The sequence below is a fragment of the Mytilus trossulus genome, chromosome 2 (assembly GCF_036588685.1).
Source record: "Mytilus trossulus isolate FHL-02 chromosome 2, PNRI_Mtr1.1.1.hap1, whole genome shotgun sequence".
Taxonomy (NCBI): domain Eukaryota; kingdom Metazoa; phylum Mollusca; class Bivalvia; order Mytilida; family Mytilidae; genus Mytilus; species Mytilus trossulus.
The window spans coordinates 15,684,191-15,745,209 of record NC_086374.1 but is presented as its reverse complement, the minus strand read 5'-3'; the positions used below and the strand labels follow the sequence as shown (position 1 = coordinate 15,745,209).

Sequence of the window (61,019 nt, the reverse complement as noted above, 5' to 3'; positions counted from 1 at the left end):
TATGGGAAATGCATACAAATGACTTCTTTTAGAGAACCACTGAATGGAATGATACTAAACATGGCATGAATGTTCCTTATAAGGTGCTGACCAAGTGTTGTTACTTTGTAGCCGATCCATCATCCAAGATGGCCGCCAGCGGGGGACTTAGTTTAACATAGGACCCTACGGGAAATGCATACAAATGACTTCTTTTAGAGAACCACAGAATGGAATGACACCAAACATGGCAAGAATGTTCCTTATGAGGTGCTGACCAAGTGTTGTTACTTTGTAGCCGATCCATCATCCAAGATGGCCGTCAACGGGGAACTTAGTTTAACATAGGACCGTACGGGAAATGCATACAAATGACTTCTTTTAGAGAACCACTGAATGGAATGAAATCAAACATGGCATGAATGTTCCTTTTGAGGTGCTGATCAAGTGTTGTTACTTTGTTGCATATCCATCGTCCAAGATGGCCGCCAGCGGGGGACTTAGTTTAACATAGAACCCTATGGGAAATGCATACAAATGACTTCTTTTAGAAAACCACTGAATGGAATGACACCAAACATGGCATGAATGTTCCTTATGAGGTGCTGACCGAGTGTTGTTTCTTTGTAGCTGATCCATCATCCAAGATGGCCGCCAGCGGGGGACTATTTTAACATAGGACCCTATGGGAAATGCATTCAATTAAATGACTTCTGTTAGAGAACCACTGAATGGAATAAAACAAAACATAGCAAGAATGTTCCTTATGAGGTGTTGATCAAGTGTTGTTACTTTGTAGCCGATCCATCATCCAAGATGGCCGCCAGTGGGGGACTTTTGAATGAAATCAAACATATATAAATGTTCCTTTCCTTATGAGGTTGTGTTGTTAACTACTTTTAGCCAAATTTTATATTTTTTTATATGATTTCAAAAACCCAAGTAGAATCAGGTGAGCGATACAGGCTCTTGAGAGCCTCTAGTTTATGATACTTATAAAATACAGAAATTACCGATTATTTAACAAAAAACAATTTGTGTTTATCTTTTATAACAAAAAAGTTACGTCTTTCGAAAAAAAAATTACGGTCACAATTCTGAATTTTGAGCAAATCTACAAAATGTCGACCTCCTTTTACTCAAAAAGTAGCACATGAAGGTATATTTTTTATTACATATTTGATTTAATGAGGTAAAAAATAGCCTATATGCAAATTTTCACGAACTTGTAAATACAGGATCAAAACTGTATCGTATGCCCTTAAAGGAGATTCTCTGAAAGGAGTATACTCCGCTAAAGAAGTTCGTAGATATAGTGTTACAAACCAATCGTTCAAAAGTAAATCACAAAAACACGGATCTCTGAGGAAAATTCAAAACGCAAAGTTTGCAAATGGCAAAATAAAAAGCCCATATACATAAGCAAATGGATAACTACTGTAATATTCCTGACTTGGTACAAGCATTTTCTTATGTATAAAATTGTGGATTAAACCTGGTTTTATAGCTAGGTAAACTTATCACTAGTTTGACAATCGCATAAAATTATATTATTTTGACAACTATATGTGAACAAAACAAACCGACATAATAGTAAAATCTCAAAATAGGGGTACAATAGTCAACATTGTGTGTTTAGTCTTAATCACTATAAAAACAAACAAATATGTAACAAAGAAAAACAAAATTGGAAAACAAAAAAGTACAATAGCACAATAAGATAATGACATAATGTACAAGTACCGAGCAACGCAAAATGGATATCACAAAAAATACATTAAACAATAAAAGTATTATTCAAACAGACAAATAAAATAAAACTATATAAAACACGTTATTAAGGGGGCTCGCGAGTATAACTCCTTTTTTTTTTTTTTTACTAATATAGGATTTTTCTATGTTTTTTTATAAATGATTTTTATCATATACTTAATAGAAAAATGAAATAAAAAAATGAGGTCACCGTTCATTTAGGCTCACAATCCGCCTTTGACAGAAGCATACATTTTTGTTAATGTCCTTTTTTTTCTGTTGAACAAATAGAAGAAAGAGAGGTAATATCGAAATAATAAAAGAACTATATTAAAAAATCGCTTAAATTATACAATTATTTAGTTTATAGATATTTGAAAACATTTATAAAAAAAATATAGGTCATCGATTTGTTAAAAAAGATATTTCAATTTTTATGAAAAAAATACATTTTTTTTTACTTGGGGCTTTTTCCATGATAAAAACATTTTAAAAGTCATCTGGGGCCAAACGGACTCATTTTCTGGGGTGATTTTTGTTCCATATTATGAAGTAATAATTAATAGTGTAATAAATAACATTTGTTATGAAAAAATCAAATGTTTAATTTTTTGCTGAAATTTTTTGTACCCGCATGGCTAATTTAAGATTTTAAACAACGTCAGTACACAAAAACTATACTTCAACACTTCAATAAAATAGTACAATACATTGTTTAGGCATGTTTTTGTTATACGATGAAGCAGATGATAGTTTAACGCTGAAAAAAGGGGACTTGATAATTTGAAAAATCTTCACTTTTGTATTTGACACAGCTTTTTAGAATGCTCTTCAACTTTATACTTGTTTGTCTTTCTAACTATTTTGATCTAAGCGTCGATGATTATATAAAAAGAAGATGTGTTATGTGTGTCAATGAGACAACCGTCAACAAGAGACCAAATGACACAGAAATTAACAATAATAGGTCATCGTACGGCCTTCGACAATGGACAAAGCCCATACCACATTGTCAGCTATAGATGGCCGGGGCCCTGGCCCCGAAATGATAAATGGAAAACAATTCATATAAGAAACCTTACGGCCTAATTAAGGTACAAAAAATTAACGGAGTGGACGTGAAAAAAATATATAACAAAGAACCAAACGACAACCACTACATTACAGGCTCCTGACTTGGGACAAGAAAAAAACATACAGAATGTGGTGGGATTTAACATTTTAGCGGGATACCAACCCTTTTTTAATCTGGGACAGTAGTATAACAGAACAACATAAGAACAAACTATAGAATAGTTATCAAAGGTACCAGGATCACGCGTCTGGGGTTTAAAACTATGAACCTGGTATCCTTTGGCAACTTTTGTCATTGATTTTTATTTGAAGTAAGAAGAGGAAGGGTGGCGCCTTCAAACTAGTACCACCACGCCAAATTTCGTATTTGCCTATCTCAAGCTAGTAACCTGTAATTTAGAAGTTATCGTTTAAATTGTTTTTTATTTGTCATTAAGGGGCATTTTACCGCTGACTATGTGGTATGGATTTTCTTCATTGTTGTAAGCTGTACAGTGTCCTATTTTCATATCAAATATACATGAAAGAAAAACGGAAGATTTTTTTTTATTTTGAAAAATGTATATCAATTCGACTTCATATGAGTAAAAACCAGGTGGGCACACTAAGTACTAATTTAAATACCGAATAATATGCATCAATCAAACTCAACAAATAAAGAATGTATTATTAAAACGATTGTTTTACTAGATTGTTTTACTGTTTCAGAAACATCATTTAAAAGTAGCTTGAAAGATTCTTTAAACTGTCTTTGAAGAATAAACATGATGTTTCAACACTAGGACCGAGTTGATACGTTTCCCTCAGTTTTAGTTTGTAACACGATTTTTTTTGTCTATCGATTTATAAATTTTGAACAGCGGTATACTACTGTTGTCTTTATTTAGTACTTTCTAAAGTGACTAATTCTGAGCATAGATAATAAAAGAGAGATAAACTTTTTAGGAGTTCAAATCTCAACGCAGTGCATTATGACGAAGCTAATGTAACATTCAATGGGAAGAGTTATATTTTTGAAAGACAAGTTGATGGTATATACCAAAACAAATATCTTGGCGAATTGCGTTTTTCAAGTAATGGCACCAACAGTAAGTAGAAATATATTTGATAACTTAACACAGTAACGACATTTAATTGTCACCTTCACACGTTATATGATTTATTCAATTAACATCAGAATCTTTTTTATTGCTCTGGTCTTTTATCAGTTAGAAAAAGAAACATAACTGAATGAAGCAATGATATGTAGAACTTTTCTTATATCGTTTGTTGCATGCATAGGCCCTCTTGAATGATTGATTGGTAGGTGCACAACGCCACTTTTAACACTTCAATACAGAAAGCGTTTTTTTGTGTAAAAGTTAACCTATTGTAAAGAGTATTTCTCTGTATCTTGGTTTTTTTTTTTGTAATTCAAATTCAAAACCTTAAAACATTTTTCTTGCGGCTAATTGGTAATGACTACTACAGACTCGCTCTGGTCTTTTATCAGTTAGAAAAAGAAACATCACTGAATCAAACAATGAAATGTAGAACTTTTGTTGGATCGTTTGTTGAATGCATGGGCCCTCTTGATTGATTGGTAGTTATACAACGCCACTTTTAGCACTTCAATACAGAAAGCGTTTTTCTGTGTAAAAAGTTAACCTATTATGAAGACTATTTCTCTGTATCTTGTTTTTTTGTAATTCAAATTCAAAACCTTAAAACATTTTTCTTACGGCTAATTGGTTATGACTACTACAGACGCGGAGTCACGATTTAATGATTTGACCAAAATGAATGCTTTATTTAAATTAGGGGAAACAAGAATTTCAAGACAATATCTATAATTTAAATGCTTCACAATATGCTTTAAATTTTCCAGATTTAACATATATTTATATCGACAAAATTGAAGGCAGAGAGTATGTATATTCAAATGAAACAGGATTTCTGATTGCTTTAAAATCAATAAACGACGAAAGTTTTGTCAATTTGCATTATAAAGATAACCATTTACACCAAATCGAACATTCTGATGGCCCTTTCCTAGTCATGACTTACAACGAGAGAGGTTTCATTAATTGGGCTGAATTAAGAAACGATTCAAGTAATAAACAGGAGAGGTACGTACTATAATAATTTATTATAAAAGTCATTAATAAGTTTTGTGCATTTTCTTTTTATATATTGGAAAGATGACTTTTGTAGCGGATCACATCATATAGGCATCAAATTATAAATAAGGCGATAACTCGAGTATGCGGTCTATAAGTATCTTTTATTTCTTCAAAATTATATTTAATTTTGGCTTCTTATACTCATATATCATATCAACCGATTCTCTACAATAAAATACAAATACACATAAACATACACTGTTAGTAAAAATATAACTTAAAACACTAAAATCATATAATACTAAACAAACAATAGGAAACACTTTCTTTAACTCTTCATGAATAACTTGTTAAATTCAAAGTTAATTGAATGAATATTACTTTATTAATACTCTTACAATTCTTAATATTTCTTCTTTAAATAAATATTGTTCTAAAAAATGTACATAAATTATTTCTTACCGATTATGATCTCTCTATAAATAACGATGTGTCTCCGAATATCAAATAATTTGTAATGAATAAAAACAAGACAACGTAACGTACGTAAAAGGCTAAACGTCATAAAAATTTAAAAACGGGAAATATAACAATTCATAAGAGCGCAACGTTACATGTTTGCGCAAATACCCAAAAATCGTATCTACAAGTATTACAAATAAAATAAATAACTTCAGTAATAATTAATGAAGTAACCCAACAATTTGGAATTACTTTTTAAATCTAACAACTTTTAAGTGATCTCAAATTGTATACATTTTTTTCTAAAATTGTTGAACCGTTACCAGGAGTTAAACCGTATCCTTGTCAGTGCTTAAAACACCGTAATGACTTCCATACCTCTTCTTGATATGTATAACTACACATGATGGTTGTCAAATTTGTAAAATAGCGTCTGAATAATTATATAAAACAAAGACAGAAAAACAAATTTCAGAATATGTATGCAAACTTTTAAATGTGCAGCAATGTTCCTATTCCTTTGCATGGGACTTAAACAAACTTTATTTAATTTCTTGTTTCTAGTGTTTAAACATTTTATTACAAGTTTCTTAAATTTAAGTTGATTTTTTCATCTAACGTAATTTGAAGTTTTCTATTAATGTTGTTACCCGATGTTTTTAGGGTCTCACGCATTAGAGACAAATAGCTCAATTAGTATTTATCGTCAAGGAATCAAAATATATATCAGTCCAAATAATTATACCAAAGACTCTCTCTCTCTACAAATATATATACAAATGTGTATGCTTTCTTTAAGAACGTCTTCTAGTTGCTTAAGTTCTACTTATCGCTTATAAATGAGGCTATGTTTCTAAAGTAGGTTTTATTAATATGTTTTTTTACAAAATGCAAAGAAATGGTGTTACTGAACTTGTTTTCTGGCTACAAGTTAAAACTGATATTTTCTTTTACGTTCTTTAGATAAGATTTTGCAATAAGAGTTATCTTATATGGTTAGTCAAAAAATTGATTGGAATTATAGCAAATACTTGGTATACGTAAAAACAGTCTTAACAAAACATTTAATCACTTATTTTTCGTTATTTACTTGTCTTTATATCCCAAATATGTAGATTTAAGCAAAGGACTAGACCTTATGTGAACTGCTACTTTTTACAATCCAAAATATAAGAATACAGCAAATCGACATAAGATGAAAAACAAACAAAAATATGCTAAAAAAAATGCATATTCAAATAAACAAAATATGCATGCAGTCCAAGAACTCTTGGCAAGTCCTTAATGCATTAGGTCATAATCATTCAAAAAGGCTGTTTATGATTATTGATTTTACGTTTTGGTGCATGGCAGGATATCGTACATGCCGTTTTCAACTATAGATTCATACGCGATATTTGTAGGTGTGCAAAAGTGACAAAGGATACTAAAATATAATTGAAAAATATCAATGAAAAATACAAATGAAAAATGTCAATTAAAAATATAAATGTTAAAAAAGAAATGTTGTGTTTTTGAGTTGTATAATAATTGAGCCATTATTTCATTAGTATATATGACTATGATATGGACAACGACTGGTTGATATCGTCAGATGTAAATGGAAAGATTACAAACTATGAATACAACAGTGACAACTCTTTAAAGCGGATAAAATATTCATCTGGATCTATAGAAGAATTCGAATATTTCACTCAAGGATGGTTGAAAAGTATTGAACTGATTGCAAATGGCACACAAATGGGTAACAAGGTATATACCTTTAAGGGTGAAGCAACAGTTACGACCTTAACTCAACCGGACAATGTGACACTGACACTAACTTACGATGAAAATGGGGAACTTGCTTTACGTAACAGATTTGGATTCTTAACTGAAAAAATTCAGAGAACAGAGCATGATAAAACTGTGTCCCAAGGCGATTTCGTAAGTATAAATATTTGCGAAGAAAATTTCTTTATCATCAAAAATAAAAGAATCTTCAGTCACTTTTGCAGGGAATGTATTTTGAGTGATGAGCTTTAAAAATTTGGTTGTCGTGTGGTTTTCAATTGTTTGTTTCATAGAAATGTATGTTGTTAAGGTAGCACAATAAAATGATTTTTGCACTTCCAATATTCTACCTTTAAAATGCTGTTACGTTCTTAAGAAATGCATATAGATTAATAAAAGAGACATATATAGATAGTCAAAGATTAATCTTTTAAATGAATGCAATATTTTTTTACGCAATCATTATGTGATCAATTATTATGCAATAAATGATAAAATCTTGGTCAGTTCACTTGATTGAATTTAGCTCTATCATCTTCTTAGGAAGAAAGATAAGAAGTTAGCAGTATCCTTTAACTTTACGTTCCTCTATACAGATGATGTTCTCTCACTAAATAATTAAAAATTTGATGACTATGTTGACCGCATTTATCCAATCGAACTAGAGATACAGGATACAGTTGAGTCAGCCTCATATCTTAAATTACATCTAAAAGTTGACAATGAGGGTCGGTGAAAACAAAACTTAACACAAAAGAGATGATTTCAGCTTTCCAATTATGAACTTTTCATTTTAAGTAGCAACATTCCAGCAGCACCTGCACACGTGTATATATATCTCCAAGTTGATACGATATTACCCTGCTTGCATTTTCCTGTCATTATTTTCTTGATAGAGGGTTGCTGCTCACATGGAAGCTATTAAACCAAGAGTTTCAAAGAGTGATGTTGAAATCATCCCTTCGTAAATTTTTCAGACGCCATCACGATTCTGTTGACCGTTGATAAATAACCGTTTCACAGATGACATCGGATATGTTCCTTACCGTCGAAACTACAATCCCCTTCCCTTTCATGAATGGACCTACCGAATAAGACTATTAACCGGATTTGTTATAGCATGAGCAACACGACAGGTGCCATATGTGGACAGGATCTGCTTACTCTTCCAGATCACCCTCAGTTTGTGGTGGGGTTCGTGTTGCTTTTTCTTTAGTTTGATATGTTGTGTCATGTGTGCTATTACTTGTCTGTTTTTTTTTTTTCATTTTCAGCCATGGCGTTGTCAGTTTATTTTCGATTTATGAGTTTGACTGTTCCTCTGGTATCTTTTGTCCCTCTATAAATGTATGGGAAATTTTAAACGAAATCCTAATCAACACAGCAGGAGCTACAAAAGAGTGTCTCACATTTCGCTTTCGTATTCTAATCTTTCTAATCTGTAATAAGTAAAAATATCCGTACCACATAAAAATAGATAATGTGTGATTAGGTTTCAAATTTGATCTATACATTCTATAAATCTGAGATAAAGTTTCTAGGAACAACATATAATAAACAACCCTCTCGTGGTATCTCTGGAGAAGCTCATTTCAATCGAAAGTGGAAATTTCGTGTAAAATTTGGAAGACACAGTAAACATTATGATTGATTACATAATTGTTGTATAATAATAGCATTGTATTACTTTGAAAGAGTAATCTGTAAGTTATGCATAACTACTACTTTTATAAATTTTCAAGCGTTATAACGAAAGTTACAGCAATTTTAAACTGGGGGAATAAGGGGTATAAAATCTTTGTATTGTGCTATCTTTAAAGTTATTCTTATTTAATTTATTACTCATATTTCTTAAAAGATTGATGTTTTTTTTTTACATTTATAACTTACTAAACAATGTATTGTGTACGCACATTTTGTTTGCAGATAGTTTCCAAAAACATATATGACGAACTGACGAAATCAGTATTATGTGAAGATGCTAACGGGGATTTTTTGACTATATCGTACAATGATCACGGACGTGTTACAGTTGTGAAGGATGACGACAATAATGCGTATTCAGTGTCATACAATCCTGATGGCAAGATAAGGGCTGTCTTGTACCCAGATAATACTACAGAAGAATATGCTTATGAAAAAAATGAACGAAGTTTTAAAAGTAGGTCTGGGCAAAACATTAGATCTGAAATAGATGATAATGGAAATGTTCTTGTAAAAGACTTTGGAAACGATCGCGTTTATTCATTTTCTTACGATGAACAGCATAGATTGAAGGAGGCAAGGAAGGAAATAGGAACAACTTCCATTGGCTATAATTCTAATGGTTTACCAGAATATGTCAAGTTTCAATACTTTCAAAAAGATATGTATGTAAACTATAGTCTTAACGACAATTTTCAGAAATCCAGTATGAAATTGTCTTTAGAGGGGTATGATGTCAGTTATGAATACAATTCAAAAAATTTGCTTACACGGGTAATCAATGCTTACGACAATACGAGTTTGTTGAAGGTTGAATATAACGAAAAGATGCAATTGAAGAAAAAGATATTAGGTAACGGTGCTGAAACTGTATACACCTACTTTGTGGGTACGGATCTGCTAAAAGGTGTATATAACTACTTACCAAATGGAAATCTAAGCACAAAATTTGAGTATTTATACGACCTACGACAGAGAAGAATATCGTTAAAAACAATGGATGGCAACTGGAAATTTCGATATGATCCATCTGGGCAATTAACGTACGTCAAACATCCTGATGGCACTGTGAAATCTTTACAGTATGATAAGCGTAAAAATCGAAAAGTTGTTACTATTAATGATATAAATAAAGAATATACTGCCAATTCATTAAATCAATATACAAAATATGGAAATGATGAGACGTTCAAACACGATAAAAATGGTAATTTAATCTCAAAAGATGGACCTTCGAAAGAAGATTTTATATTTAATGATGAAAACCAATTAGTCCAATTTAGAACACCAGATAATGAATGCACCTTGGAGTATGATGGTCTTAAAAATCTTATACGAAAAAGTTGTGAAAATGAACGAACAGAATATGTGGTTGATGCATTTGGGCGATTTGGACAAGATATTTTGGCAGAGGTATTGTATAAACTTTAAAAAAATTAAATCATTCCAGCACATCAGTATTACACTTAATATTTTAGGTGAAATAACCCTTTTGTTAGATGCCTTTATTCAAACGCGTGCGTTGACCATAATTAGCATAAATATCATATGCCATAATATACTACAAGAGAAAAAATCACCAACGAAGCGTCACAAAATAGTAATAAACTTATATTCAGCAATACGAATCCAAATAAAAACTGTTCAGAATGTCATGTGCTTGTGTGCTCCAAAAATGTCAGATGTTACTTCTTCATTAGTGATAGGCACAATTTGATATTCTTAAAACAAATAATGAGAGTTAAATGTTGATGAGATTTGACATTATATACACACTAGTTTCTTTTTCAATTGCAAGTTTATCAGTTTGATTGTATTGTTTATTCTGATGTTGTGCTGTTACGCCTCTGTTTATGTTTAACCCTGCGCCATTCTTGTCGTAACTTTCTCTAGTCAGGATCCTGTAGTTCAGTGATTGTCGTTTATTATTTCTTGTTAATTTTTCATGTCGGAGCCTTTTACAACTGACTAAGGTACTTACGTTTTAACTCTGGGAATAACTGTCTAATTGGCAATCATACCTCATTTGCTTATCTTTTTAAATTGAATTTCTGAAGGAGAGACACCAGATACATGAACTGTGTCGATGAAATTAACTTTTAGACTGTTGTTGACAAAACCAAGGTTTAATAAACTTAGTGATTTACTGAATGAGGTAAGGCTAAAATATATCTCTTTGAACCTATTTATAAACAATTCCAATACTTGTTTTTACATATTTGTCTTCGTATCAAAACCTCGAGATACAAACGTTACAACAATTTGTTTTTGAAAAACAGCAAAATAAAAAGATACAAAACCAATTTCTTTTCAATGTACAGTTCACAGTGTGGTGTTTTGATTAATTTTTAGTCTTTTGGTTGACATAACTTGCCATGGCGTTCTCGGTTTATCTTGACTTAAACGTTTGAATGCCTTCTTTTCATATTATTCCTTATGTTTTGTTATCCCTGCATGATGCTGATTCATTTCCCACTTAGTGCCATTTGATACGCTTTCCAAGCAATATAATTTAAAAAAAAAAACACAAACTGCAGATGCATGTCACATAGCACTGCTCTCTTTAAAAATAACTCTATCATATTCATTTTTCGTTCGGAAATGAAAATCAAAAACATTTGACTGTCCCTTTGGTATCTTTCGTCCCTCGTATACATTGAAATTAAACGTATTAATATAAAAAGAAGATGTGGTATGATTGCCAATGAGACAACTATCCATAAAAGACCAAAATGACACAGACATTAACAACTATAGGTCACCATACGGCCTTCAACAATGAGCAAAGCCCATACCGCATAGTCAGCTATAAATAGCCCCGATAAGACAATTTAAAACAATTCAAACGAGAAAACTAACGGCCTTATTTATGTAAAAAAAAAATGAACGAAAAACAAATATGTAACACATAAACAAACGACAACCACTGAATATACAGGCTCCTGACTTGGAACAGGCACATACATACATTTGGCGGGGTTTAACATGTAAGCGGGATCCCAACATCCCCCCTCCCCTAACCTGGGACAGTGGTATAACAACACAACATAAGAACGAACAATAAAAATCAGTTGAAAAAGGCTTAACTCATCAGATGGACAAACATATAAGTGGATATGACATTCAAAATAAGACAATCAATCTATGCGTCTTTTTTGTATATAAAATAGTTATTTATCTGCATAAGAAAGGACCTATGTTTTAAGATGGTCACCGGTTTTTATGCAAAAGAATTATATCAAAATAACTTGTCATACATTTTAAACAATAGAAAAATACAGGTTACATGAGAATTGACCCGATTTGTTAATTAAATTATGAAGATGTTTGTATTTTTTTCCTTGGTGAGTATTGTAAGTGTTTCATTTTATGAAAAGTATAATGTCAAATTCCTTCATTCCTTTTAATTGATTACAGCACATTCCAGCGAGTATGAAGCTATATGTAGATTCTTTGGTTAGCTTCCTTGCTAGCTCAACCATGAAATGATTATTAGGTAAGGTAAACAAGCATTTGGGTGGAGTCAATAGTTAAACAGAGAACCAATCAGAACTAATGACAGAATATAAACATTGTAAAACTAGTTTTACAAGTCTTTGTTAAAAATAAGTTTTCAACCTAAATTTAAAATCTATTTATAATTATAATCAAATTCAAAAGCATGTTGAAGGTGTGTTTGATTTGCCAATTTTATTTCAATCAATTACTCAGTTCATTTTTTAATCGATGTATGTTTATGTACTTTACAATGGTTACAATCACTGCGTAATATAAGGTTTATGACCCCTTCTAGATCTGTTGCCTTTGAATTACGAATTTATCAAACTTCCAATAATATAAAAACAGCAAAGATAATGAATAATAAAGATGGGCTATTTTGAACATATATATATACAAATTAAGGTTTATGTACCCTTCTGTAGCCATTTTTGTAAGAACTTTTCAAACTTCAATTGTATCAAAACTACAGATATAATGAATAATAGAGATAGGTCATTTTGAACATATTCCAAGGGGAAACTTGATGCAAAGCATTATTTTTTACTGTTCCAGTGCATTTAATAGAAAAAGAGAACTTTGTTGCAAATAAATCAAGATTTTTATAGAAAATCCACAGCCTTTATCCTTGTACTCTCATATTTGGCAATATGATGACTGATAGATATAGGATTATTGCATGCAGTGCTAGCATTGATTTCTTTAAAACAAGTTTATAAATGTAGTAATTGGTTAAAGCAAATATAAATATGGCCAAAATCAAGTACACCTTTCAGGGTGCGCTCGACTTTAGTGACTCAAAGTTTTGGAATTTACAGGTTGCTTAGAACTTTTTGTAAAAAATAAACAATAGCACATCAAAGAAAATCAAGTGAGTAGTTTATGTTTCAAATTTTATAACAAAAATCTCTGATTTAAATGTTGTGAATTTTTCTACAAAAATCTTGATTTATTTGCCACAAAGTCCTTCTATTCTATCAAATGCAATGAAACAGTAAAAAAAATGCTTTACATCATGTTTCCCCTTGAAATATGTTCTAAATAACCTATCTCTATTATTCATTATATCTGTAGTTTTGATACAATTGAGGTTTGAAAAATTCGTACAAAAATGGCTACAGAAGGGAACATAAACCTTAAAGGGGAAACTTCGAGCATTATTAGTTATAGTTTCATTGCATAGAAAAGAGGGACAAAAGATACCAGAGGGACAGTCAATGATTATGATTACTCACTTGATGTTCTATGATGTCCTAGCGTTAATTGACTTTGTTTATAAAAAGTCCTAAACAACCTTTTACTTAAAAGAAATCACAAAAGTCGAGCGCACCCTGGAAAGTGAACTTAAATTGATCTATATTTACATTTGTTTTAACCAATATGTAATAAATTTATTAGCTTGTTTTAAGGAAATCATTGCTCACAATCCTCCATCTATCAAACACCAAATTGCCAACTATGAGAGTACAAGGGGAACGCTGTGGATTTTCTATAAAATTTCCATTTGTTTAGCATTGAAACAACATTAAATGTTATCATCCTTGAACAAAACATAAACCGTAACTCTGCTTTTTATTTAATGAATGGCTATTATCTATTTTGAATTTATTGAACCATAAAACTAATTTTTGACTCTTCACATTGAATAATCCGCGAAGCGGATTATGTAAAATGTGAGGAGTCAAAAAATAGTTTTATGGTTCAATGAAATCAAAATAAATAATTGCCATACATTATAAATAAATTTTCATCAAAAATAAGGCTCAAAGAACTTTTTTATATTATTTATATTTACAATAACAACATACACACTTGTTGGCGTATGAATACACAACGTCAGAGTGGGCGTGTCGCCATAAAAATTGACAACATTGAAAATAAAACTAATAATTTTAACCAATCAGAAGACAGTAAATACACCAAATTTATTTGTTTATTGTTTTACAAAGAATTTTTCAATTCTGTATGAAATAGATTAATTTTCAAAGTTGTATAGGTAAACCTGTTTGCATGAAACATACATATTATAAACAGGCCATTGATATGAGTGTTTTCATTGGATGATGAATTGGTTCTATGCTCCTCCCAATTTTAAGGTAATAATCATTTCATGGTTGAACTAGCAAGGAAACTAACCAAAGAATCTACTTGAAGCTTAATACTCGCTGAAATGTGCTGTAACACGAGACAAATGAATGCCGTATTTTTTTTAATATGTCAACTTTTCTTTCATAAAACTTGATTGGACAATTAGATAACGCACAAAGGCGAATCTACAGATACCCGACTATATTTTCATGGTGGTGATCAATTAGGATTGATAGCTATGAAGAATAATAATGGATATTACTATTATCAATTTGATCCACTGGGGTAGGTTTTTTTTATTTTGCTTTTAACAAAAAAGTCACTTTTCATTATAGTGAATGTAAAAGTGTTATGTTATGCATGTTATGTTAAACATATATTGTCTGTTTTTTATGGTTCCCGTAGAAGTTTCATTGACATATAGTCATTGTTTTACTTTTCGTCCTTCTATCCGTGTATCAGAAACCGATTGTTTTAGTATAACTTCAGTTTTCCTTGCTTAATTGTTATTAAACTTGTACAGATGGAGTGTAATGAGAATGGCATAAAGCCTGTTGAATTTGGGGACACGGATAAGGCCATTACTAAAAACAGAAATTAAATGATAAAAGAGGTACAATCTAGCATTTGGAGTTCTGTATAGGCCTTAGATTAAGATCGCTGCTACTAAATAATAGGGGAAATGAGAAATAGTTATCAAAGGTTTTAATATTCCAGACGCGTCTTTCGTCTACATAAGACTCATCAGTGACGCTCAAATCAAAATAGTTTTTTCTCCGGGGGCGGGAATTTGTCGCTACATTGAAGACCTGTTGGTGACCTTCTGCTGTTGTTTTTTTTTTTTTTTATTTGGTCGGGTTGTTGTCTCTTTGACACATTCCCCATTTCCATTCTCAATTTTATTATAGCTAAACAAGTACAAAGTTGAAGAGCATTGAGGACTCAAAATTTCAAAACGTTGTGACAAATATAGCTAAGGTATTCTCTTCCTTTGATTAGAGATTTCTTAGTTTTTCGAAAAATTCAATGTTTTGTAACAAAAACAAAAAAATGACCATATAATTGATATTTATGTCAACACCGAAGTGCTGACTACCCGGCTGGTGATATACTCGGGGTCGAAACTCCCACCAGCAGTGGCATCGACCCACTGGTGTAAATAGTTATCAAAGGTACCAAGATTATAGTTTAATAAGCCAACGCGCGTTTCGTTTACATAAGACTCATAAGTGACGCTCAGATCAAAATAGTTAAAAGCCAAAGAAGTTCAAAGTTGAAGAGCATTGAGAACCCAAAATTCCAAAAAGCCAAATATGGCTAAGATAATCTGACTATTCCTGGAATATTGGCCGTGCGTGAACTTAATTTCTCTCGCTTTATTTGAATGAAACATGCTGATGATTGGAATCAATCTATTATTTAGATATCACCCACAGTTTTTGGTGGGGATCGTGTTGATTCGTCTTTAGTTTTCTATGTTGTGTCACGGATACTTTTATTTGTCTGTTAAGGTTTTTTTTAGCCATTACGTTGTCAGTTTATCTTCAATTTATGAGTTTGATTGTCCCTCTGGTATCTTTCGCCATCTTTTATTATTTTGAAGTGATAAGATCAAGATCTCTGCATCCCAAAAAAATATAAGAAAACGGAAAAAAATAGTTTTTGCATCTTAATTTTAGTTTCCCTCACAGTATAACTAACTTAATTTAGGGTTGGTCATTAGGTTAAAGGTCAAGGTTCCTATTACTCTTAAATCACTATTCAAATTTTTGATCCTCTGTCTTGATTGGAATAAAAATAATACAACTGAGAGATATAAGTGCGGGAAATAAACCTATATGATTTGGGGTCAATAGCTCAAAGTTCAATAACACTGTTAAAAAAAGAAGGAAATAAGAAAAAAGTTGTTTGGTAAATTTAATAGAACGAAACTTGATGGCAAATAAAGTGCATGGAAAATCGTTCAGCATTATGAGCCTTATACGCGTATCATTAAGAAAGGTCGATCACATTAAAGTTTTTCATTTGTAAATAGATATAAGAAGATGTGGTGTGAGTGCCAATGAGACAACTTTCGGCCATCTCCATGTACGGCCTTCAACGCGGAGCCTTGGTTCACACCGAACAAAAAGCTTTAAAGGGCCCCAGAATTACTAGTGTAAAATCCTTCAAACGCCGGGAAAACCAATGGTCTCGTCTATATTTATAAAAAAACGAGAAACGAGAAACACGTATAATTTACTTAAAACAAACTAACGACAACTACTGTACATCAGATTCGTGACTTATGACAGGTGCAAACATTTGCAGCGGGATGGTACCAAACCTTCTCCTTTTTTCCGAAACAATATCATAACATCCCAACATAGAAAAACACACGATATAATATCAATTGACAGGCTTTACTCAATCAAAAAACGTAAATGTACGCATACTTGACGAGTATTTGGACCAAGCGCCGATTCGATATTAAAAAAAGCATTAGTTCAAAGATAGAAAATAGCATCAGAATATTGTTTGAAAATGAAAATAATTATTAAGTATGAAGCAATGTTGCTATATCTCTCAGTTGTATTATTTTTATTACAATCAAGACAGAGGATCAAAAATTTATAAGGTTTTCAAATATTTGATAACATTAATTTGTTGTTTAACTCAATACTTTTGATATCAGAAAAAATACAGAAACCGCTGATACATCACTTTCAATTCATCATGCTTTGGCTAAAGCTAATTTTGTCCGGTATGGAACCAGTCCACGATTGACAAAGGGAAGTATTTTGTTTAAAAAGTGTGTAATGATAGAATCAAATCGGTAATTGGCAAATGGACTAATAGTACAATAGAAAATCAAAAACACACCAAAATAAAACAACTAAATGTATTTTTGGTGTTAAACTTATGAAATGTATGCAACAGTTTGCACTTATTTACATAGTTTCTTATCTTCTGATTATAACTGAACATAATTTGTCGACGCATGTTCAGGCACTTCCCTTGTGCTGGTGGAAGTGACTATTGATACATATTAAAATTGTAACTTTAATTTCATTTCAGATCAGTTGTAAGCATGTTAGATAAAAACGGTGACATTTTGAATTCCTACAGATATGATCCGTTTGGAAATATTACGTCAGATATTGAACAGCTACACAATCCATTTACATATATTGGTCAGTGGGGTGTTATGAACTTGAAGCAAATCAAAGAACTATATCTTATGAGGACACGATGTTATGATTCTCAGCATGGACGATTTTTAAGCATGGATCAATTTGCCCTAGACGGAAAACTGAAAAATTTCTATGCTTATGCATACAATAATCCTGTTCATTTTATAGATCCGAAAGGAAACTTTCCTTTCCTAGTCCCAATTCTATGGAAAGGAGCAATAAATGTAGCTACTTATTATGGAACTAACTATTTGACAAATCAAGAGAGTTCTCTAGGAGGTAACATTATAATCATGAATGCTTATAACAATGTGCATATGTAGTTGAAAATAAGCCTGTATATCTTTTAAATTAACATGCGCGTCCGTTCGTACTTCAATTTCCTTCATATAATCGTTCATTTATTTGCTTTTCAACTTGTCCTTCCATCCGTAATTATAGGTACTATATCGCACCAAGTATTTGAGTAGTTTTACATCCTCCCTTTAAAAGGTTTAGTGTTGAGAGTTACTGACCAATATATAATTACAAAAAAGCGCAGCTGTGCATCTAATTTATATATATATATTTGTATACATCCGCTTTGAAAAAAGGGGGCTATACTGTTTTACCTCTGTTTGTCCTTCCATCCATCCATCCATCAATCCGTTAGTTCGTCAGTCCGTCCGTCCCATGAATATTTTTCGTCGCATTTTCTCAGGAACTACAATTCAAGGATTTTTGAAATTTGGTTTCAGGGTTTATATATAAGTTAGCTATACTGTGTGATAAATTTTCAGATTCATCTCTCGACAATTTCCTGTTTACCGAACACTTGTATGATTTTACACATGATAGCCAAGTTGAAAATTTTCGTCACATTTTTCTCAGAAACTACAATACAAGGATTTCTGAAATTTGGTTTCAGGGTTAATATAAGTTATCTTTATCGTGTGATGCGTTTTCAGATTCATCACTCGACAACTTCCTGTTTACTGAACACTTGCATATTTTTACACTATTAATATTATCCCTTTGCGGAGGGGTATCATCAGTGAGCAGAATCTCGCAGTTTCACTTGTTTTACTTTTTTTTCACTGGGTCAATACTGTTGTCTACGACTTGTAAATGGTATTATCAACTCAGTATTCAATGCTTCTGTACTGACATAGCATATAACACACCTTGATAAATTAAAAAGTATGAAAAAACTAAAATAAAGCTGGCCTTAGATATATTTGACCTCCACGTTAAGGGGACAACCATTTCATATTCTGGGGGGAAGGGGGCAGGAAGAATTTGAAAATAAAAAACTTAGCCTTGATAATCTAAAAAGTAAATGGTTTGTTCTGTGATAGTTTGAAAATTAAATAACCTGACTTGCAATGTATTAAAAATAAATAACTCAGCACTGGTCTAATCAAACTTGAGTATGAGATGGAACTAGATTCTTCTTAAATTCATCTTTTTTTCCAAAACAAATTCGGGAAAAACTTCTCAAATCTTTTAATACTAAAACAATAAGTATTATTCTAATATACTTGAAATGTCTGAAAACTGGTTTAATTTAACTTGAGGTAAATTGTCTGAGGAACACTTATCTCACTTTTATTCAACAGTGCCGTAACTATCATATTTTTAAAACTTAATTGATATATTATCGGCTTTCAAAATTTTAGGGTTGAGTGTTCCTTATGCTAATGATCTAGAATAGTGCTATTTTCATTTTCCTTATCCACAGACTAAAGTGTTTGAAAATTTCAAAAACCTTTTATTGCAAAGCGCTTCTCTTGTTTTAAGTTTTGATCTGATTCATATAATTGGTGCTTTTTCTTTTTCAAAATATGAACTTTTTAATTTATAACATTGGTCAAAAAGCTTTTTTTCCGAAATACCACCAAAACAATACAGTATATTTCAATGTAACATTTATATAGTTAATTTAGTATATAACGAAATTGAGACCTCCATTTTTCATATATTTAACATAGTTTTACGATCATTTCTGCAAACAAGACAAATACTGATAGGCATTCTACATTAACTTTTCTTAAACCAGGATTTATTTTTAGATATTTTGATTCGAAGGGTTGAATTTGTTTTGAGATGTGCTGTCAGTTTGTATTGTTTTAAATGGAGGTGCTTTATTCTATTGATATTGTAGGCGCTGCAGGTGCCTTTTTTGGAGGGATGGTAGGTGGTATACCTTTTGGTTTGATAGGGGGTAAAATCGCTGGCTTTATTGGTGGTAAGTCTGGGAAAGTAGCTGGATATATCATAGAAAAACATGGAGAAACTGTTGCTAGGAAGGTAGAAAAAGCAATTCGTGATAGCGTTTTCGGAGACAAACCATTCAGCTGGAAAGGCTTTGGAAAAGATCTTGCTACAGGAATACTGAATGATTATTTTCCTGACGATACTTATGCTGGAGAACTAAAAAAAGCTGTGGAACAAATAATGGATCTAAGTAATAAATCATGGGATGACCTGCTTCAGGTATGTTTAACTAATATTTCTTTTGAAACTGATATATATGCTATTGAAATATTTGTTTCTATAAATGCAAACTGAATGACATCATTAGAGGATTATCTTTAAACAAGAATTATACTTCACACGAGTCAATATATATTAAAAATGGTACAGTAACACAAAAAAATCAATACAAAGAATATATGTGATATCAAAAATAATGAACTCAAAAGCAAATTCAAATAGGAAAATCCTTACCAAATATCTAAGTCAAAAGCTCAAACACATAAAAACGAACGAAACACAAATGTCATACTTAGGACTTCGTATGGGCAATTCTGACGTAGACAATGGTGCATTATTAGTTATGAAAGATATAAGGCTTATAGTTTAATACGCCAGACGCGCGTTTCGTCTACAGTAGACTCATCACTGACGCTCAGATCAAATTGGTTAGAAAGTCAAACAAGTATAAATTTGAAGAGCATTTAGGATCCGAAATTTCAAAAAGTTGTGCCAAAACATTGCAGGCTAGCTATTGAACTATATAGTATTTTGGAAAACCTTTATATGTGCATGCTTTTGGAAGGTTGGCTTAATTCGGATGAATCTATTGTATTACTAAAATAGGTTGTTTAATCCTCTTTATCGAATACCTAACAGTTTCCTGTAACCTCCTCAATTTCCCTTTCCTTATTGGTGAAATATTAGGTGACAGTTTTTAAAAGCTTCAAGCAAACAAAACAATCTAAATTTGCAAGTGTGAATGAAGCATGAACATGTAGCATTTGAGGGATAAAATTATTATTTTTCTGAACAATCGTATGATAGATCACACACATTATTCCATATTGGTATTATTTTAGTAGGTTTCTCTTTATGAATTGGTTTTTGAATAAAAAAGCATATTCACCTGAGAAAGTGTTATTCACCGCACTCAACGTCACACGCTTTTACATGCAACGTTGTGGTTAAATGTTTTATGTCAAATTTGTTTTGGTATATGTTATTTATTAAATACATGTTCTTCTCTCGGACTATGGAATAAAACAATTACTGTCTTTTGTTTCGGTAAATAAGGGGTTTAATTGACTTTTGAAAAACTGACATTCACTTCGACTGTCGGCCTCAGTGAATATCAGTTTTTCAAAAGTCAATAAAACCGCATATTTACCTCACCAAAAGACAGTAATTGTATAATATTCGATAATTATAACCTGAACACTCACTATTATTCATTCTAATGCAATTTGGATGTAACATTTTTTTTCATTGGCTAACAGTTGCCGTCAAATCCACAGTTGACCAGGCGTAACTAAGGAGAGACCCGCCATTTTGAATTGATGAATCAACAAATGCTCGATTACTACTTTATAATAAAAAAATAAAACAACACCTACCTCGAATTTGCCGTTTTAACGTAATTTTATCCAAATTTGAAGCGTACAGGTAACGAAATAACCTCCAGTTTGTAGTTTTCGTTTGTATGACGTCACGTTTAGCCATACGTCTTTGTGCCAAAATTATTCATAAAGTTTCGCGGATTTTTTTTTATTTGACAAATTTAGACATTTTTTCAAGTTTTATCGTATTTTTTTTTTTTTGTAATGCATTAGAATCGGAATAACAGTACTGTAGTTGAAGAGTTGCCACCGTCAATTTTGATTTGACGGTCGCAAATCTCCGTTTTACTGTCTCCGCTCCGCGTCGCCAGTAAAACTGCATTTGTGACCGTCAAATCTACAATTGACGGTGTCAACTCTTCAACTACAGTACTGTTATTCCTTGGGTTTTTTTTCCGTTTTTTTTTTATTGTGTTTATAAGTACAATTACACAACATAGCTATGGCTATTCTTCATACCGATACTAATTATAAACCATTATTTACAGGACGCGAAGAATTCTGCATCGAACTTATTGGATAAATTAAAAGATAAAATAGTAGAATGGATAAGTTCATTTGATCCGGTAAGAATCTTTCGTTTATTAATTTAAGTTGTTTTCGTAATGTTGGCCTTGGTCTGGAATTTCACACTGAAATACATATATTTTCCGTTTTGTAGATTCATTCAATCAAAAACTGATCCATCATGTCATAAATTTTTTAAATATTTTTCGACGACATATATGTTGTGGCTTGACATTTCAACCTCTACTGATCTACTTGTATTTGTACTCATTCATAGAAAGAAATAACTTCCTTGCAAAATTCTTTAATTACCTTACAGATATATTAATAATAATGTCTTAGATCTATTTCCATTGTCTTTTTGTTGTCGATTTGTACAAGTACCCGGCCACATCCACTTGTACTTTTGTCCATCTGATGAGTTAAGCCTTTTTCAACTGATTTTTATAGTTCGTTCTTATACTGTACTGTTATACCACTGTCCCAGGTTAGGGGAGGGTTGGGATCCCGCTTACATGTTTAACCCCACCACATTATTTATGTATGTGCCATTCCCAAGTCAGGAGCCTGTAATTCAGTGGTTGTCGTTTGTTTATGTGTTACATATTATTTGTTTTTCGTTAATTTTATTTTTATAGAATTAAGGCGGTTAGTTTTCTCGTTTGAATGGTTTTACATTGTCATATTGAGTCCAATTATAGCTGACTGTGCGGTATGGGCTTTGCTTATTGTTGAAGGCCGTACTGTGACCTAAAGTTGTCAATGTATGTGTCATTTTGGTCTCTTGTGGACAGTTGTCTCATTGGCAATCATACCACATCTGAAATTAATAGTATACGTTCGTCAACTAAAAGGTCTTCTTCATATGCTGATCTTTTTTCTCGACATAAATGAAGTTGACGGAGTTCAAACTAGTCTCCATGAAACGTGCTGATTTTAAATTTTCTAATATTAACTTCTAATTTATTAACAATAATATGTTTCAATTTATGCGTAACACTTTTAAATTTTTTAAAAGCGCTTTTTATAGAAAAAAATGCTCCGAAAAAGTAATGTGAAAAAAAAACTCTTATATCGAAAACTAACTGACAACGGCTTAAAAAGAAAAAGAGAAACTGAGAAATAATAGTACACAAGACACAACATACGAAACTAAAGGCTAAGCAAAAACAAAGCCTTCCAAAAATGGGGGTGATTTTAGGTTCTCCGGAAAGGTAAGCAAATCCTGCTCTACATGCGACTGTTATTTTACCGATTGTGACATTGCGACATGGCGTGTTCATAGGTATTTGAAATTTAAACGAATAATACGGCCTGATGTATGTACAAAATTATTAAAGAATTACAAATATAATATTCAGCAACAAACGACAAATAAAACTGAGAATGGAAATAGAGAATGTGTCAAAGAGACAACAACCCGACCAAATCAAAAAAACAACAGCAGAAGGTCACCAACAGGTCTTCAATGTAGCGAGAAATTCCCGCACCCGGAGGCGTCCTTCAGTTGGCCCCTAAACAAATATATACTAGTTCAGTGATAATGAACGCCATACTAATTTCCAAATTGTATACAAGAAACTGAAATTACAGGCATGTGGCGGGATTAAACTAGTATGAAGGCGACAACTGGACAACCATAAACATTAGTTGAAAGGGCCTAACTCATGTTAGATGAATCAGCAATACATATAACAAAAACACGGAGTGGACGTTGCAGGATACTTATAAATCCACACAACAAAAAGACACTAATAACAGATCTTAGAGTACATGATGCAATTACTGAATTTAGTACAAAGCCAATAAAAACGAATACATATAATACAAATAATCATGCTTCTAAAACAAAAAGGTTATTTTGAACTGCTGACCATAATCTTCTCTTATACTCGAACAACTTGAAGTGCTAGTCTGGCATCAAGAAAAATGTCAGTAACTTTAATGAGATTAATGCGAGATATTTGTAAATGATAGAAACAGTAAATTAAGAATAAAATTGAGAAAGGAACTGGTGAATATGTCAAAGCGACAACCACCCTACCATAGAGCAGACAACAGCCGAAGGCAACCAATGGGTCTTCAATGTAGCGAGAATTCCCACACCCGTAGGTGTCCTTCAGCTGGCCCCTAAAAATATGCATAATAGTACAGTGATAATAGACGTCATACTAAACTCCGAATTATACACAAGAAACTAAAATTTAAAATCATACAAGACTAACAAAGGCCAGAGGCTCCTGACTTGGGACAGGCACAAAATTGCGGCGGGGTTAAACATGTTTATGAGATCTCAACCCTCCCCCTATCCCTCTAGCCAATGTAGAAAAGTAAAAGAATAACAATACGCACATTAAAATTCAGTTCAAGAGAAGTCCGAGTCCGATGTCAAAAGATGTAACAAAAGAAAATAAATAAAATGACAATAATACATAAATAACAACAGACTACTAGCAGTTAACTGACATGCCAGCTCCAGACCTCAATTAAAAACTGATTGAAAGATTATGTCTTTATCATATGAATATCAGGTACAATCCCTCCCGTTAGGGGTTTAGTATCATACTATCATAAAATATATGAGAAGAACATAACCCGTGTCATGCCAACAACTGTTTTTTTAGAAATAAATGTGTTTAGTTCCAATGCAAAGACCCTATCAGTGAATCAATATTAAAGCCAAAATATGCAATCTTAAATGACCTGACAACAGTATCGTAACTATATCCCCTTCTAATAAGTCTATTTAAAGGTTTTGTTAGTTTCTGAGGAGAATACTGACATTTTTGTGCTTTATAAAGAATATTTCCATAAAAAATTGGATGTGAAATACCTGAACGTATAAGATGTCTGCATTTTGAGTTATATTTACGAATTATTTCCTTATACCGGTGATAAAATTTAGTAAATGTTTAGACCAGTTTGTGATATCGAAAACCCTGGTGTAATAATTTTTCAGTAATACATAAATTTCTCTCGCTAAAATCTAATACGTTGTTACATACACGAGCGAATCGTACAAGAATGAATACTATATATATATTTTTTTTTTACAGATGTCATTTTGTAAATACGTTGCTTAGAGTGTTTTGATAAATATAATATATCAGTATATTAATGTACTTTTTTTTTTGGCAGAATGACATCATTGGACCTTTAGGATATGGTGCTGCACGTTTCATTCAAAAGGATACTACAATGAGTATAAAAATTCGATTTGAAAATGTCGCTAACGCAACAGCTCCAGCACAGAGAGTTTTCGTAATTTATGAATTCGATAAATCCATAGATATGAGGACGTTCAAATTGGGAAACTTTGGTTTCGGAAATTTCAATCACGAATTAAAAGAACGAACACATTTTCAGGTAATTATTAAAAAAATCAATAACTTATGATTTCAAAAAGTTTTACGTTTTTCATTCAATTATTATTGGTGTCTCCAAAAGCAAGAATTGAAACAAAAGTATAAAAGTTATGATTATGTAGTAGACTTTGATTTTTAGATTTTGATCATCCTCATTTTTAAATTCCATATTATACATTATCTAATATCAGTACAACGCTGAAATTTTTCTGTTTCAATAACAATGTCAGACAGCTAGATGAATATACTCAAAAGAAGATGAACATAAATAAACTCATCATAAATACCAGGACTAAATTTAGTATATACACCAGACGCGTGTTTCGTCTAAAAAAGACTCATCAGTGACGCTCGAATCTCAAAAAGTTTAACATTAGATTGAAATCGACGTATGATACGTATCGAACTAAATTATGTTGGCTGCTTTCTAAGCTTTGTGAGGTATTTTTATATATTATTGTATGCTTATTGTGAATTCCCTTGTCAAAATCGGTATCACAGGCTAAATAACTATCAATTTACATCATGTTTCAATTACTTAGGTTTCTGTAAATTTGACTGAAATATATGATGGTTTGTTTGTTCGCGTTCGAGGTGGATTGGATATATTGAAAAAGAGAGTTACTTGGGAGTTTCAAACCGTTGAGGCCAGTACAGGTATACATTTAACGAATGAAGTTATGTTGCTTTAATTATAAAAAAAACTAAAATCACAAAAGTTCTAAACTCCGCGAAAAATTCAAAACGGAAAGTCCCTAATCAAATGAATAAACACATCAAACGAATGGACAGCCACTGTTATATTCCTGACTTGGTATAGACATTTTCAATTGTAGAAAATGGTGAATTGAACCTGTTGTTATAGCGCTAAACCTATCACTTGTATGACAGTTGCATCAAATTTCATTATGTTTACAACGATGCGTGAACACAACAGACTTTTAAAAATAGATAAAATTGTTAAAAAAAGGGGTACATCAGTTATCACTGTGTCACAATCTCAATAATAACAAAAAAACAAAAACAAATATTTAACAAAGAAGAACATATAGCATCTATCAAGTTTTTTTTCATAAATGATCTTTCTAAGGCCTCATACAGCAACTAATTACTAAGGCATGTTCAAATATATAAAAACTGTCGCTATCTGCTTTTAGTTTTACAAAAAGATTAGCAAGATATCAAATATAAAAAAGAAGATGTGGTATGATTGCCAATGAGACAACTGTTCACAAGAGACCAAAATGACACAAAAAATAACAACTATAGGTCACCGTACGGCCTTCAACAATAAGCAAACCCATACGGCATAGTCAGCTTCGAAATGACCATTTTTAATAGTAAACCATATTTTGATTTGAGTGACACTGATAAGTCTTATGTAAACGAAAAGCGCGTCTGGAGTATTAAGTTAAAATCATGCTACCTTTAATAACTATTTATAGGGTATGATATAATTGTATAAACAAATCAGATAGAAGTAAGGTTCATAAAGTTAACATTTAGACTGATAATTTGACAAACTTGTTATATAAGCAAAGTATTTCAGGGAAATATTTTGTCATTTAATGTATGAACACTTCAGCACTAGTGCTATTTATTTTCATTTGTTCATTCGTTTTCTTTTCCTATTACTTCTACAACCATATAAATGTTTTCTCGTTTGTCTCATCAAGCTTAATTTGACACTATATAAAGCGAATCTAAAGAAATGATCCCTGTCCCCTGCCATTTGAGAATATTCAAATATATTTTGATAAGTTTATATCCGAACTGATAAACCATAAAGTTTTAAATAATCATTTCCCACGCAACGCATTTTTTGACTCATTCGTTTGTCTGTCCGTTCGTCTGTCCTATTCTTGTCTTCGCAACTCACCTGAAATCACACAATATAATTTCATGAAACCTTTTAGATAATATGGGCTGGAAATACTATGTAGATGTGCATATTGACAGAACATTTAGATTTTAAGAAGTTACGGCCCTTTCAACCTATTTGCCCACTAAGGTTCTTCAATTTGCCATGCTAATATTGATTGATTTTTATATCGGGTAGGTTTCCGCACTTAATGTAATTTTTTGAATTTATGATATTTTCAAAATATGTTGATTTCGTTTTTGCGATGTCGTTACAGCATTCTGTTTTCTTTTTATTCTTATGTTAAACATAATAAAACTATAGTATGAAGAGTGTTTACAGATTTTACATGTTTTACTTAGGTCTTTCTCCGAGTGATCCACGTAAAGGATTTCTCCCACCAAACAATGGGACCGATGGACAAGGATATGTTACGTTTTCTGTCAAACCAAAGACAGATGTTAGAACCTTGACAAGAATTGATTTAGAAGCATCTATTTATTTCGACCAGAACGAACCGATTGATACACCATTGATTTTCAACACGGTAAGAAATTATTCAGAGATATTCGTTCATCAACTTAGAATTTGTATTCTTACTTTCAATACTTATAAATGTTTTAAACTCAGTTTTACTCCATAACCAATACGACATCAAATAACTAAAATTCTACATACAAAGAGGCAATACATTAAATAGAAACCATCCACACAGAATATTATCAACTATTTTTGTTTGACTTCTTACATTTTTCTGTACAGCATGTTTTTCATTTATATTTCAAATGAGTGATTTAATGTGTATACATATATATAAATATGAATTGTAAAATATACTTATATGAAAAAGTTATATAACAAAAGTACCAACTCCTAGTGAAATTCAAAACAAAAGGTCCCCAACTGGCAAAAATCAAAACATCACTCGAATGGATAACAATTGTTACATTCATAACTTGGTGCGGGCATTGTCTAGTGGAGATAATGGGGAATTAAACCTGGTTTTATGACAAGCTAAACCTCTCACTTGTATGAAAATTGCACAAAATTCCTTCATATTGATAAAGATGTGTGAAAAAAAGGAGTACAGCAGTCATCATTGTGTTATACTCTTAATCACTATAAAAACAAACAAAGAAAAACAAAAAAGCACATAGACAACGCACATTAGCAAAAACGAAAGACAAAAATACACACCTTGACCATAGCTCAATAAAGCAATGACGAGATGTAAAAAACCGGGCCACGACAAAAGGATATAACCAAAAATAGACTGAACAAGAAAAGTATTAATTTACAACGAAAACTAAAAGAATAATACAACATGTTATTAAGATGATAAACAATGTCAGTTCTTACAATTATATAAGTTCAACTTCTTTTCGTGTATCACATGCTGTGTTGGGCTTGTCTTCACTTAGGACCTTTCGAAGATGTTCAAGTTGAATTATGTTTAGATCCTCAGTAATAACATGACCAGAGGGGCTGTTGATAAAAAAAGAGGGACGAAAGATACCAAAGGGACAGTCAAACTCATAAATCGAAAATAAACTGACACACCATGGCTAAAAATGAAAAAGAAAACAATTAAACAATAGTACACATGACACAACATAGAAAACTAAAGAATAAACAACACGAACCCCACCAAAAACTAGGGGTGATCTCAGGTGTTCCGGAAGGGTAAAGAGATCCTGCTCCACATGTGGCACCCGTCGTGTTGCTTATGTGATAACAAATCCGGTAAATAGTCTAATTCGGTAGGTCACATTCATGATAGGGAAGGGGATTGTAGTTACGACGTAAGGACCATATCCGATGGATTATGTGAAACGGTTATTCCTGTCAACCAACTCGTGATGGCGTCCGTAAAATTTACGAAGGGATGATTTTAACTTCACCATTTGGAACTCTTGGTTTAATATAAGGCGAGTGGGAACAGTCACTTGTCAGAGTTTTTTTTATGTATTATTCTAAATCAAGGTTGTGCAATGCTTGCTCATAGTTAAATAATTTAGGTGCAATTGTTTTCTTGTAATTGTAGAATACAATGGGAACAGACTTATTTTGAAAATAAAGTGCTTTTATTGGTAAACTGGACATGTAAAGATTCCAATCTTATTGATTTTAAAATAAGTAGATGCAAATGAAACAACTCTCCATTAGTGACCAAATGAGGTAGAAGATCACTACTACATGTCACAGAATGGCCTTCAAAAATGAGCCAAAACCAATATGAATGTTACAGACATCGAACTTCCTATTTGTCATGTGATGTAAAACTTTTTAATACAGTTATTGACAAGTTTTGAGCTTTTAGGTGGCAGTTACATTACGTAAGTCAGTCGTAACCCTGATAAACCCTGTCTTTTGTAATATCTTCTGGTTTTGTAGTTTATATATTTTGTCGGGTAGTTTATAACAGATGGCTTTTGACGTCTTTAGACGAACAGTTTTATTATGTGCATGGTGGCCTTCGACTGTTGTCTACTCTTTGGTCAGGTTTTTGTCTCTTTGACACATTCCAAATGTTCATTCTCAATCTTATTAAACAGATAGACGATTCTCCTCCTGACATTAATGGCTCTGTTGTCCAGGAAATGTTGAGCTCGGAAATTTTGGCAGTAGCAATTTCTTATCATGATATAGGATCTGGATTTCAATCTACAGACGTCCTACTGAAATCGGGTTTGATTATTTTTATTTTTACATAATTTGCAATTGTATTCACAGAGTATTGAAAACTCTGTACCTCTAATACGTGTATTTATTTACAAAAAAAAAGAAATTGAAATGTTGTTTAATTTGATTAAAAGAAATGGTTAATTTAAACATTTGGAAAACATTGATCTTTCCTTCAAGACGTTGGCAAAACAGCTGCTTTTAATCAACTTTTTATAAAAAGTTAAATAAAAAAAAATACAAGGAAAATTGAAAGCCGAACATCTGTATTCAAATGTCAAATTCAACAGCACAAACACATGAAATGACTTAGTACAGGCTGTTTTTGTGTAGAAACTAGTTGCTTAACCCTTTCGAAAATCTCTCACGTGTATGATATTTTTATTATGTTGACAAATGGGACAACAATGTGTGATCAAATCAAACATACAGAACATGTAAAAATGTCAAAATTTAGGGTATGTTAATAAACTTTGTGATGTATCTTCATCGCGTTGAAAACAAACAAATATGTCAACAAAGAGAACCAAAATGGTATATAGACACACCAAGGACATAACAAAATGGAAGACAAGACAAAAAAGTTCACTTTAACACGTAGATGAGATGACAAACAACGGTAGTACCAAGACTCTTTACATCAAGACCATCATGTTTTATTTGGGAAATTGATATGAACTATATATCAACAAGGTGTTGGTATCGTCTAAAGAAAATGATGCTGGTTGCTCAAATTTCTACTTAAACACTATTGACGTATACATGATCAAGAGTCACCCGTAAGACGGAATAAGATACAAATGTTTTTGAAATTACTTTGAGTAAAAAGAACATATCCTTGTGCATAAACCTGGCCACAGAAAACTATTAAGACTGTTCGTTTTATAAAATAAAATACATATATACATCAACTATCTACCATTCAAATTACGAATATTAGTAAAAAAAAGGGGGCAATCAAAATTACACTGATGTGTAGTTTTTGATCAATAAAACTACCATGGGGAAAAAAGTTCTAACAATTGTCCAATAAGTAAAGATTTCTCATCAGGTCACTGTTGTAACTTTAGATATAGGCAATAATAGTTTACCGATATTCAAATTTCACAAATCAATTGATATGAAACAAATGAAGAAAACAAAGTAAAAACTAAGAGAATATGAAAGAGAATTTTACTTTTTTGTAGAAAATGGCTATGAGACATTACTGACTGGAATAACCGAAGATGTCATACAGATACCATTACCTCCTGGTGAGGAATATCAACTTTTATTTAGTCCTGTGGATTTTACTGACAACCGACCTGGTCTCGAAAGTATCAGAGAAACGAATACTATTCATGTACACTTTCCAAGAGTACCAGGTATTGTCATTTTCTGTTTATCTTGAGTTAATAGATTACAAAAATATTTCATTTCCACGAAATGAAGCCTCCTATATTTCTTGTGAAACGGTATCATTTGTGTATCATCCTGAGGCATGGAATTTTGTAAATCGAAGGTATGATCTTGCGACTTCAAAAATTATAAAAAAAAGATATAATAAATATACCTAACAATTTCCCTCAGAGACATTGGCTTGCATATTATTTATTTATCTCGTAAATATTTGCATTAAGGTATAAACTCCGTGTTTTACAGAAAATTTGCTCAAACAATTAGTTGACAAATATGTTTTTAAGAAAAAAAAAAAATTTCGTTTTCTCGAACGAAAGCGCCATAAGTTTTTTTTTTAATGCTCTGTACAGGTCGAGTCATTTAGGAAAGCTGATCACATCTACTAAATCTGTTCAACTAAGACCAGTTATGTCGTTTGCAATTTTGTTTGTGATGTGCTTCCTCGTGATTCACGTCTACAGTGGTTGATGTGGTAACGGCTCGGTGATGTAGATGTAATACACAAATAAAGCGATCTTGTCCAGGAATCATTGTAGAAGGTCTTCTACTAATCCGACAACTATAATTTTGAACCTGTTCTACAGCCGAGAACATGTGCTCTAGTTAAATTAATGTTTAGAGTTTGTGTAACATCGTGTTATATCTTTTTCGGCTTGGATACGACTGATAACGATATTTCGAGTGATGGGGTCCAACCTAGGTACGGAATAATTTCAACCTGATGATATATAGAAGGCAGGCTTCAAACATTGCCCTTTTATTGCCTTTTTGTGCCTTGAGCTAGAGAACTAAATCTAATGAACATGCATTTAAAAAGTTATCACTTAACTTTAAAAGGTTGACTATAAAAATTGTCATTTAAAGGTGTGTTTTTTTTAACTAAATGCAAATGTTTTGACAGTTGTCTAACCCTATATACATCTTCTTCGACATAGCGCTGGTAGTGTACAAAAATAAAAACAAAAAAATACCGAAGTCCAAGGAATATTTAAAATGAAAAATCATTTGTTCAACGTCAAAATCATCATCATCTGAATAGAAAGAAACTGTCATATTCCTGACTTGGTACATGCATTTTCCAATGTGATAAATAGTGGATTTAACCTGGTTCATATAGCCTCCTTGTAAACTTCTCACTTGTATGGCAGTCGTATATTATTCCATTATATTGACAACAATGTATGATCAAAACAAACAGGAGTAATAGGTAAAACTTTCAAAAATAGCAGTAAATAGTGTGTTATTATCTAAAAACAAATAACTAGCTATTTCAACAAAGAAAAACAAAATGGCATGTACTAGTACACACTCTAACGAAAAAGTACATGAGCGAAAATGGAAAAAAAACACTATCATCAACCATCGTATTGTACAAAGCGTGAGTTGTTTTAATGCTGAAACAGTGTATTTCATAAAATGACATTGTCAAAATGTGTTTTTGGACTAGCGTTTAAAAATAATGCTCTTTTCTTGGTCTTATTAAACATTTAGAATAAACACGTAAAACGCTTTGTGCATTTAATTTGTTTGAAAATCTGTTAGTTATAAGAACCTTACTGAATTTGGAATTAGTAGCTGCTGGAGCATTTAATTAATGTATGTTCTTTAAAAAAAGAAAACAAAACATGTTTTTCGTACTATACATGGTTTAAAATGTAATTCATTATAAAGACGAAAGATAAGAATTTACAAGAACCGCGAAATGTACTGATCGCAATATAAAAATTTGGTACATGATTAAAAAAAACCGCACATGGTTGGTCATAGTGTAAATTAACACTTTTCAATTTTTAAGACTAGATTATTTACTCAAGGTTTTTTGTTAAATTTAGGTATTTGTATTGACAAGAACAATTGTTCTGGAAATGGAAACTGTACAAGCAACAATAATTGTGTCTGTGACTTTGGATTCTATGGTTCCGAATGCAGCGAAGGTAACTATTTATAAACAAAAATTCAAAATATTATTTCTTTGCATTTTTTTTTTACTGTAATTTAATAAAATACTATTGTTTATATTATTAGCTCGTGTTTTATTCATTTTAAAGTCTTACTGTTTTGAATTAAATATAAGTTGAATGCGTAATCCTTTTTATGCACTGTCTTTATGACCGTCCGAAACAAATTGTTTGTATAATGTGTGTCATTGTTTAATTCAAAAGAGACTACCGGGCTGTTGATATAAGGAAGAGGTAGATGCCTATTGAATTTAAGATTTGAAATTTAAGTTCATTGTTTTTCAAAATAAGAATGTTTAGAAAACATAGTTCCAAGAACTTGATTTAATTTTCCCATTTTTGATTTTAATGCAAGTGATACAGACTGAAGGTAATGACAACTATTTATTTAAGTCAACATCTTTGTTGAGGACTATAATATCCTTTCTCAATTTTATAATGCGACAAATTAATATCATATGCAAAAACTTCGAATATTTGATTCGTATCTTATTATGTGATTATAACCGTTAAAATGTATCACTTTTTTATTTCCGCATTTGCAGATACACCACCAGTTGAACCACCAATAATTGATGCTCGAGATGCCCAGGGATTTGAAGATTCAGAAATAACAATATATATGTCAGCAAAAGTAACAAATGGAACACCATTCGATAGCTTCAAGTTATACATCATGAATTTACCTGAAAATTCGACATTTGCATTTGGACATTTGGTTGATTATCGTTGGGAATTGGATTTTAGTGATTTCGGAAATATAAGTTTTATGCCACCAAGGGATATATCTGGAAATTTTACATTTCATGTCCTTGCTGAGTTGGTACAAGGTTCCCGAAACTCTACGAGAAATAGTTTCATTTCCGTTCTTATCGAACCTATTCTTGATGGTGTTGACATGCGAACTAGAGTTGATTGCTTTAGCATGGAGAATAATTATGCCAATTTATATATAAATGCACCTTTAAAAGACAAAGATAGTTCAGAGACGCTTGAAGTTAGCATAACGGTTCCTGAAAACTTTAACTTGAGTTTAGGACAAGAAACTAATACTGGAACATTTGTACTGTCGTCTACGGATATATCAAATACAATTGAAGTATTTGGGGGAAATATGTCGGAGGTTGAGCACTTCAATATAACAATAGTTGCGATAGTTGTGGAGAATGGAACATCGCTGCAAAAGTCTTACAGTGATACTGTTATTGTCGAGAAATGTACAGGTAGGATTTTTATCAAATAAAGGCAACAGTATGATACTGCTGTTCAAAACTCGTAAATCCATGGACAAAGAAACAAAATCGGGGCAACAAACCAAAATCAAGGGATACGCATTAAATATAAGAGGAGAACAACGACACAATATTAAAATTTAACACACACAGAAACAGACTATGCATTAAATAAAATCCTTTGAGAATAATAAATATAACATCAAAACAAAATACATGTATTTGGGATAAATAAGTTCCGTGACACGTCTTATAGTGTGAATTCACACTAAAAAAATAAGAAAAAACAAACGACACAACTTTAACACACACAGAAACGAACTATAATATAAAATTGGCCATATTCCTGACTTGGCAAGGTCAGATTCAATATTGCGGATCTTTTATTTACACCATTTAGTAGTCATTTCCTTGATCTATTTACGGTAGTTAATGTTTTTTCTGTGCAGATAACTTAGAAATTAGACAAAAATTCATGACAATAACTTGATTTTATATTGTTGATCATTTTTTGTTAACAGTTCTCTGTTTCTTTTTATGTTTTTGCGCAAACTCAAAAGAGGGTGAACAAATCCTTATTTAAGGGAAACCACTCCTATGAAGAGTGACAGTCTACTAAAAAAATATCGATAAAATTTGACTTGTTTGTGGATCTTGTTTTGCTGAAAATTTTGTTACTTAAATTTTCTATCCATCTTTTACAATTCTCTTTTTTAAGACAAAATGCAAAAAAATTATAAAAATTGACAGTAAAGGACAAAACTCCAATATAGAGTTGATGCAAAATTTTAGTCATATTGTCTTACATTAAGAACTTGTTTTGCTGATAATTTGTTCCTATATAAGTTTCTATCTTTCTTTTATAATTATTACGATATAAGGCAAAAATGCAAATATTAGTAAAAATCATAAACAAAGGGCAATAACCATAATTACGAATACAGATATGGACAATGCAATACTTCCTGTCATGCTGATAATTTTTGCACCTTAAAGTTTCTCTATATCTATTATGGTTTTCGAGATAAAAAACAGAAATTTCAAATTTAAAGGCTATAACTCCTGTAGGTTGCACTTTTGTAATACAGCTGTTTCACAAACTTCGCCTCTTTCAGGAAGATTTATCATATACATAGATATTTCATATTGTTTACGCAACCAGTCCCAGATATGATCTCTATATTTCATCTCATATAGACATATCTTGGTTAAAAGTAAAATCACAAAAATACTGAACTTAGAGGAAAATCAATTCGGAAAGTCCATAATCACATGGCAAAATCAAATAACAAAACGTATCAAAAACGAATGGACAAGAACTGTCATATTCCTGACTTGGTAAAGTTAAATTATAAATAAACATAATGCGCGACCTCATTTAAATCTGAGTAAGGCAAAACAATGAAGGTAGTGTTACTTCAGAAGTTTAGTATAAGTTTTAACTCTTAAGAGTTCGGGATATATAAATGTTGAAAATATGCCGCTCAGACCAATATGTTGACCTTTTTAAAAAAATAGTATTGCAAATGAACTTCCATTCTGGGTCCTGCTTTTTGAAATTTGACAGTGAAAGTTTGACACTTTAAGCCATAAAAGGAGTTCCTATGGGAAATTACATGGTACGGTTTTCAATATAAAAGACCGAACTTGTATGTTACCTCTATGTTCTTTTTTTTAGCCATGCTGCAACTGATTTATTTTTTAAGTTACCTCAATCATGATTGTGGCTAAGTTTGGTTAACTTTAACTTCTCAATGGAAGTCTCACTTGACAGTCGCATATAATTTTATTATAGTGCCAACAATATGTAAGCAAAACAAACAGACATAATACACACACATGTCAAAAATTAGGTAAAACAGTCAACACTGGGTTATCATCCTTATAACTATTAAAAACAAAAAGTAAAAGCACAAAAATACTGAACTCCGAGGAAAATCAATTCGGAAAGTCCATAATCACATGGCAAAATCAAATAACAAAACGCATCAAAAACGAATGGACAAGAACTGTCATATTCCTGACTTAGTACAGGCATTTTCAAATGTAGAAAAGGGTGCATTAAACCTGGTTATATAGCACTAACCCTCTCACTTTAATGACAGTCTCGTCATATTCCGTTATATTTACATTGATGCGTAAAATAAACAGACACAATAAATAAAATAGTCAAAATATGGGTACATCAGTCATCATCGTATAACAATTTTAAAAGGAACAATTTAACAGAATACAAAAACATCTACTAGTAATTATTTCAACAAAGGCAAATAAAATGAAATATAGACATTCTGTAGCAACAATAGCCAAGCTAAAAGTATATTATCAAACGGTTGACTAAACAGTAAAGTTTTAAAATATGCAAAGATAAATATAAAACATTTTTATACGTAAAAAGTTAAATCACAAAAACACTGAACTCAGAGGAAAATCAATTCGAAAAGTCCATAATCAGGGCAAAATCAAATAACAAAACACATTAAAAACGAATTGACAAGAACTGTCATATTCCTGATTTGGTACAGGCATTTTAAAATGTAGAAAATGGTGGATTAAAACTAGTTTTTGTGGTGAGTTGCTGTAGCCTTTGACCTAGCCGGAGGTATTAATCTCAGATCTTGCTTTTTTTGTTGAGGTGATGTATGAATACCTTGCCAAGTTCAGTCTGTGTTTTTGCTAGAAGTTTTTTTTCTGTATTGTTTCGATCTAACTCTGTTACAATTATTTTTAAATTTTAACTAGTACAAGAAATTTCAAATAACGCAATTTTAAAAATAGACAAAAATTTTAAATGCGGTGACCCTGTAGAAAGGATGAACTTCCTGAAGAAGAAGAAGATAGTTCTTATTTTGTACAGTTACACCGATCTCCCATGTAAGGGAAAGGATTGGGCACCAGCAAACAATTTAACCCCACCACATTCCATATGTGATTGTTCCAAGTTAGGCGCGTGTATATCATTTTTTTCATAGTTTGAATGTAAACCAGGTCACCTATTATTGTGCCCTTCTATGTCATTTAGTCTCTGGTGGAGAAATTTCTCATTGGCAATCATCTTCTTATCTTTGTTTTCACATGTTGTTGCTTTTTAAAACTGAACAGACTAACCTATGATGAGTTTAATTAGATATATCAATCTATCTATTTTAGATTTAATGACATCAACTATGAGTGTCAGCCCCGGTCAAGGTATTGATTCATCAACAACTAACAGTGTAGATGTCTTTACGACACAAAAAGCTACAGAAGGTAAACATAAGTTTCAATAAAAGATATTCAATAACAAAATTCAACTTCATTAATTTTGCTGATGAAGATTCCAATCTATTGTTCTCAAGTGTCACATTTACATATTAGGTATGCGACGAATTTGAGCCTGTGTTTTATTGTTGTTTATCGTAAAGCCAAATTTTGTCCATACATTTGTCATACTTTGATGCAGATAAATGTACTAGTATTAGTATATTACATTTTGTTGTCACTTTAACATGTATTTGAACTTTACTATTAACTTGAAAATGCAATCATTGATTTGTTTTACGAGTAAACTTGTCTGTGCCAGTATAAATATCCGTCAAAATTGTTGTATTAGATTTGGCATGTTTTTCAATATCCAAGCCAACGTGTTGTGTACAGTTATAACAAACATGTAGTTTTTGACATTTCAATTCTATGTATCTTTTTTGTAACTCATGTTTTTTAGGTATATTTTCTTTATAACAAATTAACGCATCTGATTCACATATTAAAATGAGCCTTCTTTTTATTGTTTGATTATTTGTATAATTATGCTGCGAAGGGTCATGAAACATAGTTTTTTCTTCTATTTTACTCCAAAAAAGTTATTGGTTTTTATTTTTATCAGTAGGAGTGGAAAAGACGTATATAGAGAGAATAGATTTGCGCCTTGATTTTGAAGTCACAGTTGATTTGACAGATACAACAACCGCAAAATACAAAAAACTGTTTCAAGATATCTTCACAGGGGTAAAATTATTTATAGTCTATACATTTATTCAGGTCACATGACCAAAGGAATGGTATGACAATGTCTGCAGTCTGCTGTCATTCATCAATAAACCGTTTAACAAAAATCGTCTGTGAAGGCAAATTGACAACAAACTTTTTAGGTGCTTTCTTTCAAATTTGTTTCTTGTGTACGTGTCTTGAGGTACATGTCCCTCTAATTTACGAACATGGCTACTGTTCCTGTCATATCGTTTTCGTTCGTACTCGAACGGACTTAAAATATATGAATATGAATACAAATAATCATGAGGTACCTTTTTAGCTCACCTGGCCTAAAAGGCTATGTGAGCTTTTCTCATCACTTGGCGTCCGTCGTCGTCGTCGTCGTCGTCTGTCGTCGTTAACAATTTTTCAAACATCTTCTCCTCTGAAACTACTGAATGGATTTGAATGAAACTTAGCATGATTGTTCCTTAGTATATCCTGCACAAAATGTGCGCTTCGATTTTTGATCCGTCAAAAAACATGGCCGCCGTTACTTAAAATAGAACATAGGGGTCAAATGCAGTTTTTGGCTTATATCTCAAAAACGAAAGCAATTAGAGAAAATCTGACATGGGGTAAAAATGTTCATTAGGTCAAGATTTATCAGCCCTGAAATTTTCAGATGAATCAAACAAACCATTGTTGGGTTGCTGCCACTTAATTGGTAATTTTAAGGAAATTTTGCAGTTTTTGGTCATTATCTTGAATATTATTATCGATAAAGATAAACTGTAAAGAGCAAAAATGATCAGCAAAGTAAGATCTACAAATAAGTTAATATGACCAAAATTGTCAATTGACCCCTTAAGGGATTATTGTCCTTTAATGACAATTTTTCACAATTTGTTCATCATATTTGCTAACTTTAAAAAATCTTTTCCTCTGAAACTACTGAATAGATTTGGTTAAAACTTAGCATGATTGTTTCTTAGATTATCCTGCACAAAGTGTGTGCTTTGATTTATGATCCGTCAAAAAACATGGCCGCCGTTACTTAAATTAGAACATAGGGGTCAAATGCAGTTTTTGGCTTATTTCTCAAAAACGAAAGCATTTAGAGCAAATCTGACATGGGGTAAAAATGTTTATTAGGTCAATATCTATCAGCCCTGAAATTTTCAGATGAATCAAACAACCAATTGTTAGGTTGCTGCCACTTAATTGGTAATTTAAAGGAAATTTTGCAGTTTGTGGTCATTATCTTGAATATTATTATAGATAAAGATAAACTGTCAACAGCAAAAATGATCAGCAAAGTAAGATCTACAAATAAGTCAATTTGACCTCAATTGTCAAATGACCCCTTAAGGAGTTATTGCCCTTTAAAGACGTTTTACACAATTTGTTCATCATGTTGACTTACTTTAAAAAATCTTCTCCTTTGAAACTGCTGTATCAATTTCAGCCAAACTTAGGCTAAATGAGTTTCACGGTATCTAGTATAAATTTTATATTTCATTTCCTTGTATGTCAAGAAACATAGCTCCTATGGCTAAAATAGGAGGAAATGATTTTTTTTTTTGCTTTTGAAGAAAATAGGACGATTCAAAGAACATTTAAATAAATTGAAAAGCCAAAATAATCATTGATGAGAGATTTAACCAAAAAAAATAAGGTGAGCGATTCAGGCTCTTGAGAGCCTCTTGTTATGGTTTAACACGACTCCTTTACTTCCCCTTTTATGAATTTACATTGGAGCAATAGCACATAGTCAACAATTCCAAATATAGTCATAATTTAATCAAAACATGTGAAAACCTGTACAAAAGACACTTTTGGTGTTGACATGAAAATCAATAATGTGGTCATTTTTATAAATTTTCTGTTTACAAAACTTTGAATATTTTACTTTTACTTTCAATTTGAATCCTTTAAAAAAATAAACGTATATGTCACACATCGCATTTTAACCTTTTTGAAATTGTGTATTAAATCAATAATAGTTATCAAAGGTACCAGAATTATAATTTAGTACGCCAGACGCGCGTTTCGTCTTCATAAGACTCATCAGTGACGCTCATATCAAAATATTTATAAAGCCACACTAGTACAAAATTGAAGAGCATTGATGATCCAAAATTCCAAAAAGTTGTGCCAAATACGGCTAAGGTAATCTATGCCTGGGATAAGAAAATCCTTAGTTTTTCGAAAAATTTAAAGTTTTGTAAACAGGAAATTTAAAAAAATGACCAATTTTTACCAATTATAAAACCTAAACTATAATCGAAAAAATATCGGACTTATAAACAAATACATTCTAAAATGGCACATTTTTTTTTTGAATTTCGGGTCCTCAATGCTTCTCAACTTTAAACTTGTTTGGCTTTATAACTATTTGATCTGAGCGTCACTGATGTAGACGAAACACGCGTCTGGCGTATTAAATTGCAATTCTGGTACCTTTGATAACAATTTTACAAGTTTTTTGCTGTATGGTGTCTGTAACTATAAGTAAGTACAGATAACATGAATGTATTTCCTTTCAATTTTACATTTGTAGGTGCATTAATAGTCTTTTATTCTATATAATTGATTAGAAGCATTTTTAAATCATAATCAAAACTATCAATATTTTTTTCAAATTTGTTGGTGTTTCAATTCAATTAGAATGTATTTGCTGATTGATATTTTATAAAAAAAAGATTTAAAAATATTATATATCTGTCATTGAATTTCCACTGTGTCTTACGCAACTCATGTCACATTTTCAACCTGTAAATTTTTTACCAATTACTCGATATGTATGTTCAAAAGCAATAGTTATTCCTAAATTTAAGTCTTATCATACAGACTGCGATTCTAAACTTTTGATTAAAATCTGATTTTAAGAAAGTGGCATTTCCATGCTTAGTTTAGTGTAGACTGCATAAATAGTTTGAAGGATACTCAAACAACCCGTTTTCGTTGGATAGGTCGTTGGAGCTCGTTTGTTCTTTCGTTCGTTCGATCGGCAATTTCTTAAATATAAAGGATACCTCATCTTTAACATTTATGTTCATATATTTCATAGAAAATAGGAAAAAATGTTCATTTTAATATGTTGTTTATAGTAAAAATGTTCATTTTAATAATTGTAGATAAATACTCTTCTCTTTTTCAGTTGTTCGAGTATTATTCTCAATCATCTATCAAGGACGTTTTTATCAATATTACGTTGCTCTCAATTGCGTAAGTATCTTATTGTCAGTCAAGTTGGAACAATTGGGCTAACCAATGTAATCTTGACTGATTTTTGATTTATTTAAAAGTTTAGCCCAAAAAGGAAATTGAATGTTACTTTTTTTAGAATCTTATGTGTGTAAAAAGTGGAATCATAAGCAATCTCAACGCCGAGGAAAACTCAAAACGGAAAGTCCCTAACAAATGTCAAATCAAAAGCCCGAACACATCAAGTTGGATTACAACTGTCATGTTCCTGACTTGGTAAATAATTTTGTTATGCAGAAAATGTTAGATTTAGTCTGGTTTTATAGCGAGCAAATAAAAGAATTCTTAACATTTGATACGATATTCCCGTGCTTGCATTTCCTATCATGATTTTCTTGATAGAGGGTTACTGCTCACAAGGAAGCTATTAAACCAAGAGTTCCAAATGGTGAAGTTGAAATCATCCCTTCGTAAATTTTACGGACGCCATCACGAGTTGGTTGACCGTTATGGAATAACCGTTTCACAAATGATATCGGATATGTTCCTTACGTCGTAACTACAATCCCCTTCCCTTTCATGAATTTGACTTACCGAATTAGACTATTTACCGGATTTGTAATCACATAAGCAACACGACGGGTGCCGCATGTGGAGCAGGATCTGCTTACCCTTCCGGAGCACCTGAGATCACCCCTGGTTTTTGGTGGGGTTCGTGTTGTTTATTCTTTGGTTTTCTATGTTGTGTCATGTGTACTATTGTTTTTCTGTTTGTCTTTTTCATTTTTAGCCATGGCGTTGTCAGTTTGTTTTAGATTTACGAGTTTGACTGTCCCTTTGGTGTCTTTCGTCCCTCTTTTAACACGTGTGGAAATTATGGCTTCCAGATTAAGAAGCAATACTGATTTTAAAGGTATCAGAGTCAAATTAGATTGCAAAAATCATACTATAAAAATTTCGCAACTGGCAGATGATACTACTTTATTTTGTTGTTCTAAATATGATGTTCAAGTAGCTATGAATGAAATTGAAATTTTTGGTTCTTATTCAGGGCTGAAATTAAACAGAAACAAAACAGAGGGGTTATGGGTAGGAAAACTTAAATCTTGTAAAGACAAAATTGAGGGAATCAACTGGAGCAATGGACCAGTTAAGACTCTTGGCATTTACTTTGGGCATTGTACGGAGGAATGTGATAAACTAAATTGGGAAAATAAGATTGAAAAGATGAATAAATTATTTTATCCTTGGCAAAAAAGAAATCTTACTATTTTTGGAAAAATTTTGATAATTAAAACATTAATTGTGCCCATTTTTACTTTTGTGGGATCTGCTTGCAGAGTTCCAGAGAATTTTTTAAAAGAAATAGAAAAAAGTTGTTTTAAATTTATTTGGGATAATAAACCAGATAAAGTAAAAAGAAATTCAATTATTAGTCCATATGAAAAGGGGGGTTTGAATATGATAGATATCAGAAGTTATTTCACCGCTCTAAAAGCTATGTGGGTAAAAAGATTAGTAAATGATTGTGAAGGAAGTTGGACAATTATACCTCAACACTATTTTTATAATTTTGGGTCAAACTGGTTAGTGTTTCAAACAAACAGTGGGGATAAGACAGACGAAAGCATTGAAAACATCCCAGAATTTTATAAAGATATTATTAAATGTTGGAAATTAACTGGTGGAGGTCTAACAAAAAAACCAGAAACATTTACAGATATAAGAAAACAAATATTATGGAACAATAAATTTATTAAATTTGAAAATAAAGCTATATTTTTAAAATATTGGATTAAAAGCGATCTTATTTATGTAAATGATATCACGATGAAAAAGGTTGTATTTCTCAAGACATAATTTTAAATAAACTAAAAAATAAATCAAACTGGATGGCTGAAATTAATTTAGTTAAGAAATCTATACCAAAAGACTGGGCAGCAATTTTAAAATCGGAAAATTCTATAAAAAGTATTGTTAATATAAAAAGAAACCAATTTATATTGGATGGTTTACCTATAAAATTAGAAGCATTAACAAATAAACTTGTATATAAGTCTCTGATAAATAAAAAAAAATTGAACCAGCTATTGGACCCAAAAAATGGCTGCGTATATTTGATATAGATGATGTGTTATATCAAAATTATCTATATAAATTTTTATTCAAATATTTAAAAGAAAATAAACTTAGAATTTTTAGATGGAAATTACTACAACATATTCTACCTACAAAGAAACTTTTATGCAGATGGAAAATTGTAAACAATAGTTCTTGTAATTTTTGTACACAAGAAGAAGATTATGATCACTTCTTTATACTGTGTCCGTATTTAAAACTTTTTTGGAATAAAATAAATGAAGTTTTAAATAACAGTAAAATAACTTTTAAGGTAAAACTAAGACACTTAGTATTTGGATATAAAACTTCTGAAGAAGAATATTTTGACTTAAACTATTTTATAACAATTGTAGGCTTTTCAATTTATAAAGCCTACTACATATCTGATCACAAGACAAAAAATGTCAATGTTTACTCAATTTTTCGCAATGAGTTCAATAGAAGAGTATGTTTGAAGGTTAAAAGTAATGTTTTAGCAACTATTAGAAAACATATTACGTGATTAATCGATATTATCTAATATATATATCTAATATGATGTAAAAAATGTAATATGTATTTTGCAACTAATCACTACCCTGAGTGATTAGTGGATTGTAACAGGGAACATCAGGAGGAGCTTGGACTCTTGAATGATATTGTAACAAGCCAATATTTGAAATAAATATTTATTTATGTTGTTAAAAAAAATAAAAAATCTTAACACGTTACTTAGATGATGAACATCGTGAGAAGCCAAAATATTTACTTTAAAACATCGTGAGAACCCAAAATATCAACTCTCTACTCAGACACTGGTGACTTTTTCAAAGTCTGAATAGCAGCTGCAAGCTCTTAAATAGTGGTTAAGTTGGGAAATATATATCCAATATGCAAGAGAAGTTGGTATAATGATATTAAAATATACTACTTATATGGATGTGATATTAACGTTTAACCTGTGTAATACACACGTGTGGTCATCAAGGATGAACACTTATATTAAACAAATGTCGAAGAAAATTCCCTGTGTATCATAAAAAGATACTCCACCATTTTCAGTAAAAGAACATTAGTTAGTGCAAATTGCAATATCTAGTGGACTGCATCATCTTGCCCTTTATATTTCACATTTCACTTACAGTGTTATGTGACAAATAAAAAACTAAAAAGATTTAATTGGTACATCTTCCAGGTTACTCTTACAAAAAGGTATATCCACGATAGAGGCATGAATTATTTGATATTATTTCAGAGATCTCCTGGGTTTGTCACAAGTAATTATAATTTTAAATAACATTCAACAGGAAAGGCAGTCTTATTGCAAATCATGACGTTATTACTAGCACAGAGTCGAAAGAAGAAATCACGATGACATTAGATGCGATGAAACAGAACAATCCTTTAAAGATCGGAAATCAAACTGTTAAAGCGTTGTCTTTCAATGTGATAGGTAAGATTTCTCAATGTTCATTGAGCAAAAGTGTTTATTTTAATGTCATGATGACGTCGCATATGGTGTTTAGCTATGTATTTGTGGGCTATGGTGACCTATAGTTGTTAATTTCTGTTTCATTTTGGTCTCTTATGGAGAGTTGTATCATTGGCAATCAGACAACATCTTCTTTTTATAGTTATTTTAACAGTGCATTATAGTATATGAAAATTACCCTAAGAACTTTTAAAGTTACTACAATTTCACAAATACGATTATTTGAATTAAAACATGAATGCCGAGAATAAATCTTACATAAATGAAGTAATAACTAAAAAATGTAAAAAAAGTAAAAATTTATATTTATGAATTTAAAAAAAAAATGAATCTAAAATTGAGGCGAGAAATATCAAAGGTTTATTCAAACTCATAAGTTGGAAATAAACTGACAAAGCCATGACAAAAAAGAACAACAGCATTCAAAACACAACAAAAGAAGACTAAAGACCACACAGGATGAACCCCACCAAATCATGGGGGTGATCTCAGCTGCTCCGGCAGGGTGCACAGATCTTGCTTCACATGAGACACCCGTCGTGTTGCTAATGTAAGCATCTTTATACCAATGAAAACAATATTCAAAGATCTATTGCATTATTGAATCGGTAACAATTTTTAAAAAAATAATGTAAAACGAAACTTTCAAAATAGTTAGTTGTATCTATAAAGTAAGATTCAAGTAATTCAAGTAGTTAATGTTAATATATTCATCTTTCATTTAGATTCATCAGAAAGCGGTACATCACAAGTGTCAAAACTTTGGATAGCTGTTATAAGTGCTGGTGCTGCTGTGATTGGATTTATAATCATAGTAACCACTGTCTACCTTATACGAAAAAACATGACCAAACACAAAGCTGAGCAAACCCTTGGTAAGTGTAAAACAACTTTAGCAATTAACATATTTAGAACATGTTGGATTTTTTTAAAAGATCGATAATCAACTCCCGGATTTGAAAAGAAATCTTGAAGTCAAACAATACAGAACTTAAGATCAAATACACTATTTTAAGTCCTTTCATTAATTCCCAAAAAAAAAATTTTGTTATATACAATTACTTTGTTTACGAATAAGAATTTAGGGTTTTTGGTTCTGTCTTTTTTTTCAATGTAGAGCAAGGATGCAGAGAGATACTTTAATATACTAGTCTAAAAAAAGGCAACAGTAGTATACCGCTGTTCAAAACTCATAAATCCATGGACAAAAAACAAAATCGGGGTAACAAACTAAAACCGAGGGAAACGCATTAAATATAAGAGGAGAACAACGACACAACACCGAAACGCAACACACACAGAAACGGACCAAGCAACACGAGAATAACAAATATAACATCAAAACCAAATACGTGAATTTGGGATAGACAAGTACCGTGCCACGTCTTATCTCAATATCTCAAAAATAAGAGAAAACACCAACGACTCAACGTTAAAATGCAACACACACAGAAACGAACATATTAAAACAATGGCCATCTTCCTGACTTGGTACAGGACACTTTTAAAGGGGAATAAAAATGGTGGGTTGAACCTGGTTTTATGGCATGCCAAACCTCGCACTTTAATGGCAAAGTTAAATATAACATTGAAATGACAACATTATATTACAGGACTACAATACAAATAAACAGGAGAACACATTAGACAAAGAAAAACATGATTTATAGATAACAACAGGCATCAGGTTTAAAATTCAATACGCCAAAAACGCGTTTTGTCCACACAAGACTCACCAGTGACGCACAGATATAAAAGATCTAAAGAGTGAAAACATCCTCATCGTAAAATTGAAAGATAGATTTTTTTATCGTCAATGCCAAAATTTTATGCTTCTTCAGAAGGATTATTGAGTAATTGATTTACTGTTGGTGTTTGAAGCCACTTCCTGCAATATTGTCTAAATCATGTTCGAACTCTTAAAAATACAAACTCAGTTTTGACAGGCTAATGATACATAAATGGAGCCTTCTTTTTTTTGCTTTAAATATGTCCATGTTTGTACCCTTATGATTTAGTACAAATTGAACGATTGTAAGATTGGGGTTTCACGTCCAATTTTCAAATAGTGCATTAATATTGCATATCAGGACCAGAACATGCGAGTGTGTATCCCTATTTTGACAATTTCACCTATTATGTCTGTTTTGTTCACGCATTGTTACTTTAATGGAATTTGATGCGACTGTGCAATAAGCGCTATAAAACCAGGTTCAATCTATCATTTTTACATTAAAAAAGTCAGGAACATGACAGTTCTTGTCCATTCGTTTGATATGTTTAATCTTTTGAATTTGCCATTTGATTAGGGACTTTTCGTTTTGAATTTTCCTTGGAGTTCAGTACTTTTGTGATTTTACTTTTTATCATCAGTCATATGATTCGCTACTGGTCCCCTACGGATCAGCTTTGCGGGGAAGCAATAAATGAAAATTTTCAATGTCAAAAACATACTTCCACATTCGAACAAACACACTACCACAATAACACTAATGTATCAGTTTCATAAAGATGTGTTCCTTATAATCTTTTTCTTTGTTTTTAGTTCAAGAGGATTCACAAAAGCTGATGGACATGACGACTGTCCGTATGTATAGGCCAAAACTGCTTAGCGAATTGAGCAGCTATGAAAATCCAGTAGCTGTACCTACACAACTTTAAAATATGAACATGGACATGTATTATTTTAATCTGCACACTGTATTTAAGCTCGTATTGTACTCACATGTAGCTTTAGCTTACTGGGAACAAAATGATAGTGTTTGCTTTCCAATAACTTTTTGTATGTCTTCCGTTTATCGTTTCTAACATTTTCGTCTCTGAACCCGCTTTTTAGCCTACCTGAATCATTATATAATCATTGGGGAACTTTGTTTAAAAATAATATGTCCGATTATCCCGTTTCCCTACCAAAGTGGCCTATATTGCTAAAACTTTAAAAGGGAAAATTCGCGAATTTTGACTTACTATTTGAATACGTTTATGATACCTTCAGCAACATTTTCACAACTTGTTATCGAAAAATGTATAATAATAACGAAGAAATTATAACTTTTAAGTCGGCTTCATATCTTGACTTACATTTAGAAATTGACACTGAGGGTCGGTTGAAGACAATCTTTACGACAAAAGAGATGATTTCAGCTTTCCAATTGTGAACTTTCCATTTCTAAGTAGCAACATTCCAGCAGCACCTGCATACGGGGTATATATCTCCCAATTGATACGATATTCCCGTGCTTGAATTTCCTTTCATGATTTTCTTGATAGAGGGTTGCTGCTTATAAGGAAGCTATTAAACCAATAGTTCCAAATGGTGAAGTTGAAATCATCCCTTCGTAAATTTTACGGACGACATCACGAGTTGGTTGACCGTTATGGAATAACCGTTTCACAAATGATATCGGATATGTTCCTTACGTCGTAACTACAATCCCCTTCCCTTTCATGAACTTGACCTACCGAATTAGACTATTTACCGGATTTGTAATCACATAAGCATCACGACGGGTGCCGCATGTGGAGCAGGATCTGCTTACCCTTCCGGAGCACCTGAGATCACTCCTAGTTTTTTGGTGGGGTTCGTGTTGTTTATTCTTAAGTTTTCTATGTTGTGTCATGTGTACTATTGTTTTTCTATTTGTCTTTTTTCATTTTTAGCCATGGCGTTGTCAGTTTGTTTTAGATTTACGAGTTTGACTGTCCCTTTGGTATCTTTCGTCCCTCTTTTAATGATTGATATTTACCAATTAGTTGTAACCAACTAACAATGAATATATAGAATGATTAGACGTGCAACATTTAACATTCAATAGTTAAAACACTCTTTTAAAGACATATAGATATACATGTATATTATTTTTGTTTAGTTCTGATATTAATTGATACTTTTTAATTGGAAATTCATGACTGCTATTTTGACCAAAGATACATATTATATATTAGGAACAATTTGTAGAAAGAAGTATAGAAAACGGAAATTGTGATTTAATAATTTGGGGCGAGCAAAGCGCTATTTGCTAACCTCATCAAAATAATTGGAATATCGCCACGTAAAATTGACATATATTTTTTTTTAATCTTTGCGTATTTTAAACCTGTGACGTCTAGGACTTTTTTTATGAACCAAGGAGCTTTTAAAAAATCGCAGAAAGGTTCATATTAAAGTTGGTTTTTTTCAACAGAATGTCGATCACTTGAGTATATCAATTATAGATTGAATTATAAATACAAGCTTATTCGATAATCATATGGGTTTTTTTTTATTTAAAAATCGAATGCTTCTTTTTATTATTTTATTTGAATGTTGAAGCGTAAACAGAAGCACATTTTGTTTGAAGCGTAATGTGCACACAATCAACGCTTTTACGACCATTTACAATTATATTGAGAAAAAAAATATATGTTTATGCTAAATTCATGAACATGCAGGTGAAGTCATAGCTGTTGTATTTTATACGGAAATAAAATTTGATATTAAAGTGCCTCAGGATTATTGTCAGCCAATCAAAATTACGGATTGTTATATATGAAAGTAATAATTTCTTCATATTTTCTCCACATTAATAAATTTTGTGATGTTCAACACGGTGTTTATTCGATAGACTGTCCCTTTGGTATCTTTCGTCCCTCTTTTATGATGAACAATACAGATGCAGCTAACATGATTAAATCTGCATTAGGCGTCAAAGTCAATCGAATAAACACCGTGTTGAACAAAATTTAGTAATGTGGAGAAATGCTCCTAGATATTATTATTCCCGGTTAATAAAACATCAACTTTTTTTATATTAAAATTTTGATCTATTCAAATCACTTAGAATCAAAGAAAGTATTGTAAAATTTGGAAATGGAATTACTTCGAAAATACTCGTCGTTGTGGAGTGCACCTATTGGCGCATGGTGTTGTTTTACCAAAGAAAGTAATAAAGGCAAAAGTAGTATACCGCTGTTCAAAGGTCACATATCGATTGAGAGAAAACAAATTCGGGTTACAAACTAAAACCGAGGGAACCACACCAAAACGTAGATGACGTTTATGATATGCATTATGTGGACTATTAAACTAAGGACATAGGTCAACAATTCTGTTCTTCGGTCGGGTGTTGTATCGTTTACATATTCCCTATTTCCCTTCTCAATTCCAACGATTATCTGAAGACTGAAGACATTAACAATAAACATATTTGAGACCCACCTATCGATCTTGGCCCAAATTTGTCAGGTTTGAAAATGAAGATATAGCTGACCAAACTCCTGTAATAGGTTCTATATTTCAATACCAAAACCCATGAGATCAAGGATTGATTTTCAGATCACTTACATGTGAATTGTGTTCAACGTGGCAACTCTCTTCTCCCTATTGAAGTGTTATTGTGTTATTGTCTTTGTGAGAAGGAAAAATGGCAGTACACGTCTTTGTATCGAATGTAAAGACCTCACGAAGAAAACCGTATCCGATTCTAATTTTCCTATAATCGAGGATGTTTTAGACTCGCTTTTAGGGAAACAATGGTTCAATGTAATGGATCAGAGAATAGTCCATCGTTATTGATTGGTGGATGAGCTCGAGGCTATTAAAATATTAACGGCCTTTTGTACATCTTGGAGTTTGTACGAATTGAAAGATTTGACCTTGTACTGACGGGCGAACATGCTGCTTTTCAGCCGTGCATAGAAAGAACGCTATCTGATTTCCGAGATAACATATACATACCATATATACACGATGTGTTGGTATTCAATTGGGGTTTGCTAGAACACCTAATGAATGTAAGAAATGAATTGCGAAGGATTAAATGGTATTAAGTTAAACTCTTAGAGATAGATACGGTATTTAGACATTTTGGTCTGATGATTTAAGGTCCCTGGTCCATAAACTACAGCACTTGGTCAAGGTCAAAGGTCAAGGTCAAATTCTAAATCTTGACTTTTACTTGTCATTTGATTTCCTCCGTCACTTTTAAAGATATGTATAGAAAGAACTAGACAGTGCAAAATGTTTGCTTAATTGTGATTAAGATAGGATACATTTGGTCAGAACGATCCAATGCCATCTTATATAAGAGTTATAATATATTGTAACTGAAACGATTCAATTTAAGGTCAATTAATTATTACTTTAACTTCGTACATAATAAAGCCATAGGGCCTTTTACAAACTGTTGGTTGACATGTGACCTTGCAAACATTAACCGGAAGTGACCGTATGTACACATGAAGAAGCTAATTTTGAAATTATTTCATTGAATGTTCATAGAAACATAAGAGTTTTAAATATGTTTACATAAACTTATCACTTGAGACCGGAAGTGAATTTTATTTAACTGGAAGTTACTAATGTCTCCCATATTACAGACAAAAGTATATAGAAACCATATATATTGTGATTCAGTGTAAATAAAGCTATCAGGTAAAATTTGAAGTGACATTTTTAACCGAAATAGCTTCTCGTCAATAATTAATAAAATGGAAATGGAAAGACCTTCAATTGTCCTCTGAAAAATTAGTTTTAAATTCCATTTGTTGTTTGTCTGTTACCGTCAAAATAAGAGGCTTATTAAAGATATAATTCCTTACTTGGTTCAATTTGCACCATTCATCAAGATTTTGAAGAACGATAGCATTAAGGTAGATTCATGGTATACCGCCGTCTTGGATTGTCTTATTGCAGTACGCAATCAGTCGATTATATTTTTAATTTTTACAAGAAAACAAAATCGATGACACCAAATCTATCTCCTCACAATTTATTTCAAAATTCTATCTCATAGATTTTTTTTAAAGCACAAAAGAGTGTTTTTTCATGATCATTCTAAGCAAATTAAGGCAATTTTCAACGACTCATAGCTTGAAAAAAGCACGGTGACCCATCCTTTTTATTATCTATACTATTAATTAAGAAGATCTAATTTTGTGGGTCGCTTCTCTTCCTTCGCCAACAAATTAATCATTGTGCCTCCGTGTCCTATAGGTACCATGCATAGATTAGTCGCGTTTGTCATCCATTCTTACGATTATTCAGTTTGGATTATCTTGGAAGAAAAATGAAGAAAAGGCGTTCAGATATTTTTTGCGACATCAAACCGACTTTTAAGTCATACCAAAACTTCCGATTTAAAACTTTAAAAAGTTAAAAGAGGGGGTAAATGATAATTTTCGTGCAATGTTTTGCCACTTTTTATTTCACGTGCAGCCGTGGAAATGGTTCGTTTTTCACCGTGTTTCGTCAATTCGATAAAAAGATCAACCTGCAAGTAATTTTTAATTGTTCGTTCCTTGGTCTTCATTGTGAGCAGGCAATTTTATTTCGCGTTTGCCGTGCAGATACCCCCTTTACTCCCCTCTTCAAACATAATTTTCATAATTACTCGAGTACAGGACAATTATTTTCGCTTAATTCTGCATGTATACTATGATTATAATCCTTAAATTTTAGAGACTCTCTATATAATATAGCAGTGATCGACGTGAAGAAGAAACTTGGAATTGATAGTTTATAGCAAATACACTTTATTTATTGTATAAATGTATGCTCATAGTATACAGAAACGCGAAAATCATAGAATTTATTAAACAGAAAGCAAAAAAAATAACTGACTTTGGAAAAAAAGGGACAGGGCTGTCTCTTAATGCCTATGACCAAAAGGGGAGTCTCAACATGGAGATTCTGGGTATAGTTGTGCAGTTAGGATTCAACCCCCTTTCATATATTGAATACTTATGGAGCCTACCTATAAATATATTTCTCAGCGAAATCATGAATAAAGGCAATGTAGTATACCGCTGTTCAAAACTCGTAAATCCATGGACAAAAAACAAAATCGGGGTAACAAACTAAAACCGAGGGAAACGCATTATATATAAGAGGAGAACAACGACACAACACCGAAACGGGCCAAGCAACAGACAAAACACCACGAGAATAACAAATATAACATCAAAACCAAATACGTGAATTTGGGATAGACAAGTACCGTGCCACGTCTTATCTCAATATCTCAAAAATAAGAGAAAACACAAACGACTCAACGTTAAAATGCAACACACACAGAAACGAACAATATTATAACAATGGCCATCTTCCTGACTTGGTACAGGACACTTTTAAAGGGGAATAAAAGTGGTGAGTTGAACCTGGTTTTATGGCATGCCAAACCTCGTACTTTAATGGCAAAGTTAAATATAACATTGAAATGACAACATAATATTACAGGACTACAATACAAATAAATAGGAGAACACATTAGACAAAGAAAAACATGAGTAATAGATAACAAAAGGCATGTTTAAAATTCAATACGCCAAAAACGCGTCTTGTCCACACAAGACTCACCAGTGACGCCCAGATATAAAAGATCGAAAGTGAAAAAAGTACAAAGTTGTACAGCACTGAAGATCAAAAGTTGAAAAGGTTTTGCCAAATACGGCATTGTTTGTATGCCCGGGATAAGATCATTCTTATTATATAGAACAATTCATGCTATTGCAAACAGTAAATTTTATCAAATGAATATGAAAGAGATATACATAATGAAACTAAAGTATTAACTAATTACAGAAAACTAAACACGAATACATAACGCCCAGATGTAAAAGATCGAAAGTGAAAAAAGTACAAAGTTGTACAGCACTGAAGATCCAAAGTTGAAAAGGTTTTGCCAAATACGGCATTGTTTTTATGCCCGGGATAAGAACACCATTATTATATAGAACGATTCATGCTATTGCAAACAGTAAATTTTAACAAATGAATCAGGAACCATTCATTTATCTAAAGCTCAAATAGTTCCTATATGCATATACAATTTTAATGATAAAGAGTTGGGAAAGGTGAATATCGTTGCACAATTGGTCAATTACTATCTATTGGTATGTTTCCTCTGTAAAATTTCACACCATTGATATCATAAAGGGTATCATTCCAGTGGCACATATGTATATACCTCCATATAGGAAGAGATCCCCCTCTTTAAGCCTATGACTCAGTTTGATACCTTTTCTGAAATTCTCCAGACACATAAAATCTTTTACAAAAATTCCTTCTACAACAGTTTATATACTTAACTTCTACAACCAAGCTCTAAATACCCGCGAGATTTTTTTCAATAATTACTTTTAAAAATGGGTATATATGGGTTTTTCCTGTTTGAGGGTTTCTGAATGAAATTGCTGTTTATATACTCTTACCCTTTCAAGAGTGCACCTCCTGATTGCCCTTTATAATTTTCTTTACACGTTGTGTATGCTGCGCAATGTACCAGATTGAATGTTGCGTCGGGCATTTCTGTCCAGATGTATAAATCACAAATCCTTCCAGCAATTAAAATACATGTTTGACGTCTTCGATCTTTGTACATCTTTTCAAAGTTTAGGCTTTAAGTTTGAAAAGATCAGTTTTCATTCACAGTTAAATTATTCAAACCGTGATATGATTAACAGCATTCCGCCACCGCCTGTCTGTCGATCGGGTAAAACTATATAGAACGTCATAGTACATGCAAATCGTTAGATTTAATGCATCTTATAATACAACATAAACTAAGCCGCATATTAGTAATTTATTTGGTGACTCCCAAATCAAATTACCTTTTGCTAAGAGTACTAATATATCCGTACGTGCTATATTAAATAACTTAATAAAAAAAACTATGACTTTAAACTAAACGACAGACGCATGTGCATGTCTTTGTCAAACTAAATCGATACAAACATTTTATAAAAAAGTCTTTTGCAAACAAAAATTGTGTGTAAGGTAAGTACAACGGAGAAATTTTGTGATCTGTTTATTTTATGCACCCGAAGTCAGATAACGAATTGTACTTCAACCCAGTGATACCCTGTGATAAAGATTTAACTTGGGTAATATATCATATTCTATTTTTACCAAGATGGACTTGTTTGGTATTGGTAAGTTTAATTAATTACATTTATAATTATATATTCAGATAAAATAAGAAGATTATAAAGTAACATCGTATTAAGTTCAAATATTCTACACAGTAACACAAACAATATACTGATAATAATAATTGCATTGCACTTTTAATTTTGTAATATTAAAAGTTGCATTCGTTGAAAGTGCTTAATAATCATGCATTTTATTTACAGTTCCCATATTTAATTTTCATCAAAATAGACCATATATTATACGAATTACAAAACAAAAGAGTTGCCGACAGTATAAATTATAATCTTAAGCAAATAAAACCTATAACCTGTAAAATATTTACCTTTAAGATAAAAGAATAAAAATATGTATGAATTTTCATGTTATTTTTCAATTTTGTGATTAAGGAAATTGAATGCTTTCACGTATTACGCAACTCGGGGTTTCTTTCTTGTTTGTAACACCTTGTTCATTACAAATACATGATGCGGGAAATAGAAACTCTTACGCCGCAGTAAGAATAGATTTTATAATGCATGTTAAGATAACAGATCAATGTAAACTACGTTTAAATATCTGTCACATCAGTCTAAGTGCATCTTTAACAATTGATACTCCCCAACGCTGTGGACTAGATTATACTACACGACAAACAATTATGTTTTGTTGTGTTGTTGATCTTGTATAGCTGGTATAGTCTATATTGTCAAAACCCCAAAAAGGGTAAAAAATTAAGGGTCAAATAACAGTTCGGCAAAACTTATCTTGTCATTCTTGCTATCTATCTTTTATAGTATTCAAGATAATTGACAAACCGCAATACAAAGAAAAAATCGTCATTAATGGGCAATTACTCTTATGAAAAATAGTCTGGCAGTTTTGATGTAAAATACAAAGGCAGAATGTTGATCCCAACATTCGTACCTTATCTGTCTTTTCAGATTTTCACTGTCCATAGCTATTCTAAAGATAATAGACCGTGGCAATACTAGCATTTTACCCTTATGTTCTATTCTAAAGATAATAGACCGTGGCAATACTAGCATTTTACCCTTATGTTCTATTCTAAATATAATAGACCGTGGCAATACTAGCATTTTACTCTTATGTTCTATTCTAAAGATAATAGACCGTGGCAATACTAGCATTTTACCCTTATGTTCTATTCTAAAGATAATAGACCGTGGCAATACTAGCATTTTACCCTTATGTTCTATTCTAAAGATAATAGACCGTGGTAATACTAGCATTTTACCCTTATGTTCTATTCTAAAGATAATAGACCGTGGCAATACTAGCATTTTACCCTTATGTTCTATTCTAAAGATAATAGACCGTGACAATACTAGAATTTTAACCTTATGTTCTATTCTAAAGATAATAGACCGTGGCAATACTAGCATTTTACCCTTATGTTCTATTCTAACCATGTCAACCCTGTTAGTTGGTATGCCAGGGTCATCTAACAATAAATAAAGTAAAATAAAAGCAAAAAAATAAAAATAACAAATAGTATCAAATATAAAGTCTGACAAAAAAATCACCACACGCTATATATAAATATGTGCATGCACTGCACTGGCATGTGGTATTTGTAACTATTGTTTGTACAAGTTTGGTAAATAGCTAATGCCAGATTTGTGCAACATTAAAACGAAACGATATCAAAATCTTTAAGTTACCTGGCAGTTCTGACTCTTGTTCGTATTGCTGTTTCCTGTGATGTAAAATAACAGTTTTGTATTTTATTAATATTTTTTCAAGAACTACTTACAGTTAACGGGCTATCATCATCGACATTTGTTACAGGTTTGGTATTTTGTTTACATCTCTTTGGCTCATTTAATGTACTGCTAGAAAATAAGAAAATATGATTGCCAATATTACATCTTTCCACCAGGGATCCGGTGATGCAGAAGTTAGTAACTACGGGTCATCATTTAAGATGAAGAACGCTGGTGCTTCTCTTTATATAAATTATTCTAAATGCTTCAATTGCAATTGTTTTGATTGTCTTATTTTATCTTTTAAAAGAATGAAGTTCGGAATTTTAAGTAGATATTCACAGTTTATAAAATTTTCTAGAATAAGAATTGCTTCTAACTTTTATACCTACGTCCTTTTTTGTCTTTTGTCAAGCGTTGTAACATTGACAATCATTCTCACATTTATTTCATTTTCAAATCAATACCTCTTTCTTGATTTATTTCGGTTTTGAAAGATTTTTTTTCCATACCGCTGTGTTAAATTATTGGACAAAAGCTATAAGTTGAGAGAAGAAACAGTATGTTGTAATTACCTAGCATATTGCCAGGCTTTTTGCATTTTAACTGATTATGATTTCAGTTGAATAAGTTCTCAGGTTGTTGGGACATCAACAGCACACATTCGTACATACTGTTTATGATATGTTTGCTTTTTAGGTTAAGGATATAATATAAGTATAGAAATTGTTCGTGTGATAAGTAAGGATAAAATTCAAGAAGCAATTTACATTTTAGTTTTAGATCTATGTGTCCTTGGACTTATAACGCAAAGTCATTTTATTTTGGGGTATATCGTTCAATACAAATATGTTGCGTATTAAAAGGATTTTATTTAACTAAGGATATATCAATTTCAAACACAACGAAGCAATAACACATGTTATCGCCTTATTACATTAAAAAGATTCCTCTGAAGTGTTTCAAATGAATATTTTTAAATATATCATTCCGTAGGAAAAACACCAATAGTTTATTGAATGAGAATACTTTTTATGACGAATAAAACATTTTATCAAGGCTAGAAAAAAGACGTATGAAAGTGAGTGTTTTATCCGGGCCAGTTATATAGCTTTCATTATATTTACTTGCCTAGATCACATGCTCAGTCAATATATTAGTAAAATTATGTGGTTTTTTATATGATCTATATACTGTATTGTTATCTCTACGGTGTCACACCTATATGAATAATACGACACGCAAGGAAAAAAATGTTCAATTTCTTTATCTTATTAGAAAAATTAAAAAAAAAAGCCGTGCATAAAAAGAGAAATCCATCCGGTGGCTAGGTGATACTTTCACTATTTTCTTGTACTTGTTTGCATGTTAGTATTTAACAAAGACAAACACGTAACTATATGTGTCTCTGTTATTCTTAAATGCTTAGTAACCTTTTTAAAACAATTTCAAATACATCAATTTATTTTGTTTACCAATTCCTAATCTATAAATAAGTACCTTAAACACAGTCAAGGAACTAGTTAAAACAAAGGATAGAAAGAGACATAGTATGACAATGACTAGAAGATGCGTTGACACTAAACCTCACGTTTTTTGTGTGCAAAGCTAAGGCAACTGATGCACAAAAATCTTTAGACGGTAGACTACATTGTCATATGCAAACGTTGTAAACGTGTGTCATGTACATTTGATATCAATCATTGATGCGTTTGACTGGACTCCATTATGTTGATACTCCCGGAAAACGAGTGTGGACAAGGCCTTATGAATGTAAAATAATCTCTCTATTTGCAGGTAATGATAACGATTATCTACAGTGTAACCTGATTTAGCTCTCTATTTGCAGGTAATGATAACGATTATCTACAGTGTAACCTGGTTTAGCTCTCTATTTGCAGGTAATGATAACGATTATCTACAGTGTAACCTGATTATCATCAGCTTGAGATAATTGTATGTCGAGATGACATCAGGGGGATGGCTACCCGTCAGATAACACGACTGTTACTGATAGCATTGGCATTTTATGTTTTTGGTCTCATATTTTTCCTGACTGGAAATGATGTCAAGGTTATAGATAAAACTGAAGATGATTATTTACCAATAGATAAGGTGTTAATAAAGGCATCTGATAAAACAACGTATTCATACGATAAACAGGTTCCATTGAATTTTCAACAACTTCACAGGTCAAATATTTCAACAGTGAAAAAGTCCGAAATTCAATCTAAGTTTGATAGGTTGTATAAATTAAAAAAGAACGATGCTTTACAATCAATAAAGAAGCGTAAAAAACTTGGCAGTGGTATACTTCAAATGAGGAAACGATATAAGAGTAAGATAGATAATGACAAAGCACTTACAAATCAAGATTATTGGGACAGTTTAAAAAATCTTACGTTTAAAGAGAAAGTAGACCATATTTTGAAAATATATCATATCCGAAATAGTACAACAAACCTAAAGCTGCGATCGATAACGACAGCTAAACAACCTATACTAAGAAATTACAATACCACTACTGATAATAATTACCAAAAGAAAGAAAACACTAAATACCATAATACAAGAGAAACTAACTCTACATTAACAAAAAGTAATGTAGGATTTTTAAAAGTAGCCGAAGATATTTATGTATATGCATCATATTATGATGACAGGAAGGAAATACGTTTTATAAGAAATGTTATAATAAGCAGATCTGCTAAGAATTTCAATCAACAACTTTATTGTCACTTTTGGAATCCTATCATAAATGATTGGGAATCTTCTGTATTTGCGTTCTATGAGACATGTGAAAACCATCTCAAGACGTTTGCAGCTTATATAGGGTCGTGTGAAGTTCCAGACAATGTGCAATTTGATCATATTTACATTTCAAATTCTGAAGACGCGAACAACGAAGAAACGAAACACCTTATTCCTGTCATACAGCATTCGAACAAATCTGTAGTAAAAGGCGATTTAGCTGTTTGTGTCCCGCCATTATTTGGGACTGTTAATTCTTTGCGTTTGTTAGAATTCATAGAATTTTCTATCATACTAGGATATAAGCATTTTACTTTTTATTCACAAAATGTAACCAATGAAACTTTAAAAATCTTGAAAATTTATGAAAAGGAAGGTCTAGTTACAATACTTGACTGGCCTTTACCTATACAAGAAGACTGGATCTGGTATCATGGACAGTCAGCTGCCGTGTGGGATTGTCTTTATAGAAATATGTATGTATTTAAACATGTGGCATTTCTTGACATCGACGAAATTATTTTCCCTCGATCTGATGAAACGCTTCCAAACTTCATCGACAAAACAACGAAATTACATCACGAACAAAACTTACGAGGCGGCGACATATGTGCTTTTAGATTCCAGAGTGCGTACTTTGATCCCCTCGAGGATACAATCATTTCAGATATTTTTGATTTTTCAGACCACATTGAAAACCATTTAGTCACATTAAATTCAATAAGCAGAAAGGAGGATTTTAGTACCGTTCGAACTAAAATGGTTGTTGATCCAATCAAAATCTTTGAAATTGGAATACATCACGTGAGCAAACCAATGGAGGAACATTTCAAAGTTGAAAATATTAATCCTGAAATTGCATATATCCATCATTATCGGAAGTGTCAAAGTAATTTTGGTGGGCGTTGCTTTGGTCGAATTACTGACGATCACGCTAGGAGATACCGAAATCGTCTGCTTACCAGATTGAAATGGCGCTTTTACTATCTGTTTAAGGAAATGTTATAAAAGTTCGTTTTCCAATCTTTTGCTCATTTCATTTTGGTTAAATGGTTATTGCAGGTACAATATCTATGTGGGAAAATAACAAAACAGTTTATATTTATTAAAAAGTATGTATCATAGAGTTAAACATACGAAACACATCAATAAAAGAGCTGTTTCTCGTTTGTTCTGGCCAAGTCTAAGGAATGTTGAGTGAAGAAACATTGCAACTTTTATTTTTCTCCATTACTTCTCTTGTTTTGTCTGTGATGAATATTTTCTTTATTTTTTACAATTTAAACCCTATTCATTCTCGAGGTGTCGTCTCTTACGTAAACAAATTTCGCGGTGAACATTTTTCCGTGCTCTTAACATAACAATTACTTTTAAAAGATCATTATACATATTTTGAAAGTACTATTCCCGTTGCAAAGTATCCGGTTCCAGGAGTCAGAT

At 31.8% G+C, this 61,019-nt stretch overlaps 2 protein-coding genes across 4 annotated transcripts; both read left to right on the top strand.

Moving 5' to 3' along the window:
* Positions 1-6,923: 6,923 nt before the first annotated feature.
* Positions 6,924-49,671, top strand: LOC134706588 (uncharacterized). 2 transcript variants are annotated; one of them, XM_063565652.1, is made up of 19 exons: positions 6,924-7,295; positions 9,069-10,259; positions 14,599-14,717; positions 17,490-17,884; positions 19,749-20,080; positions 21,948-22,025; positions 25,105-25,332; positions 25,874-25,988; positions 27,555-27,739; positions 29,748-29,880; positions 31,062-31,238; positions 33,105-33,206; positions 33,776-34,453; positions 37,613-37,711; positions 38,331-38,449; positions 41,577-41,644; positions 45,031-45,176; positions 45,941-46,090; positions 47,761-49,671. In XM_063565652.1, exons 1-19 carry the CDS (start codon positions 6,936-6,938, stop codon positions 47,874-47,876), a joined length of 4,791 nt encoding a protein of 1,596 aa, XP_063421722.1. In that variant the 5' UTR covers positions 6,924-6,935; the 3' UTR covers positions 47,877-49,671. The 2 variants fall into 2 exon arrangements, with proteins under 2 accessions (XP_063421722.1, XP_063421721.1); XM_063565651.1 differs by having other exon boundaries at positions 38,328-38,449.
* A 5,354-nt stretch (positions 49,672-55,025) lies between these two features.
* Positions 55,026-60,602, top strand: LOC134706586 (beta-1,4-galactosyltransferase galt-1-like). 2 transcript variants are annotated; one of them, XM_063565650.1, is made up of 2 exons: positions 55,026-55,124; positions 58,678-60,602. In XM_063565650.1, the coding sequence occupies exon 2, from the start codon at positions 58,809-58,811 to the stop codon at positions 60,585-60,587; it is 1,779 nt and encodes a 592-aa protein (XP_063421720.1). In that variant the 5' UTR covers positions 55,026-55,124; positions 58,678-58,808; the 3' UTR covers positions 60,588-60,602. The 2 variants fall into 2 exon arrangements, with proteins under 2 accessions (XP_063421720.1, XP_063421719.1); XM_063565649.1 differs by having other exon boundaries at positions 55,033-55,124; positions 58,730-60,602.
* The last annotated feature ends 417 nt before the right edge of the window (positions 60,603-61,019 follow it).

What these genes read in the sequence shown, in the direction of transcription:
- LOC134706586 (XM_063565650.1), top strand. Translation starts at nt 58,809, where the DNA reads ATGGCTACCCGTCAGATAACACGACTGTTACTGATAGCATTGGCATTT.
- LOC134706588 (XM_063565651.1), top strand. Translation starts at nt 6,936, where the DNA reads ATGGACAACGACTGGTTGATATCGTCAGATGTAAATGGAAAGATTACA. An exon ending in TATCAATTTGATCCACTGGG is followed by an intron (nt 14,718 to 17,489) that starts GTAGGTTTTTTT and finishes ATTTCATTTCAG; the next exon opens with ATCAGTTGTAAGCATGTTAG. An exon ending in TCAAGAGAGTTCTCTAGGAG is followed by an intron (nt 17,885 to 19,748) that starts GTAACATTATAA and finishes TTGATATTGTAG; the next exon opens with GCGCTGCAGGTGCCTTTTTT.